At 47.5% G+C, this 71623-nt stretch overlaps 1 protein-coding gene across 2 annotated transcripts; it reads left to right on the top strand.

The window, feature by feature from the left end:
• The first annotated feature begins 23613 nt into the window (after positions 1 to 23613).
• Vrk3 (VRK serine/threonine kinase 3) lies at positions 23614 to 50645 on the top strand. Of its 2 annotated transcripts, XM_041650971.1 has the most exons (15): positions 23617 to 24113; positions 26629 to 26677; positions 29718 to 29857; positions 31906 to 32055; positions 33731 to 33925; positions 34910 to 34974; positions 37020 to 37086; positions 38184 to 38268; positions 38881 to 38986; positions 41261 to 41353; positions 42261 to 42393; positions 43484 to 43604; positions 46633 to 46691; positions 49661 to 49820; positions 50393 to 50645. In XM_041650971.1, the coding sequence occupies exons 3-14, from the start codon at positions 29719 to 29721 to the stop codon at positions 49807 to 49809; spliced, it is 1362 nt and encodes a 453-aa protein (XP_041506905.1). In that variant the 5' UTR covers positions 23617 to 24113; positions 26629 to 26677; position 29718; the 3' UTR covers positions 49810 to 49820; positions 50393 to 50645. The 2 variants fall into 2 exon arrangements, with proteins under 2 accessions (XP_041506913.1, XP_041506905.1); XM_041650979.1 differs by lacking the exon at positions 49661 to 49820 and having other exon boundaries at positions 23614 to 24113.
• The last annotated feature ends 20978 nt before the right edge of the window (positions 50646 to 71623 follow it).

The following is a 71623-nucleotide window of genomic DNA, read 5'->3' as shown; positions in this document are numbered from 1 at the left end:
CAGTGCAGCACCTGGGCTTAGAACTCTCTGTTGTGAGGCTTCCTTTTGTTTATGTGTTTGACTCTTATCTGAGTGCTTCCTGAAGGGTTCAGAGCCTTTGCAAAACTTGGTTATGAGATGACCAGGCAAACCATGAGTTCTTGTGACTGGGAATTGCTCAGGCATTTGGGTCCTTCAAATAACTCAAGATAAAAGGTTTTGGTATGTGGAAACTGACTTGCTAAGAGGTGTAAATTGTGCATGAAAGACCCCTGGAGAGGACCTTCCCTCCGGTGAGGATCCCGTGACCCAGGCAGACACTCCGAGACCACTGGATGCAATCAGCAAGAGGTTTATTAGGTAAACACAGGTACCTGCGGGCGGCAAAGTCTTTTGGAGGACTTGTGTGCCTGCAGACTGGGAGGAGGTCTTTTTATAGGAAGGAAAAGCAGATGCGTGGTTATTGGTCGATTGGAATGAGGCAAGGGGCATAAGTGGTTTTTCCTTTCCCAGCACAGATGTATGGCCACAGATATCCTGTTGTATAGATGTCCTATCTCACAGATATCCTGCTTTGCAGCCAGGGGCCCTGACCTCACTCTGCACTTACATTTGTTTGTCAAAGCCTTGCGAAATGACATTACAGCAGCTAAGCTGGGGTCTTTCATAGGGGGAATTGTTCCTTTTGTAAACTGCTGATATTCTAAGTTTGGCACATGTGCTGACTATAGGCATCCTGTTTCCCTAAGCAAACGGGATGTTCTCATGAGAGCCGGCTAGCTGCAGGTCCTGAGGGGGTCCTGAGGGTCTCAAGCAAACAGGATATTCTCATGAGAGCCGGCTAGCTGCTAGTCCTGAAAATCTTTTAAACAAACAGGACGTTTTCATGGGAGCATGCTAGCTGCGGGTTCTCGGGGGGGGGGGTGGTCTGTAGGGTCTTTCAGTGCAAAGCAAAGGCAGTCGGTTCACCAGAAGCTGGCTCCCTGGCTACTGCTAGCCAAAGGTCATCCCTGATTCTTCCAGGGACCTGGACAAAGCAGAACACTGACAAGGTACCACCTAGGAACTGGGGAACATCCCCTCAGACCCCGAGTCCTCCCAACCTTGACTCTGGTCTTCCAGCCACAGCACTGTGGGGAATTGGTCTGTGTGTAAACTACCAAGTCTATGACTGAGTAGCCAGAACAGCCCACCCCCTTTCCTTTCCTCTGTACCACGAGTCTACAGCACTTCTGACCTCACTTTGTCTCTCTCCAGCTGGAACTCTTCCCCCCAGGGTGAGTGGGGGAGCCAACACGCAGATCAAGACTTCAGTCAGAGAAGCAAGTCCATCCGTCCCCTCCCACCCACCAGCAACTTTCATAGACTTCCGATCTCTACCACAGGGCCCAAACTCTCACTGAGCGCTTCTTTAGATGGGCTTTTCTGTAGCGTGTGCTCATGTGTGCCCGTTATTCGGTGTGTATACGAGTCTGGCTGCCCGAGCACTTCTTTAGACTGTTTTCTGTAGCGTGTGCTCAGGCGTGCCCGTCATTGGGTGTGTACACATGAGTCTGACTGCCCTCAGCAACTGCACCTTCACCCCACCAGTGTGGATTGCTGCCTTCAGACTCTCTGCCTATACTCTTTGTTTTTTGTTGGTTTGGTTTCTCTGTGTAGCTCTGGCTGTCCTGGAATTGACTCTGTGACCAGGCTGGCCTCGAACTCAAGAGATCTGGCTCTCAAACCCTGGGACTAAAGGAGTGCACTGCCACCACCACCCGGCTACCTAGACTCTGCTTACACTCTGTTGATTTCTTAGATTAGCTTGTTCCAGAGGCAGAGATCAGGTGCAGGAGGTTAAACACTGTTTGAATAAAAAAATACTCAAGGGTAAGCCAGGTTCCCAAGTCAAATTGTCCTAAACAGAGGACCCCAAGGAGGGGAAAGCCTTTAAAAAAAATAAAAAAGGAAGGAAAAAAAGGGCTGGGCATATTTGTGTGCACCTTTAATCCCAGCACTTGGGTGGCAAGCCTGGACTACATGGTGAGTCTCAGGATAGCGAAGTGAGATCTTGTCTCACACTTTTAAAATTAAGAACAAGTGTGCATACACCAGCTATTTTAAGTGTCCCGAATGTGCTAATTGTCCATGCTCATAAGATGCTCAATACGTGGTGGGGCAGCTCGGTGGGTACAACACCTGATAAGGAGACACTAAGGAACTGCTACTGTGAGGTTCCTAGTGGGAAGGGCTTAGAAAAGCCAAGAGTCCCCAAAAGAACGATTCTCGCCCTCTGGGCTCACCATTAATCCTTGGTGGCCTCAGAATTTCCTGTGGCAGAAAAGAAGTATCTTTAAGATGGCACCTGTCAGATGAGAAAACTCTGTGACCAGGGGCCATGTTTCTAATTCAGAGACTCTGGGAGCGAGGGCAGCCCTATGGGTGTGCCTGGCTGTAGCCTGGCAGATGCCTACTGGGCAGAGTGGCCCATTCCTGCGAACACTGTCATACACAGTTTTTACCAGCAATGTCTTCCAGGTATGCTGCTCTGTTTCGGCATCTCAGGCAGTTTCCTAACTTGCCCTGATGTTAGGAAAATTCACTCATGAATCCAGATGTTTGCAGTCATTAATTTCATGACAGACTTGGCTCTTTTATACGTAATAATTCAAATGGAGGAAGATTATGGAAAGAGGTGGCATGAGAACATGTGATCCTCTATGTTCCGAGTTTGGAAGATCATGAGTAAAGTTTCAGCAATTTGCAATTAGAAAGTTACAAAATTACATGTTCAAAAAAACCTAGAACAAAACAGAGATGCAGGCAGAAGAAAAAGGCCAGGTATTTTTTTAAAAATTAAGGAGTTGAGCAAAGCCTGGACTATTAGAAAGCTTTAAAAGCCATGAATGATGCAGGGAACGTCAACCACAACCACCAGTTCTCTTCTTTAATGGAAAAGTGTATCTGTGCTGGTTGTGGCGGTGCACACTAGCAGGATTTGCTGAAGGAGGTGGAGGCAGGAGGATCACGAGTTCAAGGCCAGCCTGGGCTACATGTTTAAATTGAGGCTGGAGAGATGCTAAGAGGTTAACAGCACTGGCTTCTCTTCCAGAGGTCCTGAGTTCAATTCCCAGTAACCATAAGGTGTCTCACAACCATTTGTAATATGAATATAATGAGATCTGGTAACTTCTTCTGGTGTGTAAGCATACATGCAAGCAAAACATTGTATCCATAATAAATAAATAAATCTTAAAAAGTGCATTGAAATTTATTTAATCCTCACCACAGCCCCAAGGGATGTGAATATTATGCCCATTTTACAGATAAGGAAATTGAAGTATCAAGAAATTATTATGACTTTCACAAGGCTGACAGAACTGGAATTCAATTCAGGCAGGCTGTCTCCACGGTCTAGCACTGAATCCTGACATTACACAGCTTTTTGTTGTTGCTCTTTCGAGACAGGGCTTCTCGTGTAGCCCTGGCTGTCCTGTTTTGTATACCAGGCTGGTCTTGATCTCAGAGATCCCCTTGCCTCTACCTCCCATGTGCCACCACTACCCAGCAATTACACGCCTTAATTTTTCTGCTTTTGTCTAGATCAGAGGTTGTCAACCTGTGGGTTGTGACACCTCCGGGGGTCAAATGACCCTTCCACAGGGGTCACCTGAGACCACCAGAAAATAGATATTTACATGAGGAGATGAATGAAAGCTTGCAGCATTAGGAGGGTGGAGAACCACTCATCTAAATGAAATGAATTTGTACATTCTGTTTTATCAACTTTTATCAGGACTTATTGGGAGGTGCCGTTTGCGATGTGTTGGTTTCAATGGCTGCCTCCTGATGTAGGGGACTCTGCTGTCACCAAGTGGCTCTAGGCAGTACTACTTATTACTTTACAAGAGTGAAGTTGCTGGTGTTTGCTAAGAGCAGAAAGGCTATGAAAGGCTTTGTGACAATCTTAATAATGTGGCTCTCCTGGGTAGGAATTCTATGGTGTTGACGGATGAGCACTGAAGCCAAAGGCTTTACCGCACACACCACAGAGAAGGCTTTACCGCACACACCGTAGATAGAAGGCTTTACCACACACACCACAGGTAGAGAAGGCTTTACCGCACACACCGCAGATAGAAGGCTTTACCGCACACACCACGGATAGAAGGCTTTACCGCACACACCGCAGATAGAAGGCTTTTCTCCACTGTGAATCCTCCCATGCTCTTCTGATTTGTTCCCTGGGAAAAGCCTTTCCCACATGTGCCACGCGAGCATGGCTTCTCCCCAGGGTGAACTCTGCAATGAAGAGTCTTATTCCTAAAACGATCCCCGGGTGGGCTGGTGGAACCCGCCATGAGACAAGCTGCTACAGCTTCCCACCAGCGGGAGGCTCCGGTGGGTTACCAGCAGTGCCGGGCGCCTGCAAAGTTCCCATCAGCAGGAAGCCACGCGGCAGAATTCCCAATGCGCTGCGGTTGTGAGCAGACCCATGGACACAGAAAAGTAACCATAAAAGCAGCTGCTAGCCCCAAAGAGACAGTTGTCAGTCCCCGGGGCGGGCTGGAGGATGGCTGCAGTTTCCCACCAGCGGGAGGGCACATACCGCGCAGGCAGTGGCAGCGGGTAACAGACACAGAAACACAAAAGATAGGCATAAGGGTGAAATGTTTATTACAGAAAAAGGAAAGAGAAAAAGAGAGAAAGAGAGAGGAAAAGGAAAGGAGAGAGAGAGAAGGCAAAGCCGTGTACACCGGGAGAGAACAAAAGAAAGAGAGAGATGGCAGGCGGAGGTCAGGGGTAAAAAAGGAGTGGGCGTGGCTAGAGCAGGGACCAAAAGAATAACATTCCCACATCTTGCTTTTAATAAAAAAGCAAATTAGACACTCCAGTTTGAAGGAATTGGGGCGGCGAATTCTCAAGACTGCTTCCGGCTGATTGTGGGCGTAGTCTTTGGGGGGGGGGGACCTGAAGAAGGCTGTGTGCTGGGAACATCCTGGCATAGCTGGTCTCTTTGCTTCTGACTGGTGTCTGTGGCATGAAAATGTCTGGTGTTCCTAAGAACAAAAAACAAAGTTAAATTAAGGAAAAAAATTTTAGGAGCAGGGAATTGAGGGGGTATCTGACCTGTTTAATATGGATTTCTTTAATTCTGCTCTCTGGAACTCACAAGAACTCCTTGGGTTTGTGAAAACAGAAGTTTTAGACATATAATGACTGTGGCATAAGAGATAAATTTGATTTGAAATTTGTTTGGTGAGGTCACCTTGCAAAACCTCTCAGCTGTCAAACTGTCAGAGATCTTTGAGAAGGATAAGATTTTACTTGAGTTACCGATTAAAAAATGACAGAGAACTTACTTGGTTGGCACCAAGAGCTACTCTTTTTGGATCCCCCATGGTTGTTGAACGTTGCACTTGACCTTTGCTGTTTAGTGCAGGCTTTAGAAGACCCTGTGGGCTAAGAAATCTGTAGGAAGACAGGCCTACCTTGACCTGAGCAGCTAGGCTGTCGATTCCAGCGATTCCGTTCACGTCTGGAGGTTTGGATGACACACCCTCCCCTCTTTAAATTCCTAAATAACCATCCAGCTGTCTTTACAGAAATCATCATGGAACACGGAGTCAAAAATTCAGGTGGCAAGCAAATTCTAAACAAAGTTCCTTGACATAACAGGTCAGTCACTGACTGCAGCAGTGACCCCTAAAATGTTAAGGAATACACGGTTAAAATCTAATTCTTTTAAGACATTTTCTTTAAGCTCCAAGACGCCAGCCCAACCCACCTAAACAAAGCAAACACAAGCAGATCATTAACGGAATATGTATCATTTAATTTTTTTTATCATTCTTAACCCCAGACCTCCTAAACCCCCCCACCCCAAATCTCCCCTTTAATTTTCCAAACCTCCTCCCAAACCTCCTCTCCCCTTTAATTTTTTTTCTCTACTAATGCGACTTTTGTTTTCCAGCATCTTAACGATGACCCAGCTACTCAAGAGCCAGACAGATGCGAGTTCTTCAATCAGCCACCTCAAAACGCCAGCGGATAGGACATAATCAACAAGACATCGTCAGAATAATCGGACACTCCCTGGATCCCTCGACACCCAAAGCCAGCAGGAAGCAGTCATGAGAGACCGGGCTACGCCTCCATTCCCTACCCGCTAAGACCCTCAATCCCGCCAATTTTTTTTTAATAAAACCAAAAGGGTGAAATGTTGTTCCTTTTGGAGACAAGGCCGCACATGCGCAGAGAACACAGCATCCCCCTGGACTACAGATCCCAGCTCAATGGAAAGCCACGCATGCACAGGACATTCTCCCAGCCGCACTTGGATTCCCCCTTTAAAAACGGGGGGGGGGGAGCGCCATAACTCGCCCCTCTTTCCCTTTCGTCTCTTCACCCCCGTCCCTCACCTGTCAACACCCCCCCCCATTAAAGTTCACCCACGTGGGACCGCTGTGTGTCTCGTGTTCTCTCTCCAACCCCGCATCCAACTCCGCAGAAAGAATAACAAAGAGGAAGGCAGGGGCTCTGGCTGAAGGCTTTCCTACAGTCACCACATTTAAAGGGCTTCTTCCCAGAGAGAATCTTCTGAAGCTTAAAAAAGCAGCAACTCTTGACGAACCGCGTTCCCACACTCACTACACCCGAAGTGCTTCTCTACAATATGAATTCTCTGGTGCTCTGCTTTAAAGGCTCTACCTACCACACTCACTGCATGGAAAGGCTTTCTCTCCAGTGTGAATTAACTGCTGTTTCTAAAGCTGGGCACTGAGATTAAAGATCCCGCTGCATTTGTTACATTTAATGGGTGCTCACTTTGGGAGGCTGATACTCAGTGACAGAGGCGTTATGCACGGAGTTGCAGGCTCATTGCATTCATTGCGTTCATTTGGCTGCACACCAGCGTGGATGCCCTGATGGCAAGTGAGCTGTGTACTCTGGTCGTAGGTTTTCCCACATTGGTTACACTCACGGGATTGGTGGGGGCTGTGGACCCCCAGACCCTGAATTTCCTGTAAGCAACTTGTTATGCTTGCAGCTTCTCTGAACAAAACAACTTGTTTTCCTCTGCACTGAGCAACCTGCAGCTGCTCTGAGCATGAGACCCTCATGAGTTCCTGATGGCAGGGAGTGAATTCTGGAAATCCCAAGAGCTAGGGTGTGGCTACGAGTTAAGGAACCCTTTTATAAGCTTCCCTGGAGCACAATAAAGTTGGCATTCTTGTTTCAAGGATGGCCCTTGTCCTCGTGTCTCTGTCTGTGCGTGTGTGTTTTTAAATCTCCAGCCTAGTTCCTGACTCAGGTACCATCCCATACTGCAGGCCCTACACAGGATGTCGTGACCCTTCTGATGCTGCAGAAAGTGTCTGCTGTGATGGAAGGTAGAAGGTGTCTGTTGTGATGGAAGGTAGAAGGTGTCTGTTGTGATGGAAGGCAGAAGGTGTCTGTTGTGATGGAAGGCAGAAGGTGTCTGTTGTGATGGAAGGCAGAAGGTGTCTGTTGTGATGGAAGGCAGAAGGTGTCTGTTGTGATGGAAGGCAGAAGGTGTCTGTTGTGATGGAAGGCAGAAGGTGTCTGTTGTGATGGAAGGCTTTTCCACATTTGTTAAACTTAAAGCGTTTCTCGGTATGCCTTGAGTTCTGACCTAAAACCTTCTCACTTGGTGTGAAGGCTCAGGTGGCAGTTCAGAGCTGAGCTGCAAAGTGCTCTCCCCGCTGCTAGCACTCATCCAGCACTCGCTGGTGTCAGCTTTATGGTCTCCTTGCCCTTAGCACAGGCAAAGCGCCTGTTTGTGGCATGGCTCAGCTGATGCAGAACAGGTGTGAGGGACGGCTGACACGTTCTGGACACTGGTAGCCCCTGCAGCCTGAGGGAATTCGCTGAAGCTCATTAAGGTGTGTGCTCGGACAGAGGTTTTCCTGCACTCAGTGAGTTTGTAAGGCTTCTCTCCACTGTGAACCCTCTGATGGATCTTCAGGGTGGAGGAGTGGTTGAAAGCTTTGCCACATTCGCTACCCTTGTATGACTTCTCTCCTGTAGAAGTCCCCTACTCGATGGGCGATGACCTCTGATTAAAGGTCTTTTTGCATTCTTGACACTGGAAGACAGGTTTTGCAAAATGAGCTTTTCGATTTGGACAAAATGTTTCCTTCCGTGGAAGATTTCAAGGCATGTAGCACATTCATGGAGTTTCTTGTATGGGTTTTCTGGTGTCCAGCTAGAGGAAAGGCCTGGCTGAATGGGTCCCCACATTTCTCTCATCTGTAGGACTTAGTGTTTGTGGGAGTTTTCTGTGTTTAATAGGCTGTGAATGAAGAATGGATGGACTGTCACCACACGGCCCTTACGCAGTGTTTGGGGGTCACTATTACTAGCAGGTGGTTTTTCTTGGTCCCAACCTTGAAGCTTACAGTTTTGCCCAGTCAGCACCTCTGCTCTGTAGCAGCTTTTGTGGCTCCGCCACTTTGACTCCTGAATGGCTTTTTGAGGTTAGCACTGTGAGTTTTACACAGGTTTCTTCCAGTGTGGATATCCTGACTGAGCCTTTCCCTGCACATACATTTGTGCACATGTGTGCATGTGCATATTCGCTGTCTATGCTTGGAAAAACCTATATGACGAAGTGGCAAAAACGGAACTCAGAGCTGGGGCGCACGTACCCAAGTTGTTCACCATCAAGGAACACTAGCACAAGCAGGAGGCTTCAGAGAGCTCACATTAATGACCTCCCAGGTACTGTAGTACACAACATTATACAGTGAGAGCACAGCTGACCATGGGAAGCACACATTCCCCTGTATTTCCTCATTTGCAAAGCTTGGGGAATATTTGCCTTTTGAATGGTCGCTGTCATTTCTGTAGAACCCTTGTGAAACCATAGCACTCTTCTTTTCTCTACATCCAAGCAAGTTGTCAAATATTCAAAGTTTCTGTCTCATGTCAGAAAAAAAGAATTTAGAAAAAAATAATTTTTTCATACCTATTTTTGTCTCTATTGTGCCTTTGATTGAATATATATGTCTATATAAATAATGTGTAAGTTTTCCACAGTGAACAATGAACTTTCCTGCAATAACCTTTGAAGTTTCCAGGAAGAAGATGGGGCCCCACAACAACAACCCCGCCTGGTTGATATGACGTCACGATGCTGATAGCACTACTATAAGACCTGCTTTGGGTACCAGCTGCTCAAGATGGTTCCAACTTGGTTATCTGAAATGGTGCACTTTTTTACAAGGTTCTTGCCAGAACTCCAAATAGGAAGCTCAGAAAAATCCTACAGAAAACTCAGAAACTATTTGCAATTATACCAGACAGTGATCTTGGAACTTAACAACATTTTACTTTCACAGGATCCCATAGAAAGAAAATTGTCCCCATGACAGCTGGAAGTAATTCTAGAAGACCATGTCCTCTCTCCCAACAAAGTTTGTCCTCAAGGTTAGGGACATCATTTAGGGATTGATTATATTGGTATAGGGTTGGGGGTAGGAGTGAAATTTTGTAGGCTCAGAGTTCTCTTTGAAAAAAAAAAGGAAAATTGGATGGGATAATAGATTAGTGTGAGATTACTCACACTAATAATAAAAGTGAGTAATAGAGCGAATACTTGTTATTATTTATAGGCAATTTACATTAGTATAGATTCTTGTATATTGATACAAACTTAACTATATTGAATGTTCCTATTTTTGTCCACAATATTTGTATACCTAGAAAAATTTACTTTGTCATGTTGTATGCATGCATGCTTCTACCTTTGCTTAAAACGTTTTTGTATATTGATACAATTTTAGGACATTTCTACCTCTGATCAAGATACTTATACATTGTTTACATTTTGAGGTCATTGTCCTCATTTGTTGCACAGTTGTTTATTGTATAATATTATAATATGAAGTCTTAGTCTTTAAATTATATAGGTATTGAGAATTATAGGTCATTCATGTATGTCATACTTAAAGATAGATTACTCAGGTTCTTTAGATACATAGAGATTATATTCTGCATAGATAGGTAATCTCAACACTTAAAAGAGCTGTGAATATGGCATTTAAATAACTTAGGGTTCTGTTGACACGAGACATGATTGCTCCTGGCAGCACTGATCTATTCCTGAGAGAATGTTGAGCACCGAAGACACTCCACTTGGAGCTTGTTTTCTTCTTGGCAAAATTGGCCTTTGGGCAAGGAACTGCCCATGCCTCATCCACTGACAAGATACATGGTTAAGCAGGACACAAGGAAAAAGACTGTCAAATCTTGTCAAGACAGGGTAAGACGGTTTTGAAAAAAAAAAATTGCCTCTGAAAATAGTCTGTCAGTTAATCTAGGCCTTAGCCAAAGCTGGTTGCTTCAACATTGCAAATGAGACTTTGGGTGATTGCCCAGATAGCCAGTTGTCTCTATCATTTGTTGGACATTTTGGAAGTTGCTTGATTGCACTTCCTGCTTACTCAAGTAATATTATTTCCCTTCTCGGATCTTTGATGGGGTTGAAGACGAGATAGTTGTAGTTACTTTTCTCTCATGACTTGGCCAAGTTATTTATTATACAAGACTTAAAGTCATTAGGATAGGATAATTATTGAAACATTTATTACATTTCTTGCTTGATATATTTGTTCTTATTGTATATAATTTTGTATTAGGCTTAGAATTCTCTTATTTAAACAAAAGGGGGAAGTGCTGTAGGAAATCCTACAGTCAGTAGCCTTTAAGTTACCTGCCCACTGGGTCGTGGCCTCTTGTACTATTTATGCCAATGTAAAGCATGCGTCCAGCCTATTTTCCAGCTGCGGGATTCAGTTGCTGTTCCCTGTCCCAAGCAGAGAATTGTCCCTAAATAAGTAACCTTCTATTATTCTCAGTTCTGAGCTAGTGTGGGATTTCTTTTAAGCGTCCTTCTTCAGTGGGATTCATCCCAAAAAATACCTCAACATTGTATTAATCAACTATTGGGCATAACTCCCTTCTGTACTGGTAACTGGATGACCTTTTTCCAACTGTGGGGCCCTGGTGTGAAAGTATTCACTCAGTCAAACCTGTGTTCTCACAGTTAAATCTACTTAAAACCAGCTCCAGAGAGAGGAACTCCTTCTCTCCTGGTATCAGTGGGCATGAGCGTCCTCAGCTTAGCGCAGGGCTGGAAGAGGCAATCTGGATTTTTCATAGCCACCGTGTTTCGCCTTGATCTAGTGCTAAGAGAAGCTCTTTAATCAGCTAGCATTTGTCAAAAATGCTAAATGTGGATCAGGCACCATCCGCTTTCCTCCCGCGGTTTATGCTGGTTGCCATGGTAAACACAGGGCCATGTTCCCAGCCGCCGCTGAAGACAAGCTCAGAGTGCACAGCAAGGCTGTTTTCCTTCCTCTTTCTACATCTATTACAAACTTCTCGCTTAACCATACAGATGTAGTGAACACACAAACTCCCTCTCCCTCTTAGGAAACCATAACCCTTCCTCTATCTACCCGCTTCAGGTACATGCAGGCTTCACAGCCACACCCCCTCTGAGACCAGTAAACTAACAAGCACCCGTTCTGTCAGCCTTATCTGATTTCTTAGCCCTGTGAAATGCATGTCTGGCATGCTTGTTATTGCCAAAGAATTGTTAACTGTGTCTGTGTGTGTATATGAACTGGAGCCCTTCCGGGAAGAGAGAGAACACAGAGAGCGCTGGGGAGAACACTGGAAGAATCAAGGGGACAGGATGAGAAGACATATGATTCATTCTCCTTCTGGATCCCGAGAGGTTTGGGGACTGGCGCCCCAATAAACCTCAATACCCAGGTGGCAGTAAGCAAGGAACTGTGGATTATCCATGTGGGTGGAGCTAAATCTGCGGTCTTTATGGTCTTCCTTATGGTGACAGAAAATACTGTCTGAAGCCTGCCCTACCCTGGTACCGTCCCTTTCTCTCACTGCAAATGGCTCCGTCAGGCCGTCACACAGCGTGTGCACCGTCTGCACTGGAGATGAAAGAGCAGCCGTGCCCGACAGCGTTAGGCCACGGGCTTGACTGACTCCCAAATGTGGCTATGCCGAGCCAGGAAGAAGGCAGAAGCCAGAGGCCACACGGCATGGGGTTGTGCAAATTTTGAGTAGAAGGAATCCCTTGTGGACTTGAAGCAAAAAGGCCCTGGAGATGAACCAGGATGCTTGTTCTGAAGGCAGAGACATGACATTACAGAGTGAGGTCCCCTCTGTAACATGGACAATAGGTAAATTCTTGAGTCTGGGCATCAAAAATTTGTAGAAAACAGACTTGCTGGGGCTGGGCGGGGTCTCAGGCGGAGTCAGACATTGAGAGAGCACTCCTCTCACGTGCCAGTGCTGGTAGCTTTCTTTCAGGCATTCTTTGACCACAGCGGTAAGCTCTTCCCTGATGTCTGGTTGGTAAATCAGGCTGGGTTTGGGGTCTGCTGAGAAAGAACAATCCTGATACGGAGGGCACCCAGATGCGCAGCAGGAGTTTTCTGGCCTGGACGTCGTGCAGATCTGTGTAGGAGCCAAGGCCAATGCGCTTCTTACTGTGAGACACAGCGTAAGAACTGATAGACACTGATGGAAACCTCCTGAGGTGTTTCTGTAGCTGGGGGCGGCCGCCAGGACGGACAGGGACACACAGCTGCCCTGGCATAATAAAATCCTAAGGAAGGCGGGGCCCACCACATGATATATTTTACTTTTTTTGTCTTTTCTTTAGGGATAAAGTTCTCTGGTGTTTCTTGGAAAATACAGAATGCACTGATTAGAGGAGATGAAGTGAGGCTGAGGTGGCGGCCATAGGGAGCCGGTTGCTGGATGGGAAGCCGTGCGCATGTGCACTGGAGTAGACACTGTCTGCCCTCTTACCATGAGGCTGCAACACAGGAAGTGGATTTGGCGGTCCTGGCTGCTCTGTGAGTGTCGTGCTAGCCCTGCTGAATTGGGAATGCTCCTGTGTTTACACTGGAATCCTGCTTTCCTTCTGAGACTCAGGAGGAAGGTTCCGTGAGCAAGTGCCTTCTCACTTCTTGTTTTAGTAGGGCTTTTACTGCTGAGACCAAACACTAGGACCAAAGTAACTTGGGAAAAAAGGGTTTATTTCATCGTAAATCTCAGATCACACTCCATCACCGAGAAAAGTCAGGACAGGAACTCAAGGCAGATGCTGATGCAGAAGCCATGGAGAAATGCTCTTTACAGGTTTACTCTCATGGCCTCACCCAGGACCACCAGCCCAGGAGTGACATCACCAATAATTAACTAGGAAAATGCACCATCGTTTTGCCTGGAGGGCAACCTGGTAGGACCATTTTCTCAACTAAGGTTCCCTCTTCCCAAAGACTCCATCGTGGGTCAAGCTGTCAAGAAACTAGCCAGCACTCCTCACATTGCTGGAATCAGAGCATCCAGGTGACCTCACTGAGAGCTGTGCAAGCCTGCATTCTGGCAACCTGCGCTGTGTTCTTCTACTGCAGTGAGTTCCTACTGTCGAGTCTGAGCACAGCTGAGACCTCTGAGGGCTCCTAGGAATCACTAAGCTGGGGTGCTCTTGGGGAGCACAGCTGAGAGTACTTCTCCTTTCTAAAGTTCTGTTTCAGAGTACCCGGCAAGGAGGGGGATGACTATGGAACTAGGAGGAAGAGCCTTCAGGCTCGCCAAGCACAGGGTGGGGCTTATGACTGCTGTGGGACATTTGTTTACACTGTGAAGCTGTGTCACTGTGATTGCTTTAATAAAGAGCTAATGGCCAATAGCTAGGCAGAAGAGAATACATGGGAACTCTGAAGAAAAATGAACTCTGGGAAGAAGAGAGGCAGAGAGACACCAGAGAACAAGTCGGATGTACAGAATGGGAGAGAGGTCAAAGCCGCGTGGTAAAATGTAGTTTAAAAGAAACAGGTTAATACCCAGTGCCATTGTCCTTGGGTTCTCATCAGCCCTCATTGTTCGCCATGCTCAGAGAGTCCAGTTTTATCCCATGCTTTTTCAGTCACAGTTCAGCTGGCCTTGGTGAGCTCCCAATAGATCAGCTCCACTGTCTCAGTGGGTGGGTGCTCCCCTCGTGGTCCCAACTTCTTTGCTCATGTTCTCCCTCCTTCTGCTCCTCATCGGGACCTTGGGAGCTCAGTCCAGTGAACCTACGTAATGTGCTGGCTTTGTGGGAGCCTAGCCAGTTTGGATGTTCACCTTCCTAGAAATGCACGGAGGGGGGAGGACCTAGGACTTACCACAGGGCAGGGAAATCTGACTGCTCTTTGGGCTGGAGAGGGAGGGGGAGAGGAGTGGGGGGAGGGGGAGAAGGGTGGGAGGAGGGGGAGGGAAATGGGAGGCTGGGAGGAGGAGGAAATTTGTTTTTTTTTTCTTTTCTCAATTAAAAAAAAGTTAAAAAAAAAAAAAGAAACAGGTTAATTTGATTTGTAAGAGCTGGTTGGGAAGAAGGCAAAGCTAAAGGCCAAGCTTTCATAATTAATAACAAGTCTCCATGTCATTATTTGCCAGCTGGCTGCTGACGAGAAAATCTGACTACAGACGTCCACAGCTTACTGGCACTTGTTAGGCAGCACTCAGTGAAGAGAGCAGAGCACCAGTCCCCTTCCCAAAGGTCCATTCCAGACGACACAGCAAGTGCTTAGGAGAATTCAGACCTGGTGGGGACTGTGTGCAACTTTTTTCTTTCTTCCTCCTTCCTTCCTTCTTTCTTTTTGGTTTTTCAATACAGGATTTCTCTGTGTAGCCCTAGCTGTACTGGAACTAGGTCTATAGACCAGGCTGGCCTTGAACTCAGAGAGATCCACCTGCCTCTACTTCCCAAGTGCTGGGATTAAAGGCGAGCATCACCACCTCCTGGCAGGTTGTGTTCTAATGGGACTGAGCTGTGTGGGTGAAGAGGACAGCAACCACAGGATCCTGAATCACCTGCCCAAGAAAAGACTACAGCTACAAGCAGGAAAGGTGTGGGGGGGTGGGGAATGCAAGAAGCCAGGAAGAGACCAGAGCAGGTTATACAGGCTCAGCACTGTCAATGTTCAGAGTGCTGTCCTGTGCACTGTGCTTTAGATGCCAGCATCCTGTGGGCGACAGGGCACAACAAGGAACCCTGGATCAGAGTGACACTTACTGAGCAAGAAAAGATCCTGGTGGTTGTCCAGTGCCAGATCCAGAGCAGGTCTCTCTGACCCAGCTCTAGCTTTGGCTCTTCCCAGTCTTCCAGAGTGAAATCCATGGCTACATCTTTGAGGGTCACACACTTCTGAAATGAAGCACACTGTCAGTCATCCAGGGGTTGCCATGAGCCCTGAGCAGGCCTGATCAGGGCAGAAATCACCCTGTAGGTAAAGACATAGCTCCTTGGACAAGTGACAGAATGTCAAGTCACATGGAAAATGAAACTCAGGTCTGCCAACCCTAAACTTCATGTACTTCTTCATTTAAGATTGTAAGGAGCCAGGTATGATGGCACCGTCTTCAATCCCAGTGCTCAGGAGGCAGAGTCAGGCAGAGTTCTGAGCTTGAGGGCATCTGGTCTATAGAGCAAATTCCAATATAGTGGTATCTTATTTGTGTTTTAATAAAGCTTACCTGGAGAGCAGAGGGCAAAGCAGCTGTACGAGTCAGCTATACAAGCCAGAGAGTGGTGGCACATACCTTCAATCTCAGGACCTATACAGTACCTAAAAACCTCATTTAACAATGTAATGCAAATTTCTAGTCCTTGAAAGTTATTATTATCAACTAATTAGGATATAAAGAAATACAAGTTAGTAGTTAGTCATCACAATCAAACTTGTAGTCACATTAGGTATGTTTTCAAGGTCAAACAGATATACTTTAGATAGACAGGTGATCTTCAAACACCACCTCAGAGATCTATAGAATATATCATTTAAGATGTTTTAATAATATAGGTTCCTTTTTTTTAATGACAGTGAAATATATCTGTTCCTGGCAGGAACAATCTACTTCAAAGAAGATGATGGGCATCAAAGAAACTCCACATGGAGTTTACTTTCTTTGTGGCAAAAGTAAGTCACTGGCTAGAAAGTGTCCATGCCTTGACTACTGACACTATGCTGTCCTAATTGGACAATGAGGACACAAAAGAAAGGACTGCCAAACATTGTCAAGACAAGGAGAGACAGTCCTTCATAATACCCTGCTTCACAGAAAAGTCTATCGGATATACTAGGCCTGTAGGCCAAAGATGGATGCCCCAATGATGCAGAGGAACTGTGGGTGACTGTCCAGGCAGTCAGCTGCTTCTGTCATTTCTCACTTTTTTTGGAAGTCACTTGTTCACACTCTCTGCTTACTCAGTTAATACTATTTCCTTCTTGGGTCTCTGAGGGAGTTGAAGACTAGAGAGTTATGTAGTTTTCCTTGTTTACCAGATGCAGAAAGCAAGTTATGATAGATAGTAAATTAGGTACAAGATTTTGGACTCAGCTGGGCGGTGGTGGCGCACGCCTTTAATCCCAGCACTTGGGAGGCAGAGGCAGGTGGATCTCTGGGAGTTCGAGGCCAGCCTGGTCTACAAGAGCTAGTTCCAGGACAGGAACCAAAAAGCTACAGAGAAACCCTGTCTCGAAAAATCAAAAAAAAAAATATTTTGGACTCACCAATATAGGATAGAGAAGGAGTATTTTCTCTTGAATTTGTCAAATGCAAATGGACTAGACATTGTTGACGTATATATTGTGTATAGTCATTGTACTTATTGTATATAGTTTTTCTTATATTAGTTATAGCCTTTATTTTTAGACTAAAAGGGGGAAATGCAGTGGTATATTACTTGTGTTTTAATAAATAAAGCTTGTCTAAGATCAGTGCAAAGCAGCCACACTAGTCAGCCATACAGGCCAGGAAATGGTGGCACACACCTTTAATCCCAGCACTTGGGAGATGATAGAGGCAGATGCATCTCTGTTAGTTCAACACCACCCTGAGCTACACAAAACTGAATCTGTCTAAAAGAGAAACAGCTCACATAAAGGCAATCCCAGCAGTTGGGCTCACATGCCTTTAATCCCAGCACTAGGGAGGTGGAGACAGGAGTGATATGGCTGGGCAGAGAAAGGAATATAAAGGGGAAGAGACAGGAACTCAGTGGAGTGTTGAGTGTGGGGTGTGGAATCTTCAGGATTCATGGAGACAAGATCTTGCCCATTTTTGGTCTGAGGTAGAAGAGGCAGTAGCTGGCTGTTTTGCTTTTCTGATCTTTAGTTTGAATCCCAGTATCTGTCTCAGTGTTCTTATTATTCATGCTACAGTCTAGGCTATGTAGAGAGATCCTGTCTCAAAAAAAAAAAAAAGGTAAAAAGATAAAGTTTTCTTTCTTTAAGACAGGGAATCTCAAGCTGGAGAGATGGCTCAGAGGTTAAGAGCTGCTCTGCTAGAGATCTTGAGTTCAATTCCTAGCAACTACATGGTGGCTCACAACCATCTTCAATGAGATCTGGTGTCCTCTTCTGACATGTAAGCATGCATGATGGCAGAATACTGTATACACAGCTTGTAGGCCTACAGATTGGCAGAATACTACATACATAAGAAAGAGATAAGGAAGGAAGGAAGGAAGGAAGGAAGGAAGGAAGGAAGGCAGGAAGGCAGGAAGGCAGGAAGGCAGGAAGGAAGGAAGGAAGGAAGGAAGGAAGGCAGGAAGGCAGGAAGGAAGGAAGGAAGGAAGGAGAGAAAGAAAGAAAGAAAGAAAGAAAGAAAGAAAGAAAAAGAAAGAAAATAAAGAAAAAAGAAAAACAGGGCTTCTCAGTATAGCCCTGGCAGTCCTGGAACTTACTCTATAGACCAGTAGACCAGGCTGGCCCTGAACTTGGAGATCTGCCTACCTCTGCCTCCTAAGTGCTGGGATTAAAGCTGTGTACCACCACTGTTTGGCCAAAAAAATAAAGATTATTAAACTTTTTGTTGTTGCTGCTCAGGGACAGGGTCTCACTCTGTGTCTCAGGCTGGACTCACGGCACTCTTTCTGTCTTAACCTCCTGAGTGCTGGGATTGGAAGGAGGAGCCACCACTCTTGACTATGTGTTCCTTATGGAAATTTCTAAATACAGAAACAAGTAGAAATGTGAACATTATAGACCCTGCAGTCAGAGGTTTCCATCTCACCTGTGAATACTTACACATTAACATAACTCTTCCTCCTCCTCAGAGAGCAGAATACTAGTGGACAGAGGTGAGGGGACGGGACACCCAAGGGTGTGGGCTGAAGACGGGACACCCAAAGGTGTGGGCCTGGAATCACCTGCCGATCTGTCAACACCCTGTGCTGTGTCTGATTTCCTGTGACTGCATCTATTCTTGCCCTCAGATATCTATATCCCTTGCTGAGAGTCCCGCAGAGTTCCACGGCTGCTCTGATTCCAGAGTGTTAGCACCTGGCTTTGGTCTGCCTTTTGTGACTGTGACCTCTTGTGTCTGGTACCTTCTATTTGAAGTATGTAAATCTTTTTTAAAATTGTTTTTATTGAGCTCTACATTTTTCTCTGCTCTCCTCCCTTCCTCTCCCCTCTTCTTTAACCCTCTCCCATGGTCCCCATGCTCCCAATTTACTCAGGAGATCTTGTTTTTTTCTATTTCCCATGTAGATTATATCCATGTATGTCTCTCTTAGGGTCCTCATTGTTGTCTAGGTTCTTTGGAATTGTGAATTGTAGGCTTGTTTTTCTTTGCTTTATGCCTAAAAGTCCTTATGAGTGAGTACATATTATATTTGTCTTTCTGGGTCTGGGTTACCTCACTCAATATGATGTTTTCTAGCTCCATCCATTTACCCACAAATTTCAAGATGTCATTACCTTTTTTTCTGCTGTGTAGTACTCCATTGTGTAAAAGTACCACTTTTCCTTATCCAGTCTTCAGTCATCTAGGTTGCTTCCAGGTTCTGGTTATGACAAATGCTGCTGCTATGAACATGGTTGAGCACATGTCCTTGTGGTATTATTGAGCATCCTTTGGGTATATACCCAAAAGTAGTATTACTGTGTCTTAAGGAAGGTTGTTTCCTAATTTTCTGAGAAATCGCCAGAAGTATGTAAATCTTTTTTCCCAAATGTTATTTTTTTATTTTATTGATTTTTATTGAGCTCTACATTTTTCTCTGCTCCCCTCCCTGCTTCTCCCCTCCCCTTCAACCCCCTCTCAAGGTCCCCATGCTTCCAATTTACTCAGGAGATCTTGTCTTTTTCTACTTCCATGTAGATTAGATCTGTTATCTCTCTTAGGGTCCTCATTGTTGTCTAGGTTCTCTGGGACTATGATTTGTAGGCTGGTTTTCTTTGCTTTATATTTAAAAAACACTTATGAGTGAGTACATGTGTTAATTGTCTTTCTGGGTCTGGGTTACTTCACTCAAAATAATGTTTTCTAGATCTATCCATTTGCCTGCAAAATTCAAGATTTTTTTTTCTGCTGTGTAGTACTCCATTGTGTAAATGTGCCACATTTTCCTTATCCATTCTTTGGTAGAGGGGCATTTAGGTTGTTTCCAGGTTCTAGTTATGACAAACAATGCTGCTATGAACATAGTTAAGCACATGTACTTGTGGCATGATTGAGCATCCTTTAGATATATACCCAAAAGTGGTATTACTGGGTTTTGAGGAAGGTTGTTTCCTAATTTTCTGAGAAATCACCACACTGACACCCAAAGGGGCTGTAGCAGCTTGTACTCCCACCAGCAATGCAAGAGTGTTCCCTTTATCCCACAACCTCTCCAGCATAAGTTGTCAACAGTGTTTTTGATCTTGGCCATTCTTACAGGTGTAAGATGGAATCTCAGAGTTGTTTTGATTTGCATTTCTCTGATGACTAAGGATGCTGAGCATTTCCTTGATTGTCTTTCAGCCATTTTAGATTCCTCCGTTGAGAGTTCTCTGTTTGGGTCTGTACTCCATTTTTTTTATTGGATTATTTGTTCTTTTGGTGATAAATTTCTTGAGCTCTTTGTATATTTTGGAGATCAGACCTCTGTCTGATGTGGGGTTAGTAAAGATCTTTTCCCATTCTGTAGGCTACTGTTCTGTCTTTGTTGACTGTGGTCTTTTGCTTTACAGAAGCTTTTCAGTTTCAGGAGGTCCCATTTATTATTTCTCTCAGTGTCTATGTTATTGGGGTTATATTTAGGAAGTGATTTCCTGTGTCAATGCATTCAAGTGTACTTCCCACTTTCTCATCTATGAGGTTCAGTGTGACTGGCTTTATGTTAAGGTCTTTGATCCATTTGGACTTGAGCTTTGTGCATGGTGATAGATTTGGATCTATTTTCATTCTTCTACATGTTGATATCCAGTTATGCCTGCACCATTTGTTAAATATGCTTTCTTTTTTCCATTTTATATTTTTTTTGCTTCTTTGTCAAAGATCAGATGTTCGAGGATGTATGGATTGATATCCGGGTCTTCTATTTGGTTCCATTGGTCCTCCTGTATGTTCTTATGCCAATACCAGTATGTCTTCAGTACTGTAGCTCTGTAGTAGAGTCTGAAGTCAGGGATTGTGATGCTTTCAGAAGTTCTTTTATTGTGCAGGATGGTTTGGCTATCTGGGGTTTTTGGTTTTCCATATGAAGTTGAGTACTGTTCTTTCAAGGTATGGGAAAAATTTTGCTGGGATTTTGATGGGCAGAAGTATGTAAATCTTATCTGAGAGTTTTTATAAAGTTTCAAAGCCTATGCAAAATTTGGTTAGGGAGGACTCAGCAAACTGAGACTGTGCCTACAAATTGCTTTGCGTTAGTCTCTTTGGGAGCTTCAGATAAGAGGTTTTGCTATGTGGAAACTGACTTGCTAAAAGGTGTTTAACAATAACAGAGGCCTTGGCTAAGCTACAGGCAGTCAGTTTGCCAGAGGCTGATTCCCCTTCAGCTGCAAAGGCTAAAATGCATCCTAGAGTGCCCCCATTCTTCTATAGACCTTCATGAACCCAACACCCAACACAACATTTAATTCTAGCACTTCAGGCTAAGGTAGTATATCTGTCTGACCTCGAGGCCAGCCTGGTCTACATAGTAAGTTCCAAGTTAATCAGGGCTACATAGTGAGACCTGTCTCATACAACAACCAAAAATAAAAACTACAGATGTGGAGCTGAAGGAATAGCTCAGTGACTGAGAACATTTAGTGCTCTTGCAGAGAAGCCATGTTTGGTTCCCAGCACCCACATAGTAGCTCACAACTGTCAGGGACAGAGCCCTTCTGATCTGTGAAGGCACCAGACACACGTGTGGTACACTTTATAAGTGTAATTTTGATACTGTTATGAATCATAATGTAATATCTGTGTTACGTAATAACATACATGCAGGCAAAATACAGAGAAAATGAAAATAAATCTTTAAAATTTACATAGAGTAGTGTTTTTTTCAACATGTGCATTGTGGCCTCATTTGGAGTCAACAATCCTTAAAAAGTTTCTGTACCCCAATAAACCTCTCTGCTGATGCAATAATCCAAATCAGGTCAAATTAAACCGAATTAGAAAAATCCCAGGTTTAATGGATTCTGGATTGCTTTCCAATCCCCAGAGAAAGGAGGCAGGGAAGGAAGACCAGAAACCCACATGTTCGTTCTCTGGTCACAGTTTAAATACCCTATGGGAGTGGTCTTGAACATCTACGGGGAGCGGTCATTGTCTGGTGGGCTTTCTTTGGAGCTGACTCTGGACTGAGGCAAGGGGGGCAGTTGGGATGGAGGTTCCACCCTAACATTCCAGACTCTTTGAATATATGGATGCCAGGGGCTGGGGTGAAGCTCCCTTCCAAACAATCTTTCCACGGGTTGCTTAAGACCATCAGAAAACACAGATATTACGTTATGATTCATAACAGTATCAAAATTACAGTTATAAAGTAACAAAAATAATTTTATGGTTGGGGGATCACCACAACATGAACTGTACTGAAGGCTAACAGCATTAGGAAGGTTGAGAACCACTGACATGGAGGTGCTAGATGGGGTCTTTATAGCTCAAATCTAAGGAAGTCTATGCCCTGCATGTGGTACATATGGCCAAACAGGCATCTGACCTGACTGTATCCCACTCTTCCATACTGTTACTTTTCTATTGCTGTGAGAAAACATCTTTACCCAGATAACTTACCAAAAAAAACCTTTTAATTGGGTTTGCAGTTCCAAAGGGTTGGAGTACAGATGGTGGATTGAACGTTTGTGGGCGGCAGCGGCTGAGAGCTCGCATCTCAAACCTCAAGCAGGAGGCAGAGAGCACACAGGGATGGTGGGAAGTTTTTGAAATCTCAAAGCCTGCCCTGATACACCTTCTTCAACAGGGCCACACCTCCTAATCCTTTTCAAATAGTTCCAGTAACCTGAGAACATGTATTCAAACAGGAGTCTGCAGGGCCGTTCTCATTCAAACTATCACACTGACTAAAGGCTCTATATTCTGGATGTGACAATTGTTTCCTTTGGTGTCTATGGTGTCCCTCTGTCCCAGGCCCTTCCTGTAAAGTAAGAGACTGAAGTAGAAAATCTGAATTGAAGACCATCATGAGCTACACAGTGTGATCCTGAGATCCTATCTTTTTTTTTTTTTTTTTTTTAAGTCATCCCTCCCCTCAAAAGATTGCTTGGGAGTCTCCGAACCAAGGACTGCTGCTTTTCCTTTGGGAGTAATTCGGTTCATTCACAGGGACTCCAGCTTACCTCAGCCATAGCTGCCTGATTCCAGCAACCTCTAAAGCTCCTCCGCCCTCCCCTTCATGTTCCCAGCTAGCAGAGCTGCAGAAGAGCTGAGAGAAAGTCTCCCGTCCGTCCATGGCTGATTTCCTGCTCATGCTGGTAAGTCACCAAAATATCACCAGATTTTTATCAGCAGAAGTTCCCGAATGAGACTGCTTCAGGGATCACAATGACAAGTGCATTTACTGAAACCACCCCCCTACTCCTAAATTCCCATCATGTTTCACAACCTGTTCCCAAGATGTACAGATCATTATTTTCCAGCATAGGATAACAATCACTCACACAGCATTTACACTGTAGTAGGTATCACAAACTAGATGCTGAGTTAAAGCACACGGGAGGACCTGCATGGGTTCCATACATACATACTATACTGGCTGTGAGGAGAGAGGCAGAACACCCAGTCTGGGGCCAACCAGGGCATTCCTTTTGTACTGGGAGGTGAGAGGGGGCTACGATCGTGTACACGTTTGAGACACTCAAAGAATACATACAAAGGACTTCCATGAATACATGGAAGTACTGTGTGCACACCTGGGGCCTTCAGTGGCCAGAGGGCAATTGATCCCCTAAAACTGGAGCTACAGACGTCTGTGAGCCACCACGTTGGTGTTGGGAATTAGACACGGGTTAGGAGCCATTGCTGATCTTGAGGAGGGCAGAGGTCCGGCTCCCGGCACCCACATGGCGGCTCACACCTATGTGTACCCCCAGTTTCAGGGGATCCGACGAGGTCTCTGACGCCCACGCAGGTGGTACAGACACTCGGACACCGGGTTCAGGTTTCCCCTCGGTCCTCCCGCGAGCGCCAGGGTCTCCGCGGCCGAGCGAACACAGGCTTTCTGGGCTCCCAAAAACCCAACTCCTCAAGCGCGGGTCCCCCTCAGAACAACTTCCGGTGCCGGTAGAAACTCCTCCTCTCCGCCTTCCGGACTCCACCGGCTGAGAATAGGGACTAGAGACGGCAGGGCTGGGCAGTCCACTGCCCTTTCACTGGCGGCCTCCCTGAAACGTCCGTGGAGAGAGGCCAGCGAGTTGCCATAGAAACAGTTTGGGGCGAGGCTGACGCAAGGGCAACGGGAAGAGGATAGAAGTGATTGGTAGCTACTCGTATCTCGTCGTCATTGGCTTCTCATTAGCAAGTGCGCAGTAGGAGGAAAAAGTTCTAGAGAAGGCCGAAGAAGGGTGGCCGATGAGGAAATGGAATAATTCCTCTTTCGCTCTAGAGAAGGCCGAAGAAGGGTGGCCGATGAGGAAATGGAATAATTCCTCTTTCGGTTCCGTGCTGCTCAGGCTTCTGGGAAATGGAGCCCCAGCGGGGCTTGGGGCCGAGTTAGAGGAAGTTGGCAGCGCCAGCACGCCCTTGTCAAGCCCAGCGGAGGGTGCGCGCGCAGCACCTTCGCCTCTCCCGGAAGTTTACGCTGGGCAACTGAAAAGGTGAGTGCAGGTTCTCGCTCCGGATCGGAGCGGGAATCCGGGCCGGGAAACCCGGCGCCCACGGCTCTTTCTAAGTACCGTGGTGAGAGGCCGGTCGGGCGGGGAGCCTGTGACGTCACCGCCTGTGGGCTGTGGAAGTCGACCGTGGCGGGGTTCGGGGGGGTGGGGGAGAACCCCCACTCATACTGTGCTGCCCGTGGGGTGGAGCCTCCGCGGTCCTGTCATTGCTGGTTTCTTTTGGATTGTGGGGCCCAAGTGCAGTTTTTGTTACCTAGGCAACTGTTAGTCCAGCACTTGTGGAAGATTGTCTAGCCTTTGGTCCCCCGGTATGCTGCATTCTAGGGACAGGAGCATAGTCGACGATGCCAAGCTGATGTTAATAAATAAGATAAATTAAATAAGCGGACGGATGCAGAATAAAGGCAAACTTGAGTATAATAGCCGAAATCACTGGCTGTGCAACCTTCGACAGGGGACCTCAGCACTTTGGGTCCCCTTCGTTCCTTCCGGCCGCACTGATTTAGCACTACTGTATGTAAGGATCTGCGCCGCATAAGTCTGTAGCTCTATACTCCAGTGGTAGTGATGGCTAAACGTGGCTAATAGCTAGAGTCCTAGCATTTGGGAGGCCATGTCGCGAGGATTTTGGAGACTAGTGAGTTCCAGGACAGCTCTGCATGGATTACAAAGTGACACCCTGTCCTGGTAATAAAGCTGGGTGTGGTGGTATGTGCTGGTAAATTTAGCACTTGGGAGGTGAAGACAGGAGGCTCAAAAGTTCAAAGTCAGCCTGGGCTACTTAAGGCCCTATCTACAATAATGTGTGTGTGTGTGTGTTTTAAACCTTGCCTAAGGGTTGGAGAGTTGGCTCAATTTTTGAGTGCTTACTGCTCTTCCAGAAGACCCAAGTTGCTTCCCAGTTCCAGGGAATCAATGCATGTGACCTTAATGGGCACTTACATCCACATCCCCATGTGCAGACATACACATACATAAATTGAAATCATAAAGATAAATATTCCTGGGGCTGGAGAGATGGCTCAACCTTTAAGAGCTGCTCTTGCAGAGGACATGGGTTTAACTCCCAGCAGCCTCGTGGCAGCTAACAACTGTCCATAACTCCAAGATCTGTCACCCTCACATAAGCATACATGCAGGGAAAACACTGGTGCGCATGAAATCAAAATAAGTTATTTTTTTAAAAAATAAATATTTCTAAGCCCTGCACAACTAGTTTACATTCTAACATTGGTTGGTTGCCAAACAGAAAATGTAGTCGGTTGTGTAATATGCCTCCATAGAGCCTTACCTGCACGTCTGTGCAGAATCTGGAAAACAGAAGGCTTTCTCTGCCTGCAGTCCACATGGTGCCCGTGGTGGCCTGCCTGGTTCTGCTGTGGTGATCAGCAGAGATAGTGCTGTGCTAGTTCCAGATTCTCTGCCTGTATATGGCATGGATTTGCAGTTCCTGGGGAAGCCAGCAGAGGGTGTCAGTTCCCCTGGAACTGGAGCTGAAGTTAAAGGTGATTGTGAGCCATCCGTCAAACTTGGGTGATAGAGACTTGTTGCAGAATATTTGTTTAACTACGTAAAGATGTGTTGCTGTTTTATCTTGTCTGCCTAAGGCACCTGATTAGTCTAATAAAAAAAACTCAACAGCCAATAGCAAGGGAGGAGGTATAGGCAGGACTTCTGGGCAGGGAGAGTAAGTAGGAGGAGGAATTTAGGTCAGAGGGAAGAAAGAAAGAGACACCAGGAAAATGCCAGGAGCCAGACAGACAGACAGAGGAAGCAGGAAAATAGGACATACACAATGAAAGAAAGGTAAAAAGCCCGGAGGCAAATGAATAGAAACATTAAATTAAAAGAACTAGTGGGACAAGCCTAAGATAAGGCAGAGCATTCGTAATTAATAAGTCTCATGTCTTTATTTGGGAGCCGGTTTGCAGCCCGAAGAAAATTCCAGCTACAGAGACTAGATTCGGGTCCTATAGAAGAATAGTATGAATTCCGAATTATTAAGACATCAAACCTATCCTCAAAACTGACTTCAGTGGATCCCCATAGCCCCTGTTTTGATTGTAATTCACAGTAACAAGATGTGGAACCTGATGTTACCTGTAGTGAGAGGGGGTGACAGCCTAGGCTGGTGACAGCATGGGAGAGCTAGAGGTCAGTGGTTACAAGCCTGGTGTTCCCTGGCTCAGTTTTGTGCCAGCATCACCTTCCACATGGGACCCTCCAGGAACATTCTGCTCTGAAGCTAGGAACCCAGTCCATTTTCTTGATGTTTACTTTGTAAGTCAGAACTGGGTTGGGCTGGCCATGGTGCACATGTGAGACCCCGGCCCTCGGGAAGTGACAGCAGGAATACAAGGCTAGTGCTGCATGAGACCCTATCTCATGGGCACTCAAGTAGCACTTGCTGACTGACCAATGCCCAGAAATATTAGCCAGTACCTTTCCCTTATAAAATGAGCCTCTGTTCATGTCTTCCCTCTTTGCTCTTTTCCAGGCTGTTGTCTCGATGGAGTTTCCAAGGACTAGACCCTGAGTCCACAAAGGTACTGTTGCCCCTGATTACTGTTTCCCACCAAGAGCCCAGCTGTACTGCCTCCTCTCTATGGCTGCTGGTGGACCTCCCTGCCCTGTCAGTTTGGGTATGGCAAGGCTCACCTAGTCAGGCATTGGCTCCTTCAAAGAGGCCACCTTTTCCCAGTGACCACTGAGGAAAATAGACTTAACATGGAATTAGCAAAGAACACCAACAGAAGTAGGTGTGGTGGTGATACCTGTTACCGTGAGGTAAGCCTGGACTATATAGCAAGACCCTGGGCAATGGTTAATATTATGGGCTTGACTGGAAGGATCATCTTGGAGACAAACGTGTGGGAAGGATTATCTAGGTTGTGTTCGTTGTATCCAGAATGTAGGTGGCAACATTTTCTGGGTCCTGGACTGTATAAAAAGGAGAAAGTGATCTGGGCACCAGCATGCATGGCTCTGTGCTTCCTGACTGCGTGCAGTGTGACCAGGTGTGAGCAGCTGCCTGCTTCTGCTGCCATGACTTCTGCCATGACGGACTGTGCTCTTGAACTCTGAGCTTTCAGTTGCTTTTGGTAGGATATATTTTATAACAGAAACAGAGAAAGTAATTGAGACACCGTGTCTCAAACACAGGCACACACACAGTTTATAGACAGAAAACAAACAGGGAGTTTGCAGCGGTGGCACACGCCTTTAATCCCAGCATTTGGGAGGCAGAGGCAGGCAGATCTCTGAGTTTGAGGCCAGCCTGGTGTACAGAGTAAGTTCCAGGACACCCAAGGCTACACAGAGAAACCCTGTCTCGAAAAAATAAACAAACAAAACAATAAAAAACACCAGAGATTTCTAAACCGCTCCACATTTTACATAAGGCAAGTGGACTCTCTGTTCTTACTCAGTCTAGGCTGTGAAATGCCACGGTAACAGATACCCCTAAGTCTGTGGCTTGACACAGTTACACATTCTCTTTCACTGATACCAACTTCACACGACTGTCCATATCCAGTTTTGGTCTGGTGGTTCCAGAGTCACCACCTAAGCTTCAAATTTGTCACCACCAGAAGGGAGAAGGAGAAAGAGACACTAACAAGAAATAAAAATTAAAAAAGCCTCCCCAGTATTTGTGCTTTTGACAAAACAATTGTGTAGTTGGCTTTTTTACTCTGTACTCATTGGGGGGCCCACCACCCAGCTCCCAAGTAATAGCATGGAGAGACTCATTCTTGCCACGCCTGCAGGGCCTGGATGGGGGGGGGCGGGGGGGGCTGGGATTGAGACACGGAGGCTTCTTTTCAGGTGGAAGAATAGCAACCTTTTTTTTTTTTTTGCCCCAAGCTAAAGCCTTTTATACCTCTACTGCTTCTGTGGAAAACCACTGGCCAGAAAGAACACAAACATCCTTGTCAATTAGAGACCACAAGGAAGTTCTTCTGTCAGTCAGGGGGAGTGAGGGCAGCTAGATCACAACAACTCCCCCCCCTCCCCGTTTTATTTTATAAAATAAATGGTGTCTGTCTTGTTACTTTGGGTGGAACACCTTGCGTGTCATGGGGAATAGCTCTCTAATATTCCCTGTCTTAGGTGGTATTCTGCCCCCAAAGTATTGCCCGTCCGTGGCTACCCAAATACATAGCCCTAAACCAAGTATCCCCAGGACTGACAGCGCCAACTAGCCAGACCAGCGCTGCAACCATCTAGCACGCACTAACGGGGTGGTAAAATTAACAAAAGCAGTATTCCAAACCCCTCTCATATGATGGTTGAGTTCCATACAGTAGCAGAAGCATGCAATACACTGCCAGGAGTAACACACATAGCATGATAAAAGCTAGAACATGTTAGCCGTTGAAAAGTCCAAATATAGTCTATTTGCTCCTGAGCCAGAGCCACTTGTTGGTTCAAGGTCAATATTAAGATTGCTGACTCTTTTTAGCAAGCCGGTTGACAGTCTCAGCTGTCTGCACAGTCTGTGAATGAGCAAGTCCGGCAGCAGTAGCTGTGGTGGCAAACCTCTGCTCCAGCTGCCTTCTGGCCCCAGCCACACTCTCTTTGGGTCCAAACTGGTGCATGGAGAGGAGCAGAACTCAGGGAAGCAAGCTCACTGCTCCTGCTCCTGAACCACTGAAGGGGCTCCACTTTAACAATCTTTTAGGGAATTTGGGCGTTGTCAACAAGACTAAGCTGTTGGCCAGGCATAATAAGTCTCTGTGTGGTTATTGGGGGCGGCTGGTGGCACAGAGCTGAGCAAGGGTCCTGAGGAGAACTCTGTCTGCATTTCTCCTCTGTGCTGAGGATATAACCACTTGTCAGGTTGGCTTGTGACTTTCAAACGCAAGTTCTGGAATTCTCTCAATCATCAGTCAGAAGAAACAGGCCCGAAGGCTCTGAGATTTCCCCATGGAAAGATGAAAGTGCAGAAATAGCAGTAAAGGGTTGGTGGAAGCAGCCCAGCTGGGAGAGCTGGTTTCTTCTGCTGAAACACTCTGACCAGATGGAACTTAGGGGAAGAAAGAAAGGACTTGTTTGGCTTACACGTCCAAGGTGCTGTCCGTCGCTGAGGGTGTCAGTATGTACCTGGTTCTGGTTCAGAAACTGGAGGGCCACCGCTTGCCGCTCATGGTCATCTCTCTGGTTCTTTTACAGTCCACGACAGTCTGCACAGTAGACTGGTCCCTTCTGCGTCCACCCACATGAGGCAGTCCCTCAAATGAAGTTTTCCTCTCAAACACTTTCAGGCTATGTCAAGTTGATAATTAAAGCAAAGACATCAAGCAAATATAAAAGACCTGAGTTCAACTCTCAGGACTCACAAAAAAATCTGGGTGTGATAAGCATACACCTATAATCCTACCACTGGGGATTCAGAGACGGGGCTTCGTAAATTGAATTGGCCAGACACACTGTCTTCTTGACAGGCTACAGACAGGGAGAGGCATTGTCTGACACACAAGGTGGTTGGTGCCTAGGGACCCACACCTGAGGCTGACCTTGGCTTTCCCCACGGCTCACATTCTGGATGGTTCATTCTGATCCCTGTCCCCACCTTCTGTGTTGCAGCATGATCTCCTTCTGTCCAGTCTGTGGCAAAGGTGTCAAAGGATCATTCAAGTTCTGCCCATTCTGTGGCAATTCCCTGCCTGTAGAGGAGCATGCAGAAGCTCAGACTGGCCTTTCGCCTCCTGGGTCATCCTTCCAAGGTAGGAGCCAGCAGAGTCCAGCCCCATCCTGCAGCTTCTTACAGCTTCTAGTTGGTGCCGTCCTGTTGGAATTCCTGTCTGCGCACCTGTCAGAGGTGGTATCTGAGCATCAGGACCGCAAGAGGACGTTCCTGTCGCGGTTAAGCATGTTTGCAGGAGCAGAGGAGGCCCTGGGAGATCTGTTTATTTAGCAAACAGTTCACTGGACAGCTGTTCTTAGAGGAAAGATGTGGAGCTGAAGCCAGCAGGAGCACAAGTCAGACTTAGCAAACACAGCACTCCCCTGTCTCCATAGTCCTAGTACCTCGGCTGACAGTTGCACGGCCATAGTGCAGGGCAGTAGTTGGGCTGCGTTGTATGCATATTAGCACACTGAGTGTTTAGTTTCTATTTCTTCTTCAAGGGCACACGTGTGGAGTTTAGAGGGCAGCGTACAGGAGTCCACAGTCTCTCCCCCGTGTGCGGGGTTGAACTCTTGTCGTTAGGTTCAGTAGCAAGTACCCACTGAGCCATCGTGCTGGGCTTCTGCGGTCTTTGTAGGCATCGTGGTGGTGGTGGTTGTCAGCTGTCATGCTATTGGGGTCCACACAAATATCAACGAAGCATGTTTAATGTTTGCAGAAAGGAATAAAAGTGCTTTAAATACTCATAAAAGCATATAAATAGATACGCACATACATAATCATTGCCACATGAAACTTAGTGTATGGGGCTGGAGAGATGGCTCAGAGGTAAAGAGCACTGGCTGCTCTTCCAGAGGTCCTGAGTTCAATTCCCAGCAACCACATGGTGGCTCACAACCATCTGTAATGAGATCTGGCGCCCTTCTGGCCTGCAGGATACCTGTAGGAAGAACCCTGTATACATAATACATAAAAATCTTTAGAAAGAAAGAAACTTAGTGGATGCTTTAAATGGCAGACTAGATAGGGCTGGAGAATTTGCTCCAAAGTCGGACACAGTGGCAACATACCTGTAATCTCAGCATCAGGGAGGCTGAGGGAGGAGAACTGGGATCTTCCTGATTTTAAGACCAATCTAGGCCATATAGAAAGACCTTGTCTTTTCTTTTCGCTTTTTATTGCTTTGTTTTGTTTTGTTTTGTTTTTCTCTTGTGTAGCCCTGACTGTCTGGAACTCTAGACCAGGGTGGCTGTTGTGTCAGGTGTGGTTCACACGGGTCTATGGAAAGAAGACACAGAGGCACTCTTAGGATGGCTTTTTAGCTGTGCCGGGAGGGGGGCAGCCCCTGGCGGATTGACTCACTGTAGCTTTGCAAAGCTCCCAAAGAGACGAAGCCAGTGCAGATTCTCACTTAAGAGACTTCTTGGTTTGCCAAGTCCTCCGCAACCAAGTTTTGTCAAGGCTTTGAACCCTTGGATACTCTCAGATAAGAGTTACATACTTCAGAAAAAAAAAAAAAGAAAATATTACCCAGAAAAGGCAGGTCAAGGCCAGGTGCTTTGAGCCAAATGAGCTGCACAAGTGCAGACACTCAGAGATCCTCCTGCTCTGGCTCGGAGAATAACAGTGCTTGCTGCACAAGCTGACCAACTGGTTCAACCCCTTAGAAGCACAGTGCAAGGAGAGAACTGAGTCCCAAAAGTTGTCATCTGACTTCCGGGTGTGCACATGCATGCTCACACACACACGTGTGTGTCCATGTGTATGCACACATACATATTGATAATACAGTAAATTAAAATTTTCAGAAAAGGTCCTGGTAGTGGTGACATGCACCTTTAATCCCGGCACTCAGGAGTCAAAGGCAGGCAGATCTCTGTGAGAAAGTTCCAGGACAGCTAGAACTGTTACACAGAGTAACCTTGTCTCAAAAAAAAAAAAAAAAATCAAAAAAGAAGTTGCTTAGAAGACAGCAAAATGACAAGTCATGGAAGATATAAAAGAGGCTGGGGCTGGTGGAAAAGAGATAAGCGGGAAGAAGGAACACTGGGTCAGGGCAGTAGAGACAGCAGGGCTGCTGCGTTCAGGACTGGCTGTGCCTGGAAGGCCCTTCAGAACTCTAATCTGCATTTGGTTCACCTTTAGGCGCAAGGAGAGGGCTGAACTCCAGTTCTGAAACCTCTCCCAAGAAAGTGAAATGGTCGCCCACTGTCACTTCTCTTCCACCCTCTGTCCGTTCTGGCTGTGGCAGTTCTGACTCTGAAGAATCCTTTAATTCTCCTGAGAGAGCCACAGGTGAGAGAGAGCTGGGACTGGTCCATGTCTGGAACGGGCAAAGATGGGGCATTTGAGTGTGCCTGGTCCAAGGGGCTGGAGAGGAGGCTCAACGGCTGAGAGTCCTGGCAGCTCTGGCTCCAGGGGCTCCAGTACACTCCTCTACCTCCTAGGCACTGCACAAACACACAGACATGGTCAAAACTAACATAAAACCAAGAAATTAAAGCAATGTTTGAGGAAAAACTGCTGCTGTTTCAATTCATTGCCTGGAACTTCTTCCCAGTGTCCCCTTCCTGTCTGTCCCCACAGGTACCTTTCACACCCGCAAGTCGATCCATTGCCCACAGTCCATGCCCCTGCCTTGACTCTGACCACTCCACAAACCCAGCACCTCGCTTATCTGTGCTCCTTTATCATTCTGTATGTTTTCTAGACAATTTCTTTTGTTTGTGTTTGAGACAGGTTCTCACTATGTAGCCTAGACTGGCCTGAAACTCACAGCTATCCTCCTGGCTCAGCCTCCTAAGAACTGGGATTATGGGAATATGCCATCACAGTCAGTTTCTGAGTAATTTCTTCGTCTCTAGCTCCCAATTTATGATTTCTTTCTCTAGCCATATCTAGCCTGCCACTTAAAACACATACTGTGTTTCTGACTCCATATCCCAGTATCAGCTGAGCCACTTGAGCTTGAGCATCTCTAAGTTCTGCTCCTGTGTTCCCTCAGACCAGCTTGCCTTCACCACCTCTGGCCTGATGTGCTCCCCAGTTCTCCCCATTTAGAGACTCCTTCTGAGCTTGTGAGTGTACATTGAGGCCTCTGCTCCCTCTGGCTGGACCTGCCCTCGTTTGTCCACTTGTCAACCTCTCTACCTGCCCTGCATGTTCTTTGTGGAAAGGACCATACAGGACTCGTGTGTCTTCCCAGCTCTGGCTTCCTGGGCCTTCTGCATAGCTCAACACATAGCCAGGACCCATTTCAGGGTATTTTGGAATGACTGTCTGTGATGCCCTTTCTATCGGGCAGACTTCTATTAACCCGTAAGACCCTGTTCCAATGTCCCCTCCCCGAGAAAGCCTCCCTTGACTTCTTCCGGTCACCTATCTCTTCTCTGGCCCCAATATCCACCTTGACTGCTTCATCTCTGATTCAATTCTGACTGGTTATATCTAGGTCATAATCCCTACCATACTGGGAAGGGTCCAGACCTGACCCATGAGGGTCTCCGATACTGTAGAACAAAGATTTTGCTCTGTGGGAGCCAAGGGATGGTGTGGGAAGTCCTTCTGTCTATGTGTTGCTTTTATTGGTTAGTAGAGAATCTGTCTTGGGCGTGGCAAGGCAGAATAGAGGTAGGCAGGGAAAACTAAACTGAATGCTGGGAAGGCAGAGTTAGAGACCATGTAGCTGCCAGCTGGCACCTTGCCGGTAGACCACAAACCTCATGGTAAAATATAAAATAGTAGGAGTGGGTTAATTTAATATGTAAGAGCTTGCTAGGAATATGCTATAGTGATTGGCCAAGCAGTGGTTTAATTAATACGGTTTCTGTGTGGTTATTTCGGGTCTAAGTGGCCGGGAACAAACAAGCAGCTTTCCCACAACACAGCAAGAATCCCCAAATGAGTAGGAGGAGGATCTCAGCCCTGCTTCTCTCTCCTGCTTTCTCTTTATCTGGTTGTCTCCCTGCAGGTACCTGGAGCAGACCCCTGACCCCCAGAGGCAGTCCCCAATTGTCCAGGCGAAGTCCTCAGACACTGAAGCGGAGCCGGATGACCACCAACCTCCAGGCTTTGCCCACAGGGACAAAACTGACAGACAAGAAAGGACAGCTCTGGACACTGGGGGCCCTCCAGACCCGGGATGACCAAGGCATTCTCTATGAAGGTACATGCTGTCCCAGTGCACAGGGGAAGCACCACAAGGACACGGGAGGTATAATACCCAAGGACAGCAACTTGAAGGAGGAAAGATCAGCCAGGGCGCAGGGTTCCACCAGTGTTAATCCGTCAGGACAGGGAGAGCAGAGCAGCTCAGACCAGGCACACAGGAACCAGAGGAAAGGGTTCCAGGAGATGACCAAGGCAAGGGGTGGCCATCAGGGACATACCCCAGTTGCCTCTTTCCTCTAGCTGGACCCCACCTCCCAGTGATGCTGTTATATTTGAGTCCTTCAAAGGACTAACCCATCCTTGAGGTCAGAGCCCCAGGACCTCCTCATCTCTGGAAGCCATGGGAGTCTCCCGGAAGACTTCCCTAGCCTTGCTACTCCTCAGTCCCATCAAGTTGATGGTCAAGATAGCATCAGGGCGGGGTGTGGTGAAGGGCTGGCTGCTCTGCTCCCATCCTGCTGGGAGAAAGTGGTGGATTGGGTTCACAGTTCCAGTTCATGATAACAGGGAAATAAGGTAGGAACTTGACGGGGGCTGGTTACAACCATAAAGAACAAAGGACAAAATTGAATGCATGTTTGTTTGCTTGCTTGCTTGTGCTCAGCCTGGCATCTCCACTCTTACAGCTCAGGGCCCCTTCCTAAAGAAGTGCCACCCACAGTGGGTTGAGTTTTCCCACATCAGTGCAGACAATCCCCACAGGCCAACCCAGTGCAGACAATCCCTCATTGAGACTTTCTCCCCAGCTAATTCTAGATTGTATCATGTTGACAAATCTAACTATCACACTCACTTAATCTCTGGAACTTTGGAGAGGAGACGGAGGGAGGCAAATACACATAAAGGAATAGGTGTTGAGCACCAAGTGTGCACTTTGCCATGGGAACCAGAGAACTGGCTCCTGGTTCTGACAGCTTGGGGATCGGTGGCCCTGGCTCTCCCCTTAAGTTCTGAAGTTTCTCTCTCTGCCATTCCACAGCTGAGCCCACTTCTGCCCTCCCCTGTGAATCAAGGACTGAGAAGTATAGATTCTCACTCAAGCTGGTGAGTGGTCCAGGGGAAGCTTAGAAGGGAGGGTGCAGGGCTTTCAAATTAACCCTTGACTTCTGAGTCCCCTCGCAGCCTGGGGAGCCAACCCTGGAAACAGGGTGCTCCTAGTCTGTGAAGAGCCATGGGACTCTGACCGAGCACACTCCTTCACTTTGGGGAGCAGAGGTGAGACATGGTGCTTCCTGGTCATGTGACACTCTCCCCTCTCAGCTCCAAGTTTCTGCATCAGTACTGCTGACTTCCTGAGCCTGCCTGCCCACTGCGGCCTGCCTCCTACATAGAATGTGTCAGCTTTGTGTGACAGTATTTCGGTGTAAAACACATCAAGGGAGGAGGGATTTATTTGGTTCATGGTTTGAAAAATATGAGTATATCATATGAGGGTATTGCCAAGCAGAGCATGTCACTTGTCAATCATATGGGGAAGATGTGGCCCAGAGCAGTTCTCGTTGTGGCAGCCAGGAAGCAGAGAGTCTGAGAGAGCATGAGCAAGAGGATGTGGCAGTGGACAGTATCTGTGCAGACCCCTGCGGCCTAATGCCATCTGTTTCAAGTTCTGTGTGACGTACCCCAGCTGTCTGTGTGTGACGTGCCCCAGCTGTCTGTGTGTGACGTGCCCCAGATGTCTGTGTGTGACGTGCCCCAGCTGTCTGTGTGTGACGTACCCCAGCTGTCTGTGTGTGACATACCCCAGCTGTCTGTGTGTGACGTGCCCCAGCTGTCTGTGTGTGACGTACCCTAGCTGTCTGTGTGTGACGTGCCCCAGCTGTCTCTGTGACATACCCCAGCTGTCTGTGTGTGACGTACCCAACCCCGTGCACTGCCTCTGGATCCCATCAGCAGTCTTTGAGGTTGCCACTGCATTCCAAATTAACAGACAGAAGAAAGGAATGGAGAGAGATGGGGAGGGAAAGGGGCAGGAAAAAAGGAAGAGAGGAGTCGGATTGGGGGTGCACCTCAGTTAGTATAGTACCTGCCAGTGCACAGACCCGGAGTTGGATTGGGGTGCACCTCAGTCAGTTAGTATAGTACCTGCCAGTGCACAGACCCGGAGTTGGATTGGGGGTGCACCTCAGTTAATATAGTGCCTGCCAGTGCACAGACCCAGAGTCGGATTGGGGGTGCACCTCAGTTAGTATAGTGCCTGCCAGTGCACAGACCCTGCGTCTGTCAGCACACTGCACAAGCCAGCTGTGGTTCATGCCGTCACTCCAGCATTCAGAATGCGGAGGCAAGAGGATTCAGTCTTCAGCTACATCAAGAGTTTGAGGCCAGCATTGGATACATGAGGCCATGTCCTAGAAGAATTTGGGGCTGTAGAGGATGGGGAGGAAGGGAAGGGAGACCAGGGGAACAGAAAGAGAGAAGACTGTTGGGCAGAAACCTGGCTGTGTTCAATCTTTAAAATACATATTTTATGTGAATGAGTATGTGAATGAGTATTTTGCCTGCTTGTATATCTTTGTACCATTTGCTTGTTTGGTGCCCACAAAGGCCAGAAGAGGTGCCAGGTCCCCTAGAGCTGGAGTTACAAGTGGTTGTGAGCTGCCTGATGTAGGTTCTGGCAACCAAACCTGGATTCTCTGAAAGAGCAGCCAGTCCTCTTAACCACTGAACCGTCTCTTCAGCCCCTGACACACCTTTTTTTTTCTTTTCTTTCCTTTTTTTTTTTTTTTCTTTAAGACTGGTTCTCAATACATAGGCCAGAGACCAGGTTGGTCTGGATTCCCTGGTAGTGGTGGTCATGTCCTCATTGGCCAAAACTTGGTCATGAAGCTCTGCCTCATTGCAAAGGAGGCTGGGAAATTTTAGCTAAGGGCCACATGTCTAGGGCAAACTTGTGGGTCTTACCATGAAATAATCAAGGGGGTGGGTACTGAGAAGCACAGCCTGCTCAGTCAGGATCCTTCAGTACTGTCCTGATATAGGGACAGGAAGACACTCAGTCTGTTGGTGTCACCCTGGGGTCTGGCTGAGAATTTGGGGCCCTTGTCTAAGGGAGTTTGGTATAACAGCCTCTGCCCTCCTCTCACCCCCAGGACTCCAAGGATGGGCGCCTTTTCAATGAGCAGAACTTCTTTCAGAGGGCAGCCAAGCCTATGCAAGGTATTCCTTGGGGGCTGTGCAGGAGAGTTAAGTCGAGTGCTAGGGTCCACAAGGTGCTCCACGGTGACTGGGCAAGTGACAGGGTCCTCAAGATATTTAATGAAAATGGGTATGCATCTACCTGCACCCACAATCTGACTCCCATCACCCTCAGCCCTCTGGCCTCAGAAGACAGCTGTGCAGAGACAAATGGTGATTGTCAGCGCACTGTATGACAGTCACATCACAAATCTTAGGGAAATTTTTAACTAAAAATTGGTTACTTTCAAAACAAACATACACATGGTGCCTGGTGTCCTAGACTTTTCTGTTCTGTAGCCATGCTCCATCATGTGCTCAGAGGGCACTGCCTGCTCTGCCCCCCATCCAGCTGCGCTCACGCCTGTGCTGCTGCTGCCGACACTGGCCTGCTGGGAAGTACTTACCCTGTAGGTCAGAGCTGACCTACCAGCTGCCATGGAGCCCGCCAGCCTGCACCTGGCCAGATCTCAATAGACCCAGCCCCTCTGCACTAGCCAGGGGCCAGTGATGCTGTGGCTGGTTAGATTTCTGCTAATTTTATCAGCTTTGCATGTAAACTCAGAGATCACCCTGTCCGCCCTCCCTTCTTCCTTTTCTTTCTTTCATTATTTTGAAACTGGGTCTCATGTAGCCCTGGGTTTCTGGAACTTGGAATGCAGTCAAGGCTAACATTGAACTCCTGACCGTCCTGCGTCCACCTCCTGATTTGTGGGATTCCGTGTGCTCCAGCATGTTCCATTTTATGCAGTACTGAGGATGGAACCCAGGACATTATATATGCTAGGGAGGCACTCTGCCAACTGAGCCTATCAATGCTCATACCTGTTGCTCTTAACCTCTTCCCCTCGTGCCAGCTTTGTGCATGTTTGCCCAGCAGTTGCTGGCAGAGGTGGTTCACAGATGTGCCCACTCTGTCCCACCTCTTGTCACTGTCACCTGCAAGGACATCATACCATTGAGGACAAATGAAGAGCCCAAAAGTCTGGTCTGGGCTCTCTGCGTCTGGCTAAGCAGGGCTTGTTCCTGTGAACCTGGCCCCTGGCCGTGAGTCTGACCCGAGTCTCTACCTCATGCAGTGAACAAGTGGAAGAAGCGATGCTTGGTTCCGCTCCTGGCCATCCCCACCTGTGTTGGCTTTGGCATTCACCAGGACAAGTACAGGTGAGTCGCCTCACTTGCTGCTGCACTCCTTACCCCAGCCAGTGGCCCCTCTGCTGTATAAGTAGGCTTTCTCAGGGGGACATCTGTGCCCTTCTTCAGAATGGGGCTGTGGCTCATATGACCAGGGTAGGTCCAGCTTTCCAAGTGATGAATTTTATTCAGCTTAACTTACAGAGCAGCAGGTGACCTCAGCATCTCTTCCAGCAAAGTCTCACCTCCCGTAATTGTTCCTTTCTTTTATTGGGCTGCAGAGCGGAAGGGAAAAAAGCAAAGTGGAACGGGCAGCAAAGAGAGTGAAGGCTCAGAGACCCAAGAGTAAGGAAGGGCGGCATACCTACGAGGCCCCTGCTTGCTGAGAGCTGGGATGTGGAAGCTGGTAGAAGCAAATGGGATTCTTTACAGTCTGGTCAAGGACTAAGGGGTGAAGAACCTCAGTCCCCATAGCTGCTCCAGGGCATTGTGAGAACTTACAGGGAAGAGGGACAGGGAGCTCAAAGGCAGAAACACAGAGCTATGGACTAGCACTGGCGGAGATGGGTGTCCTAACTCACCCTGTCCAATTCCTGTGAGATACCTTGTAGGGCTTGTAGCTCCCATGGTTCTGTCTTCTAGGTTCCTGGTGTTCCCCAGCCTGGGGAGGAGCCTTCAGTCAGCCCTGGATGACAACCCAAAGAATGTGCTATCAGAGAAGTGTGTGCTGCAGGTGGCCTACAGGCTGGTACGTACCTCAGAACCACTCCTCCTCTTCAAATCCCAACTTCCCCATCAGACAGAGTAACTCATCTTCATGGGTACACAGGGGCCAGAACACCAGTGGTCTAGTTGGGCGGGTAATGATATCCTGCAGGATCAGCCTGGAGGCCCAGCCTGGAACAAAAGGTGCAGGCCATGGAGCCTGGACTCTCAGGACGAATGGGAACGATTAGGATGCTGGGTGGAAGAATGGCGTTGGTATGTAGGAGAGAACTTTCCAGACTAAGGAGGCAGCTTGGGCCAAGGCTTGTGTCTTACTTACCTTTTTATTGCTGTGATAAGACTGTGACCAAGGACCACTTCAGGAAGAAAGGTTTCTTTTGGACTCATGGTGGCAGAGAGTTAGAGCCATGTGGCAGAGTGGCAGGCGGAGGAGAAGCTGAGCGCTCAGCCCGACAGCCCTGAAGCAGCCTGCAATGCGAATGCAAGGAGGCCCCAGAAGCACCTCCTCCAACACGGCTGCATCTGATTCTTCTCAGACAGTTCCGCCAACTAGGGACCACGTACTCAGACAGCCAGGACTGCTGGGGACACCTCACTAGGGACCACATACTCAGACACCCAGGACTGCTGGGGACACCTCACTAGGGACCACATACTCAGACAACCAGGACTGCTGGGGACACCTCACTAGGGACCACATACTCAGACAACCAGGACTGCTGGGGACGCCTCACTAGGGACCACATACTCAGACACCCAGGACTGCTGGGGACGCCTCACTAGGGACCACATACTCAGACACCCAAGACTGCTGGGGACACCTCACTAGGGACCACATACTCAGACACCCAGGACTGCTGGGGACGCCTCACTAGGGACCACATACTCAGACACCCAGGACTGCTGGGGACACCTCACTAGGGACCACATACTCAGACACCCAGGACTGCTGGGGACACCTCACTCGGACCAGCACAGCTTGTGCAGAGATGTTGCTCGCTCCCACACTCATTCATTCACTCCTCATGCGCTCACTAAAGAGTCACCTGGTTCCCAGCTTTCTCTGGCTGCGATCCTGTCTTCCTGTCTTCATTCTCACAGTTAGGTAGACAGGGCTCTGGCAGACAGTTGGCTTTCAGAAACGACCCCTGCTTGCCAGGCAGTGGTGGTGCACACCTTTAATCCCAGCACCAGGGAGACAGAGGCAGGTGGATCTCTGAGTTCAAGGTAGTCTGGTCTACAGAGCAAGTTCCAGGACAGCTAGGGCTACACAGAGAAACTGTGTCTCGAAAAACAACAAAAAAGAAATGACCCCTGCTTAATGAAGAACGCGGAACCAGATCACATAGCTGGAGAGATGTAAGCACCACGGGAGTGATGTGCTCATTGGGTGAGGGGAATATCCTGGCATCGTCTGTAGTGTGAGGGAGGTCAGTGCTTGCAGAGAACAGCCATCAAGTCCACCACACAGAGTTCGAATGCCAGGTGAGGAGAAAGGGTGCTGGGGGCAATGGGAAAGAAAGCTGGACAGATGAGGCAGAAAGACCCGCAGGCCATGTGGGGTTGAGGCAGGATGAAGGCCCAAGTGAGGATGGGAATTGCAGAACATCCTGGCCAGGGGAAGGAGAGATTATAGAAGAACAAGTGGCCCCAGGGTCAAGTGGGGCTCTGGAGACAGAAGCAGAATGTGACTGACACCCAGGTGGCTCCTCATGACTGTTCAGAGTTCAGTGTAAAAGTCTGAGCTGGAGATACAGGTAGAGATTGCTGGAAAGGGACGCCGGTCAGCAGCAGAGCTACTACTAGAACCCCCAGTAAGGGGCTTAGCAGTTTGCCTCTTCACTCTTAGAAACACAAGCAGAGCTCTGGTGTTGAAAGTGCCAGTTATTTCTGCAGAGGGACTCTAAATCACAGGAGGTAGATGGAAAGCTAACTGCTGATTTTTTTTTTCTGGATTTTTTTGAGACACAGTTTCTCTGTGTAACAGTCCTGATGTCCTGGAACTAGCTCTGTAGACTAGGCTGGCCTTAAACTCACAGAGATCCGCCTGCCTCTGCCTCCCGAGTGCTGGGATTAAAGGTGTGCCCCACCATGCCTGGCTCACTGCTAAATTCTTCAGAAAGTCTAACTTGAGCCATGACCAGGCATGCTAACCCAGTGAACTGCCTCCTGCTGCGCTAGAACTTGGTAGGATCCCCCTTCAGTCCAGTCTGGTGTCCCTAGATTGAGAGAGTTGCTCCTTTCCTGTTTGTCATGGCTCTGTCAGTCATGCCCCCTCGACATCTTCTCCCTCCAGCTGGATGCTCTGGAGTTCATCCATGAAAATGAGTATGTTCATGGGAACCTGACGGCTGGAAATGTCTTTGTGAATCCCAGGGATCTAAGCCAGGTAAGAGCCACACCGCTCCAACACACATGCATGCACACGCGCACACATGCATCAACACCCCTTTCGTGCGGCTGGGGATGTGGCTCCATTGGTAGAGTACTTGCGCAGCGTGCATAGAACCTTGGCTTCCATCTCTGAGACCAGATAAATCGAGCATGTTGTCACTCAACTGTCTTCCCAGCAGTCAGGGAGTAAATACAGGAGGATGGGGAGTTCAATCACTCAAAACCAGGTGCATGCCTTTAATCCCAGCAGTTGGGAGGTAGAGGCAAGTTATCTCTGTAAATTCAAGGACAGCCTAGTCTATGTAATGAGTTTCAGTACAGCCAGGGCTATGTCGTGACTATCTCCAGTCAGTGTTACAATTTGGGAATGAAGCATCTTTCCAGAGGCTGGTATGCTGGTGGTACTTTAGAGGCTGAGGTGGGTGGAGTGCTGGAAGTCCCGGCAAAGTCTCTTGCACAAAGCAGCTTGAGTGTTAAGCTTTGTTCCCAGAGTTGGGTTTGTGAGTACCTGCATCAAAGGGCTCTAACTCCACACTAGACTAGACTTATTTACTGATGGAGCCATACTTTGGAAATCAGGAGTGGGGCTCCAGGAGCATGCCTTTCAAGGATAAATTTTGTCTTGTCCTTGCTTCCCCTCCATTGCTCTCCCTGATCCCCAGTCACCGTGAGGTGAGAAGTCCCCACTATTTGGTCCACCAAGATGTTCATTCTCACCTGAGGTCCAAAGTAGGGATGCAGCTGAGTTTATGCCTAACCTTCTGCACCAATAGGCAGCCGCAACCTTCCCCTTCAGTGCTGTCAGGGCTATAGACAGCTGCTGACACAGGCATCTGTGCCCACAGAGTCTACCACCAAGGCTGCAGTCCTAACCTCAGGTCTGTGTGCCTCTTTGTCCACAGGTGACCCTGATGGGCTATGGCTTCACCTTCCGCTACTGCCCGGGTGGCAGACATGTGACCTACAAAGAAGGCAGCAGGAGCCCCCATGAGGGAGACCTGGAGTTCATTAGTGTGGACATTCACAAGGGATGCGGTGAGGGGGGGGACCTGGAGGTCATTAGTGTGGACATTCACAAGGGATGTGGTGAGGGGGACCTGGGGTTCACTAGTGTGGACATTCACAAGGGATGCTGTGAGGGGGACCTGGGGTTCACTAGTGTGGACATTCACAAGGGATGCGGTGAGGGGCTCAACACCATGACATGCTCCTCATCCTGGGCAGCTCCGTGCATTTTCAGTCTTAGGCAGGAGACACCAGAAATAAAGGGTCAGAAAAGGTCCCATGATGGAGACTGGGAATATAAGCAGTATCCTGGCCATGTAAAGGATTTGTCCCCATCAGCACCAAGGAGAACTGGATGGTGGCCTTGGAGCAGTGGGGATATGGGATTTAGGACAAAGGTAGGCAGCTTTGTCGTACTTGCAGAGGTGATGCGTGCTGCCATCGGGTCAGCTAGGAATGCAGGTGGAGAAGTGGGGCCATCCATTACTGGGCATGAGATCTGTATGGTGTCATGAGAGTTAAGCATTGAACAAGAAGGGTCCGGTTATCCATGGGAAGTGTGCAGGAGGGGTGACCACTCTAGGTGGATTCTCCATCCCCTTTCTTGAATCTCGGTGTCATGACCGTCCACATCTGCTTCCATCAGACGAGTCTCTGAGCAGGGCTGGCGCCTGTGCTGCACCAGGGCAGGAGGGGAAGCTGCTGCTGCTGCTGCTGCACTTGGCACACAGCTGTCTCAGCAGTGACTTAGGAGGCCAAAGGAGCGTCCGCCTCATGCTGCTGGGTCTGCCCTGTTCTGTCTCTGTGATGAGGTAGCTCCATGCTGCAATCTTTTCCCACTTATCTGGATGGGAAATGAACTCCAGTCTGTTTGGGAGGCCGGGCCTGGTAGACAAGCCCTCAGAGCTCATTGGATTAAGTGTTTTAACAAAAGATGACTCGGTAAGAGTAATTGGGACAGGTAATGCAGTATGTGAGCGTCATGGGGAGAATAAGAGAGGCTGGGCACTGAGCATGACGGCTAAGACAGTCTTCATGACTCTTGATGGAAGGTTAGGGATAGACACGGGAGGAGGTGGAGTGTTGAGACTGAGCCACCACCTCTCCCTTTTCTCCCCAGGGCCCTCTCGCCGTAGTGACCTCCAGACCTTGGGCTACTGTATGCTCAAGTGGCTTTGTGGGTCTCTGCCATGGACAAACTGCCTTCCCAACACCGAGGAGACCACTAGGCAGAAGCAGAAGTGAGTATAAGGGTCTCCAGCACCCAGTCCTAGCCCAGGCACCTGTTCAGGGAGGGGAGGAATTCAGATCCCAGCGGGAAGCTGAGGGGTGGGAAGGCAGCCACCCACAGAACCACAGCTCTCTGCAGCCTCAAGTAAAGTCTCTGAGGTATATTCTAACAGAAGGGAGTACTGGATTAGTACCTGTGGGCCCCCGTGTTCCCCCACCATGGACTGCTGTATAGCACCCAAGTCACGAGCTGTGGTGGGTTAGGAGGTGAGCGTACTCTGCACAGGCTTCATGCTCATTGCATACAAGACACGGCAACTCATTCATATGGCATGCACCCCTAGACACCCTGCTTCCATGCCCCAGGACTAGTGCCTTTGGTCTCAGCACGGAAGTCTCCGGCCCTAACAGCTGCTCTTTAAGCAGCTGGTAAGAAGGACAGAGGGAAGCAGTGTACTGGGACTCAGCACCAAGGATAGCAGCAGGAAACCCACTTTGGGACTGGGCACTGTGGGCCACCAAGGAAACAAAAATGGCTTTGAAAGGAGGCACTCTACTGTGCACTTTGGCACTGAGGACAGTTAGATGTTGGCACCGGGTCTGCCATATGGTGAGGAAATGGGGCAGGGTCCATAGGGTGTGGTGCTCAGCACAGGGACTTTAGACACCGGCCCTGGGGATTCCCCGGAGGTTCTGGCTCTGTCCAGACTGGACGGCAGCAGGTCCTGCGACCATCCAGGATGGACTTCACAGGCGGACAGAGATCAAGCCTCTAGGCTGTCTCTAGGATTCTCAGTAGGGCCTTTGGAGGATGAGATCTCTGAGAAAAGAGGGAGCACCCAGGGAACACCCCCAAGCTGCTTTGCTTCCTGTTCTTGGGGTACTATGACTCCTTGGTTGTTGTTCCCCCACGGCCTGTGCCACTAACTCTCCTGTTCAGCCACAGCATATAGTGCTGTTCCCACGGCAGGAGAATAGTTTCCTTTCGAAATGGAGCCCAGTGGAGTGAGCAGGTGGCCCAAAGGCCAAGGGTGGCAGGTTTGTGAGATGCTCCTGTGACTTAGACTAGGGACACTCCAGGAAGCCTGCAAACACTGCAGCTCTAGCAGGTGTGCTGGCTTGTGTCTCAGGCGGAGAGCCTTGACTCTGCAGCATGAATCTAGTTTCCTTATGTCCATATCTGCTCCACATCTCCTGGCCACAGAGAACACACTGGGCATCCGAGATGTAGTGGTGCCATAAGCAGTGAGGAACACTGTGTGAGCCAGCCTGGGCTTGAGTGTGGACACAAAGGTGATGGAAAGAAGCAGTCAGCAGGTGAGGGTGGTGGCCTAGAGTGATGAGGGAAAAGAGACACCCTCTTCCCAGGTTGCAGAAAGCAGTGAGTGGCAATGAGGCCTGTGGTTCTAGGAGTATGGGACAGGGGCTGCTGGTGGGCACTGTGTTCCTGTACTCTGCACTGGGGAGTCACTTGGAGGGGTAGGGCTGGGGCTGCTCAGAGAGAGACCATAGGGCCCTTGCAGAGTCTCAGAGTAGGAGGCCTGAATTAGCCATAGCCAGGAAGGAGCACAGTAGGAACTAAGGCTCAGGAGGGTGGCCTTGAGAAAGCTTGACTGGAGGCTGGAGAGGAGGTGAATGGTGGAAGCCAGCTTGGAGTCTAGATAGAGAACCGGTGGGGTAGGGACTTGCGGATGCTTTCCTAAGTGGGGAGTGTTTGCGTGTGTGGTCCATCCTCACATATTAAAATATTTCATATTGTGATCCTACTGAAGGTATCTTTAACAACTAATGCAGTCTTGTGGAATTGGGTGTTCACCTGTAATCTCACACAGTCACCAGACATGCAGATTCCTAGGCCTGGGGGTAGCTCAGTACAGGGTCTGCCTAACACCTGTAATCCCAACGTGAGGAGGTAGAGGCAGGAGGATCAAAAGCTCAACTACAGGGGGCTGGAGAGATGGCTCAGTGGTTAAGAGCATTGCCTGCTCTTCCAAAGGTCCTGAGTTCAATTCCCAGCAACCACATGGTGGCTCACAACCATCTGTAAAGAGGTCTGGCGCCCTCTTCTGGCCTTCAGGCATACACACAGAATATTGCATGCATACATACATACATACATACATACATACATACATACATAAAAAAACTCAACTACAGAGTGAATTAAAGGCCAGCCTGGGCCACACGACATTATGCCTCAAAGCACTAAACCCTCAATAGCGCTGTGAAGGTTGCACGTTAGCTAGTTGAGGGAGCTGCTGTGAGCAGAGGTTTTGGGAACTGGGCCCCTGGTTCCCCACACTCAGCATCCAGAGCTGTGATGTGGCTGGAGGTTTCTCTCCTGCCCACCAGTTCACACACATGAGCCCGGAGGCGTGCTGCTAACTGCAGACTGCGCGGACTGTCAGCTCAGGCTCATTAACTCCTTACAACGCCACCCTCTCTGTTCATCTGTGTCGCCACCTGCCCCGTGGCATCTTCCTCCTGCGGCTGCTGGCGCCTCCCAGACTCTGCCTTCTTTTTCTCTGTATCTTTGCTTGGATTTCCCACCTGACTCTATTCAGCCTGGCTACTGGCCAAATCACCTTCTATATTAACCAATGGTAATAAAACATATTCATAGATACAGAAGGCCATCCCACATCACTGTGGTTCTGGGTCCATTAATTGAATTCTCACGGCAAATCTGTTAAGACATAAATACATAAATACCACACTTGAGAAGTGTGGGCGTTGGGTGTGTTTGTTTGTGCACATACACATGTGTGCATGCTGTGTATGTGTGTATATATGTATAGAGGACACCTCATCTTTTTTTTTCTTTCTTTTTTTTTGGTTTTCCGAGACAGGGTTTCTCTGTAGCTTTGGAACTAGCTGGAACTAGCTCTTGTAGACCAGGCTGGCCTTGAACTTACAAAGATCCGCCTGCCTCTGCCTCCTGAGTGCTGGAATTAAAAGCATGCGCCACCACCACCCGGCTAAGGACTCTTCACCCTAAGGACACATCACTTTCCTTTCCCATGTGCTTCTCCCCTGAAGGTATCTGGGCAGCCCTGAGCTTTTCGTGGGACTGTGTGGCCGCTGGAACAGGGTCTCAGGTATGTCCTATGTCCTGGAAAGGATGGGCAGGCAGGCAGGCCACATGGCTTGGAGACCTTTCTTTACCTACTGTGTTTTTCTTCTTTGAGTTTTCCCAATTACATGTGCACTATGTGTACCTCTTGTAAGAAACAAACAAACAGAAAACATGTGAAAATGTGTAATGTCTCCCAACAGCAACTGAACACACACACACACACACACACACACACACACACACACACAATTCTTGGGTTGTTTTGAAGCTGGGAGTGGAATCCAGGGCTGGTGCAGGCCAGGCAGATGCTCACCACTGAGCCATATCCCAACCTTTATACATAAGTTTTTCTTTTACTTTTAATGGATCTTTATACATTTTGTTTATTTAATTTGATATAGGGTCTTCTATATCATCCTAAACTGGCCTCAAACTCACTGTGTACCCCAGACTTGCCTTGAAATCATGCTCCTCCTTCCTCCACCTCCAGAGGTCTGGGATTACAGGCAAGCACCATGCCTGGATACACATACAGTTTCTTGTTTGTTTGTTCTTAATTCTATTTCTTTATTTTTACTTTTACTTAGAGAGAGAGAGAGAGAGAGAGAGAGAGAGAGAGAGAGAGAGAGTGTGTGTGTGTGTGTGTGTGTGTGTGTGTGTGTGTCACAGCCTGGGTGTGGAGGTAAGAAGACAACTTCAGTGCTCTCTTTCCTGAGGCTCAAAACTTGGCCTTGGTGGCAAGTGTCTTCACCCACTAAGCCATATTGATAGCCCTGTCATTTTTGTTTTGTTTTTGTTTTTTGGATTTTTTGTTTTTTGGTGTTTTGTTTTGGTTTTGGTTTGTGAGACAAGGCTTTTCTGTATAGCCCTGACTGTCCTGGAATGCACTCTGTAGACCAGGCTGGACTCAGACTTACAGAGATCCACCTGCCTCTGCCTCCTGAGTGCTGGGAGTAAAGGTGTGCACCTCCACTACCTGGCAGGCCTTATCATTTTTAATATAATTGTATTACCGAGATTGGGTTTCTTGTCTTTCTTGCTTGAGACAGGTAGATTGTGGAGGTTTCTTACATTAAAATTTGTAGGATTTTGTTGTTTGAGACAGGCTCTAACCTGTATTTACCTGCCTCAAATACTGAGACCAAAGGTGTATGCCTCCAGCCATTTTATAGGATTTGGTAAGTTTTGTTTTTTGTAATTAAAAAGTCCATAGTATCTTTGACTTTAAAACTGAATAATAGTCTGGGAAGATGGCTCAGTGTGGGCTACATGTTTAACATGTAAGTGCGAGGCCTGAGTTCAAATCCTCTGAGCCTACATGAAGCCAGGTGCAGTACATATGTCTATAAGCCGGTATTCCCATCTCGAGACAGAAGGCAGAAGTGGAAGTCCTGAAGTTCATGATCAGCTGCCCTGTGTGCACAGCAGCACACCACGAGGCACTGCTTCAGATAAGGTGGGAGATGAGACCCAACACTCGGCTCTCTGACCTCTCCAGGCATGGTGCACACACACCTACATGGACATACTTCCGTGCATGCACAGGGAAGATTGAAAACTGAGGTGTGGCTTTGTAGTCATGAAATCAGTTTGGTGGCTGAACACTAGAAGTTAGAAGAAGAGGAGGAGAGATGGCTTGGCGGTTAAGAGTATTTACTGCATGCCTTTAATTCCAGCACTCAGGAGGCAGAGGCAGGCGGGTCCCAGTGAATTCAAGGCTAGTCTGGTCTACAGAGTGAGTTCCAAGACAGCTAGGGCGACACGCGCAGCGAAACCCTCTCTTACCAAAACAAAAACAAAAAATAAACAAAACAGAACTCCGTGAGTTCTGAGTCAACCTGGTCTACACAATGAGTTCCAGGCCAGCCTGGGCTACAGAGTAAGACTCTTTATAGACTTTTTTTTTTCAAACTAAAAAAGAGCCCTTTTCTTCTAACCTGTGTGATATAAGGCCCACACCTACTTACAGGACCAAGGTTACTTGATATGGCTGGCGAGAAATTACACCAAGCTTGGGTTGGAAGGGCCATAGCAAGACTGAATTTTATTGAGAGCAATCAGACTTTGTATACTCTTATCAGAAACAATATAGTGGCAATTTCCAGGATGGATACATTGTAGTTACCAGGATACAATGTTACTGGCAAGCCATACAGAGCTTAATGTCTAAGACCAATTGTCCTGTCAATTGTCCATGCTTCCTTGACTGCTAAGGAACATACAGAGAAACACAAAGCAGCCCGAATGCTTCACTGTCTGAGGGAGTGCCTTGATTCTCAGGAACACAGTCCCCCAGGAACCATGGACTCTCTCCTGAACAATCTATCACCCATGCCTCTCAAGGCAGCGAGGCCAAGCCAGCTCCATGGTTCCCTGCAGCGTGGCACACCTCATTTTGTGTTGCCATGAACTAAATGTTGTTTCTCTTTTCCAATGGTTGAAACCTTTTTAAAAGAATACTTTTTGGGGCTGGAGAGATGGCTCAGTGGTTAAGAGCATTGCCTGCTCTTCCAAAGGTCCTGAGTTCAATTCCCGGCAACCACATGGTGGCTCACAACCATCTGTAAAGAGGTCTGGTGCTCTCTTCTGGCCTGCAGACATGCACACAGACAGAATATTGTATAATAATAAATAAATAAATATTCAAAAATAAATAAAAAATTAAGAATACTTCTTTGTACATAGGGCTTGCCCACAGTTTCTGCTGGCCACAGAGATGCCCGTCTGCTTCTCTCTGCTCTGTGGCTCCTGTGTGCACTGTGCTCATATTTCCATCTGGCCTCAACTGGAGCTTGCAAGCCCATGTTAGGTTTTCCTCTCCAGGACGTGCTGGAAAGTAGTGTGGTGGGAAGGGGTGGGGCAGGAGACTGGCCCTGCGTGACAGCGGCTGGCTCTGACAGCAGACATAGGACTTTAAGTGGTACTGAGCTCAGGGATCTGGGGATGCCACCTCTCAGCCCTCTCCTGTGCTTTTGGGTATCTTGATGACAGAGGCCCTGCAGGAGTACCTGAAGGTGGTGATGGCCCTCAGTTACGAGGAGAAGCCGCCTTATGCCACGCTGAGGAATAATCTAGAAGCCCTGCTGAAGGATCTGCGGGTGTCACCCTATGACCCCCTGGACCTCCAGATGGTGCCTTAGGTGGAATCCAGGTGAGGAGGCTGTTGTCTTAACCCCTCACCCCCAACCAGGCCTGTGAAGGACTGTTTGTCCCAGACCCAGCTCCTGGTAGGCCCTTGGCTTCCCCATTGGCTCCTAAAATTAGTTCAGGAGGAAGATAGCTGGAACTCAGCTAGATGATCTGTGGTAACCAAACAATTCTGAGGGCACCCAAGTGACGCTGTCCCCCTGCCCACTCTTGGTCTCAGGAAGCTCAGGCCATGCCCAAACTTTATGTAGCTGAGGGTGACCTTACTCTAGAGTAGTACTGGGGTGCCCAGTGCCACCATGCCCAATTTAGGCATTTGGGAATGGACCCCAGAGCCTCCCTCATCATCCTAGGATTCCTTGATGCCAGTCACATTTACCTCATCTCACCTTCCTGCCCAGTCCTGCCTCCCATCAACAGGGCGACTGACTTTGAGTTGTGTTGGTCTTGGGCCACTTGCCTCCACATTGCAGGCCCTCGTGTTGTTGGTGCACCTCCAGTACCTCCCAGAAGTCTGGCAGGAAGGAGGGGCTCAAAACCCTAACGCTCCTTGCAACCATGTTTATTGTTTTACAGGCTTCTGACTTGCAGTTGAACTCGAACATGAAGTAGTGTGTCCCAGCTGTTTGATCCCATTCGCTCCTGAAAACCCTTTGAATGTGCTTCTCCCCGCCCCTCAGTGTCGGGGGACCTGAGTCATCTCCCATAATGTGAAACATCCTCATCCCTCCGCAGTTGTGGGTGGAGGTGACTGGGTGCTGGTGGCAGCAGTGGCCACTCCCTAGGGCCCTCCTTCCACGGGCATTCCATAATAAACTTTTAATCAACACCTGAAGCATCCAGTGTTCACAGTTGAGGGAGATCTTTCTCATGTTCACCCAGCCACTCCATCGTTTCCTTAGTAATTCTAGCTGGTCAGTGTGATAGTACATACATGAAGTCCCAGGGGCTGAGAGCTGCCTTAGCATAGCAAGGAAATGTCAATCAAACAAAACCTTCCAACTTGCTCATTCCTACTTTCATGAAGTCAGTCGCCCATCCAGCCAGTGTTACCCGCTTCATCTCGCCACCTTCACACCCTCCAACTGTCTTTTCATCCGTCCACACTTGCTTTCATCCTTCATCTTTGTGTCTTCCATCCATCTGCCTAGTGCTCCATCCTGCCAGACGGTTTCTCTGTAGAACGGCTCCAACTTTTCTGGAACTCACTTTATAGACCAGGCCGGCCTCAAACTCACAGAGGTCCGCCTGCCTCTGCCTCCTGAGGGCTGGGTTTAAAGACGTGCGCCACCACCTCCTGGCCCTACCAGTCTGTGTGTGCTCCTTCCACACCTCTCTTTATCCTCAGCAACCTTCTGCCTGTGCAGGAGGCCATGGGATACAGCAGGTGACAGCTAGTGTTCAGCAGGTTGACCCACCAGACCATGATGGGGAGCCCCAATTGGCAAAGCCATGGAGTTACAGGCTGTAAATGACCGGTTGCTTCTGGCTCTGGTCTCTCAGGTGCTGCTGCATTCCTTCACCTACAACAGCTGTGGGTGCTTTCCTACTGCCTGTGTTTATCTCATATATAAACTCCACCCACTGTGGACACATTTAGCTGTGGATGGTCAGGAAGGTGATTTCTGCTGAGTAGAAATAACGCTAGGATGTTTGACATTACTCAGACTGGCATAGGAAAGTAATAGTATTCTCTGTTACAAAGACAGCTAATTTTAGACTTCAGAGCAAACTGGTTTCCCCTAGAGACAAATACATGAGGTCATTTTCTCAGGTATTTATTGCTAATTCAAGGTCAGAGCTTGAAGCAACTTAAGTAGACATAACTTTCTCAGCAATGGACTTGGTGCACACTCCCAACCTCAAGGTTCAGCCTTTTATTGACTTAAGTCCTAAGTTTCAATGTCACTTTCTGTCTAGGAAAGAGCTTTGTACACAGCCAAGTGTTACTCACTGGCCAGTCATTGTAACCTCCCTGGCCTGAGAAAAAATGTGATTTATCTTGTGAGAATGAGTCAGGCCCCTAAAACGTAATGTAATTGTCCAGAGTTTGGCTGAGAGAGGAGGTATGTGGAGCTGTGCAGAGAACTGCTGTGTAAAGCGCTGGGCAGAGGTGTGTGTGTGTGTGTGTGTGTGTGTGTGTACACGCGCGCATGCTCTTAGGGGTGTAGCTAAATGAGCAGAGACAAGTGTGAGGGAGGAGGCAAGATGAGAGACATGGCCGAGTTGGAATGCAACTGAGACAGATGTAACTGGAGACGTGTGGCTGTGGAGATGCGGAAGGTGGATGGGGAAAGGGAGGGTGTGCAGGGCAGAGAGGCAGTAAAGAGAGCGGTAACTATGTACAGAGATGTGACTGCAGAGAAATGGTCAAGAAAGTGAGTATTTAAATTGAAGTAAAAGAGAAGGTTACCATCAGGAAAGTGTGTGCTTGTTTCTTTTTTCTTAAGTCATCATCAGAAATTGTATGTTTCTTTATTTACTCTCAGATAGAAAAAGTCTAGCCCAAAGATAGAGAAGAAATATTTCCTCAGTCCCTCACTGATCTGAGAAGGCTTTCTTTTTGCTCCCCTGGGTGCAATTCGTGGAGCTGGCCTCCCAGGCTGAAACACACCTGTACATCTGCCACACCCATTTTTTAAGGTTTATTTTATCATGTACATGTGTGTCAATATGGATACTGTGTGTGAATGCATATACCAGCAAAGATCAGATCTCCTGGAGCTGGCATCCCAGGGGGTTTTGAGGAGCCCATTGTGGATGCTAGGAACGAAAGTTGGGTTCTCCACAACAGGAGAAGCACTTTCAACTCCTGAGTTATTTCTTCAGCCCCCAACCTGTTCTCTTCACTGGGGGATTCGAGACAGGGTTCGAACCCCGAGCCTCAGCCCTAGCCCCTCATCACAATGGCAGGAGCATGTTGGAGAGAAAACCGTATGGTGTACTAGTTAACTTTCCATCATTATGACTAAAGACCATGTACACGGTGTAGACAACTGAGGAAGAAGGGTTTCTTCTGGCTCCTTCACAGCGACTGCAGTCTGTCCTATGGAATGAACAGGGAAGGGTCTGATACCCTGCTAGCTTTCTCGTTTGTATTCATCCTGGGTCTCTGCCTTGGTGTGCTGCACAGGCCTGCAGGCCGAGTGCTTGCTGTGTAGTCTGCTTGCTTGTTCTTGTTAAGACTCAAGAACTAAGGCTCCTTAAGACTCAGGAGAGTAGAAAACATTTTAAAAAGAAAGAAAAGGGAGGGAACAAGCTGGGGATGTAGCTCACAGTAGACCACCTGCCTAGCGTGTATGAAGCCCTGGATACATTCCACATCACTAAAGAGAGGAATGGAGGAAGGGAGGGAACCACAATGTGACTGCTGAAAGAACAGCCAGTGTTCTTAACCTCTGAGCCAGCTCTCCAGCCCTGCTTTTGACCTTTTTTTAGGGATAAACTAATTGGGACATTTTCATACACCTGCTATGCATTGATCATGCTCCTTCTACTGCCCCCACTCACTCTCTTTTCACTTCCCCTGCCTTGAGTCTGCGTTCCAACACATAACAGTCCCTCACATGAGAGAATGTATTTGTCTCTCTGTGTCTGGCTTTTTTTTCTTAACATGGTATCTTTCTGTTCCAAGTATTCTCCAGCAATGAGGTGTGATTTCATTCATATTCATGGATGAATTATATTCCAGTGGGGTGTGTGTGTGTGAGAGAGAGAAAGACAGAGACAGACAGACAGACAGACAGCAGTCCTGGCTGTTTTGGAACTCACTCTGTAGATCAGGCTAGCCTTGAACTCACAGAGATCTTCCCTCTTCCTACTAAGTGCTGGGACTAAAGGTTCGCGCCTCCACCACCTGGCCCACATTTTCTTTATTTCTGCATCTGACTAAATTGCAGATTGTGACTGGTGTTGCAATAAACATGAGTTGTGGGACTCTCCTGGCGTGATGACTTCGTTTCCTTCACTGTGTCAGGATTTGTTAGTCATTTTGTTTCCTGGTTTGTGTAGTTGCTTCCCAACTGTACAATTCCACCAACAGTAGTGAAAAGTATCATTTTTTACATCTCTGCTGGTGTGGAGTGTTCTGCTCAGCTTTGCTTTTGGTTTCTGGATTGCTGCTCTGAGGAGAGCTGGAATCCCACTGCACTCTGATCTTTCTAACAGTGCCTGGGGGTTCTGTGTTCTATTCAGAATCCATTTTTGAGCTGGGAGGTGATGGCTTAACGTCTTTAATCCCAGCACTCGGGAGGCAGAGGCAGGCAGATCTCTGAGTTCGAGGCCAGCCTGGTCTACAGAGTGAGTTCCGGGACAATCAGAGCTACACAGAGAAATCCTGTCTTGGAAAAAAATTAAAAAAAAACAGAATCCAGTTTGGGTTTTTTGTATGTTGGCTTGGGAGGGGTAAGACAGGATCTCACTATATATTACTAACTGTCCTGGAACTCGCTATGTAGACCAGGCTGAGCTCATAGCTTTCTGTGGATGGGAGGTGTGAATCGGCATACCTGGAAAATTCTTGTTTTTCTTTGTCTGCATGTGATATTTAATCAGACATGTCTTCATACTCTGATATTCCTTCTGCTTGACTTAGTCCATTCTGAGGCACTAAACTGGAGGGTTTGTTTATATTTTGTCTTTTGAGGCATGGTCTGTGTGTGCAGCATAGAATGGCCTGGAACTCAGAGCAGCCCTTCTGCCTCAGCCTCCCAAGATTTTATGTCTTGAATTTTTGTTTCCAAGGTTTTTATTTGCCTCTTTTTCAAAATTCTTACCTCAAGGCTGGAGAGAGGGCCCAGCAGTTAAGAGTGTATACTGCCTTTGCAGGCTCATTGCTCACAAGTATCTGTACCCAGCTCCCGGAGACCTGGTCCCCTCCCTGGCCTTTATAAGCACCTGCACTCGCTTGCACACACACACACACACACACACACACACACACACACGCACACATATGTAACACAAATGGGACCTGCTTGTTGGGATTTCTGTCCTGCCCAGTATCCCACAGCCAGCAAGCCCCAAAGAAAAACACACAGAGATCTCTAAAGGTTATAAAGCTGATTGGGCCATTAGCTCAGGCTTCTTAATAACCCTTATCACTTATATTAACCCATTATTCTGATCTATTTTTTGCCATAAGGCCCAGTACCTTATCCAGCAGGGCAGGTCACATCCTGCTTCTTCAGAGTCTGGGCAGAAGTGGGAGGAATCAGCTTCCTCCTTCCCAGAATTCTTCTGTTCTCCTTGCATCATTTCTACTTCCTGTTTGGTTTTCTCGCCTATACTTCCTGCCTGGCCAGTCAGCATTTATTTAAACCATGATTGACAGAATACAGACAATTCTCCTGCACCACTTCCCCCTCTTAAAAAAACAAAAAAAAAAAAAAGGAAAATATCCATAGTCTATTATTTGGATGTGGGCATAGTATTCCAGGCTACTTCCAGCTGGTTGGGGGTGCTGATAATCTTAAGGAGACCTAAAGAAAATTTAGAGTTATTATCAAGTCCTGACTGAAGTATCCTGTGAGTCCTGATCATCTCAGGCAGCAGTCTTGAACCTGTTCTGGATGAAGAACTCAGACATCTGGGCCATCTATTCCTGCCGAAGATTTCTCAGGTGGTCTTCCTTGATCAAAGCTGATTTTTCTTAACTCTGAATAAATCCAGAGCCTCTCGTTTTCTGTGGAAACAAAAGCAAACTCTCTTCTCCAAAGTAACATACCTTTTGACTTCAATTTTGAAGTCAAGGTATTTTCAATCAAAATACCTATCTTGGATTAATTCTGCAGCATTTATAAGCAAATATCTTTTAGCAGCTGTTGCTCCTTCCTCAGCATTCAAACAATTTAAAGAGAGCATAATAGCATACAGTATCAAGATTCTTTGTGTGTTTTCCATCTTTATGTGGCTTTATTTTAACCTCTATTTCTTTTATTTTTACTTTTAACTTTTGGCTTTTTGAGACAGGTTCTCTGTGTATGTTTGTCCTGGAACTCCCTCTGTAGACCAGGCTATCCTTGAACTCACAGAGATCTGTCTCTGCCTCCCAAGTAAATCCTACTATCCTGCACCACCACAACCGGCTATTCTCTTTCATTCTTTCTTTCTTTCTCTCTCTCTCTCTTTCTTTCTTTCTTTCTTTTTACTCTGAGAACTTTAACCTTTAGCCTGTATATATTTTTAACACACTATAAACCATTTAGAGGTTTTCTTCCTCTTTGAATCTCTCTTTACTGTATATCTCTCTTTTTCTGACCACATGGGTCTTTAATTTGCTAAGGAATATGGAGAAGTTTTTTGCCACAACTCTATGGCGTTTCAAGGTCCTTGCCAGGAAGCAAGCTGCAATAGTGTGTTCATAGCTCCATACTCGGGACCACCTGCTTGAAAGAGTCAGAGTTTTCCCTGGCAGGACGACCCAGAAAGCCGGCATTTTAAAACAGTGTAGCTTTTTTCCTGCTACAGCTAACAACCAAAATGCTTTACTCTAGTCTTTCCCAAGCTTTCTCAGGCTTTCTGTGGATACAGTTATCCACGTGGGCACCATTTGTAACATGAAGGGGGCCTTCTTGTTGGAAGTTTCTGTCCTGCCTGGTTACCACAGCTGTTTAGCCCCAAAGAAAATCACACAGAGATCTCCATAAGTTAGATAAAGCTGATTGGCCCATTAGCTCAGGCTACTTATTAGCTCTTTTAGCTTATATTAACCCATTATTCTGATCTATGTTAGCCATGTGGCTCAGTACCTTTTTCAGCTGGCAGGTCACATCCTGCTTCCTCGGTGGTCTGCACAGGACTGGGAGGAATCAACTTCCTCCTCTTTAAAAAAAAAACAAAAAAACAAAATTAGAGATCTCTGTGTGATTTTCTTTGGGGCTTGCTGGTTGTGGGGTACCAGGTAGGACAGAAAACCCAACAAGCAGGCCCCTTTCGTGTCACACACACACATTGTTCTAGGCACTGTTCCGTTGCTGGGATGAAACACTCAGACTGTGTGAGTCTGCATGACTGTGGCCAGCAAAGGAATGACCCTCAGGAGGCAAGGCAGTAGCTTGGTGCAGTACGACTCAGTAGCCACTGCTAGTTCAGACTTTGCACGTCTGACCCTGAGCAGTTTATTTTAGGAATATTTAAGCACAGCACAATTTGGTGAAAATTTCCTGGTGATAATTAACTCGTTATGCACCATGAAATTTCAGACATGACCAGAACGAAACTCTTTTGTGCTACAGATTGACACCTTTCATAAAAATAAGCTCTGGAGATTGGCGTGCTTATGATAAAGGTCTGGGGGAGGATCCATGAGATCACAGCCACAGAGAGAGCGCAGAGGTCACCAGGCTGTTAACTACATCTGCTTCCAGCCTTCTAGGCAGGTAATAGGTTACACATCCCTCCCTCTGAAGGGGCAATCCTCTATGTTCTCTTAGTGTTTATCTGTGAGCACAAGGACCTCACCCATGATGAGGACAATTTAGAAGCAAGTTCATTTGTGTTTACGGCTCTAGAGAGTTTGAGTCCACAATCAATGGTGGGGACAGCTTGGCAACAAGCAGCAGACATGACAGCGGGACCAGGAAGCTGAGAGCTCACATCTTGAACCCTAGCATGAAGTAGGAGCAAACTGAAAGTAGGCCCAGCTTTTCAGTCTCAAAGCCCACCTGTCACATGCATCCTCCTGCAAGGCTGCACCACCTACCAGAGAATTCTCTTTCCTCCTTTCCTCCTTCCTTCCTTTCCTCCTTCCTTCCTTTGTTGCTTTTTGAGACAGGGTCCCTCTGTAGCTCTGGCTGTCCTGGAATTCACTCTGTAGACCAGGTTGGCCTTGAACTCACAGAGATCCTCCTGCCTCTGCCTCCCAAGTGCTGGGATTTTTTTTTAATTTTTTTTTTTTTGGTTTTTCGAGACAGGGTTTCTCTGTGGTTTTGGAGCCTGTCCTGGAACTAGCTCTTGTAGACCAGGCTGGTCTCAAACTCACAGAGATCCGCCTGCCTCTGCCTCCCGAGTGCTGGGATTAAAGGCGTGCGCCACCACCGCCCGGCTTCTTTTTTTTTTTAATTTTTTTTTTCCAAGTGCTGGGATTAAAGGCATGCGCCACCACCCAGCCCTCAGTGCTTTGGTGATATATTATTATATGGAACTGTTAGTGAAATAAAAAAATAAATCCTCTCCTCCTTCAACTAATTATCTGTATTCTTTTAGAATCTATTGAGTACTTTTTTTTGTGTGTGTGCTTTTTGGTTTTTTGGTGGTGGGTTTTGGTTTTTTGGGGTTTTGGGTTTTTGTTTGCTCATTTGTTTTTTCGAGACAGGGTTTCTCTGTAGTTTTGGAGCCTGTCCTGGAACTAGCTCTATAGACCAGGCTGACCTCAAACTCACAGAGATTCTCCTGCCTCTGCCTCCTGTGAGCTGGGATTAAAGGTGTGCACTTCTACCACCCAGTTTTGTTTTGTTTTGTTTATTTTTAAATGTGTAGCCCAGGTTCACCTTAAACTCATGATCCTCCTGCCTCTGCCTCCTTCAGAAAATTTCTATCAGCAGGGGCCACCACCACTGGTGAGTTTTTTTTTTCCTGCTAAGCTTCTGAAAACATCACTGTACAAAATTTCTCGTCTGGGTTGTCATCTCCTTCAATATCTTTGGAATCTGTTACTGTAGAATTATGGACTTTCAGGGCTTTTTTCTGCATGTTTCATGTTGAGACTTTTAAGTCACTTCAGGTACTTTTTCCTCATGTACGTGAAGGACTTCTTAGTTGGTGGCCTTCTCTGGAGAGTGTCTTGGGTGTTGCCTTTCAGGGGGTAACACCCTGCACACTCTGCTGTGATTAGCTTTTATACCTTTAGGCCAGAGACCTGCTGAGCAGCCAGAAGTCAAGATCAGGGCATCGTGTACTGGGGAACGCTTCCGCAGAAAACCACAGACCAGAAGGAACACAAACATCCTTGTTGATTACAAGGAAGTTTAGCTGTTGGTCAGGGGGAGTGAGGGCAGCCAGATCACAACACTTGAACAGACGCAAAAAGGAAACAAAAAGAAAAAATTGAGCTGGGTGTGGTGATGCACACCTTTAATCCCAGTACTTAGGAAGCAAAGGCAGGTAGATCTCTGAGTTTCAGGGCAGCCTGGTTTACAAACTGAGTTCCAGGATAGCTAAGGCAGAGAAACCCTGTCTCAAAAAAGGGGGGGGAAGCATTAATTAAAAATAAAAACATACTCCCCACAAGGTACTTAAATGAGAGGTTTTTTTATGGAGTATTAGTTTAAGATGGGTCACATTCATTTATTCTGTGGAACATTTGTTTAATGATGCAAAGACATTACCTTTTATGTTGCATTTGGCTAACTCTGTAAAGCTGTGTTACTTTGCCTGTCTAAAACACTTGATTGGTCTAATAAAGAGATGAACGGCCAATAGGTAGGCAGGAGAGAGAGAGAGATAGGTGGGACTGCCAATCAGAGAGAAGAAATAGGAGGAGAAATTTAGACTCAAGAGCAAGGAATGAGAAGAGTGAGGAGCAAGAAAAGGAAGAGAGGAGGACACCAAGGGCCAGCCACATGAAGAAGGACGCTTAAAAAAAAAACCCCACAGTACCTCAGAATTGCGTATAACTGAGGGTTATTTATTTAGGGGTAGATTCACAGATCACAATCCTATGCTGGAATGAGGAACAGCAACCGAATCTTGGAACTGGAAAAGAGGCCGGAAGCTCGCTTTACATCAGAAAAATAGTATAAGAGGCCATGCCCAAGTGGGCAGGTAACTTAAAGGCTACTGATGGTAGGAATTCCTACAGCACCTCCCCTTTTTGTTTAAATAAGAGAGTTCTAAGCCAAATACAAAATTATATACAATAAGAACAAATATATCAAGCAAGAAACATGATAAATGTTTCAATAATTACCCTGTCCTAATGAGTTTGAGTCTTGTATAATAAATAACTTGGCCAAGTCATGAGAGGAAAGTAACTACAACTATCTAGTCTTCAACCCCATCAAAGATCCGAGAAGGGAAATAATATTACTTGAGTAAGCAGGAAGTGCAATCAAGCAACTTCCAAAATGTCCAAAAAATGAGAGAGACAACTGGCTATCTGGGCAAAGTCTCATTTTCAATGTTGGAGCAACCAGCTTTGGTTAAGGCCTAGAGTAACAGACAGACCATTTTCAGAGGCAAGAAAAATTTCAAAACCGTCTTATCCTGTCTTGGCAAGATTTGACAGTCCTGCTTATCCATTTCCGGATATCATGTATCTTGTCAGTGGATGAGGCATGGACAGTTTCTTGCCCAAAGGCCAGTTTTGCCAAGAAGAAAATAAACTCCAAGTGGAGTGTCTTCAGTGCTCAACATTCCCTGGGGAATAGATTGGTGCTGCCAGGAGCAATCATGTCTCGTGTCAACAGAACCCTAAGTTATTTAAATACCAACTTCTACAGTTCTTTGAAGTGGTTAAAGATTGCCTATCTATGCAGAATACATTCTCTATGTATTTAAAGAACCCGATTAGTCTAACTATAAATATGACAAACATAAATGATACTATTGATCTATAATTCTTAATACCTATATAACTTAAAGACTAAGACTTCATATTAGAATATTAAACAATCCTAACAACTGTGCAACAAGTGAGGACAATGACCTCAAAACTTAAACAATGTATACGTCTCTTGATCAGAGGTAGAAATGTACATTGCAATATTATAAATATATCCTAAAATTGTATCAATATACAAAATGTCTTAAGCAAAGTTAGAAGCATGCATGCATACAATATGACAAAATAACATTACCTAAATATACAAATATTGTAGATGAAAATTGGAACATATTCAATATAATTTAAGTTTGTATCAATATACAAGAATCTATACCAATGCAAATTGCCTATAAATAATAGCTCACAAGTATTCACTCTATTACTCACGATTATTATGAGTGTGGGTAAACTCACACTAATCTGTTATCCCATCCAATTTTCCCATTTATTTTCAAAGAGATCCCTGAGCCTACAAAATTTCGCCACAACCCCCAACCCTATCCCAATTATAAGCAATCCCTAAATGATGTCCCTAAGCCTGAGGACAAACTTTTTTGAGAGAGGGGACATGGTCTTCTAGAATTAATTCCAACTGTCAAGGGGGTGATGTTCTCTCTATGAGATCCTGTGAAAGTAAAATGATGGTTAAGTTACAGCCGAAGAGTCACATAGCCAAACAGCCACAAAGTCACACAGCCACAAAGTCACGAAGCCACACAGCCACACAGCCACACAGTCACACAGCCACACAGTCACACAGTCCCACAGTCACACAGCCACACAGTCACACAGTCACACAGTCACACAGCCACACAGTCACACAGCCAAGCAGTCACACAGTCACACAGCCACACAGTCACACAGCCACACAGTCACACAGCCACAAAGTCACGAAGCCACACAGCCACACAGCCACACAGTCACACAGTCACACAGTCACACAGCCACACAGTCACACAGTCACAGTCACACAGTCACACAGCCACACAGCCACACAGTCACACAGTCAGACAGTCACAGCCACACAGCCAGCCACACAGCCACACAGCCACAGTCACACAGTCACAGTCACACAGCCACACAGTCACACAGTCACACAGCCAGCCACACAGCCACACAGTCACACAGTCACACAGCCACAGTCACACAGTCACAGTCACACAGTAACACAGTCACACAGTCACACAGCCACACAGTCACACAGTCACAGTCACACAGTCACACAATCACACAGTCACAGTCACACAGTCACACAGTCACACAGTCACAGAGTCACACAGTCACAGTCACACAGTCACACAGTCACACAGTCACACAGCCACACAGTCACACAGCCACACAGTCACACAGTCACAGTCACACAGCCACACAGTCACACAGTCACAATCACAAAGCTACACAGTCACACAGCCACACAGTCACACAGCCACACAGTCACACAGTCACACAGCCACAAAGCCACACAGCCACACAGCCACACAGTCACAGTCACACAGTCACAGTCACACAGTCACACAGTCACACAGTCCCACAGTCACACAGTCACACAGCCACACAGTCACACAGCCACACAGTCACACAGTCACAGAGTCACACAGTCACACAGTCACAGCCACACAGCCAGCCACACAGCCACACAGCCACACAGCCACACAGTCACACAATCACACAGCCACAGTCACACAGTCACAGTCACACAGCCACACAGTCACACAGTCACACAGTCACAGTCACACAGTCACACAGTCACACAGTCAGTCACACAGTCACACAGTCACAGTCACAGAGTCACACAGTCACACAGTCACACAGTCACACAGTCACACAGCCACACAGTCACACAGTCACACAGTCACACAGTCACGGTCACACAGTCACAGTCACACAGTCACACAGTCACACAGTCACAGTCACACAGTCACAGTCACACAGTCACACAGTCACACAATCACAGTCACACAGTCACACAGTCACAGTCACACACTCACACACTCACACAGTCACAGTCACAAAGTCACACAGTCACACAGTCACAGCCTCACAGTCACAGTCACACAGTCACACAGTCACAGTCACACAGTCACACAGTCACAGTCACACAGCCACACAATCACACAGTCACACAGTCATACAGTCACAGTCACACAGTCACACAGTCACACAGTCACAGCCTCACAGTCACAGCCTCACAGTCACAGTCACACAGCCACACAGACACACAGTCACACAGTCACACAGTCACAGTCACACAGTCACACAGCCACACAGCCACACAGTCACACAGTCACAGTCACACAGTCACACAGTCACAGTCACACAGTCACAGTCACACAGTCACACAGTCACAGCCTCACAGTCACAGTCACACAGCCACACAGTCACACAGTCACAGCCACACAGTCACACAGTCACAGTCACACAGTCACACAGTCACACAGTCACACAGCCACAGAGTCACACAGTCACACAGTCACAGCCACACAGTCACACAGTCACAGCCACACAGTGACACAGTCACAGTCACACAGTCACACAGTCACACAGTCACACAGTCACACAGTCACACAGCCACACAGTCACAGTCACACAGTCACACAGTCACACAGACACACAGTCACAGCCACACAGTCACACAGCCGCACAGAAACACAGACACACAGTCACACAGTCACACAGTCACACAGTCACAAAGTCACACAGTCACACAACAACACAGTCACACAGTCACACAGTCACTCAACCACACAGTCACAGAGTCACACAACCACACAGTCACACAGTCACGCAGTCATACAGTCACAGTCACACAGCTACACAGCCACACAGTCACAGTCACAGTCACACAGTCACAGTCACACAGTCACACAACCACACAGTCACAGTCACAGTCACAGTCACACAGTCACAGTCACATAGTCACAGTCACACAGTCACAGTCACACAGCCACACAGTCACAGTCACACAGTCACACAGCCACACAGTCACACAGCCACACAGTCACACAGTCACAGAGTCACACAGTCACACAGTCACAGCCACACAGCCAGCCACACAGCCACACAGCCACACAGCCACACAGTCACACAATCACACAGCCACAGTCACACAGTCACAGTCACACAGCCACACAGTCAGACAGTCACACAGTCACAGTCACACAGTCACACAGTCACACAGTCACAGTCACACAGTCACACTGTCACACAGTCACACAGTCACAGTCACAAAGTCACACAGTCACAGTCACACAGTCACACAGTCACAGTCACACAGCCACACAGTCACACAGTCACACAGTCACAGTCACACAGTCACACAGTCACACAGTCACACAGTCACAGCCTCACAGTCACAGCCTCACAGTCACAGTCACACAGCCACACAGTCACACAGTCACACAGTCACAGTCACACAGTCACACAGCCACACAGCCACACAGCCACACAGTCACACAGTCACACAGCCACACAGTCACACAGCCACACAGTCACACAGTGACACAGCCACACAGTCACAGTCACAGTCACAGTCACACAGTCACAGTCACAGTCATATAGTCACAGTCACACAGTCACAGTCACAGTCACACAGTCACACAGTCACACAGTCACACAGCCACACAGTCACAGTCACACAGTCACACAGTCACACAGTCACAGTCACAGTCACAGTCACACAGTCACAGTCACAGTCACACAGTCACACAGCCACACAGTCACAGTCACAGTCACACAGTCACACAGTCACACAGTCACAGTCACAGTCACACAGTCACACAGTCACACAGCCACACAGTCACACTCACAGTCACACAGTCACACAGTCACACAGTCACACTCACAGTCTCACAGTCACACAGTCACACAGTCACACTCACAGTCACACAGTCACACAGTCACACAGCCACACAGTCACACAGTCACACAGTCACACTCACAGTCACACATTCACACAGCCACACAGTCACACAGCCACACAGCCACACAGTCACACAGTCACACAGCCTCACAGTCACACTCACAGTCACACAGTCACACTCACAGTCACACAGTCACACAGTCACACTCACAGTCACACAGTCACACAGCCACACAGTCACAGTCACAGTCACACAGTCACACAGTCACACAGCCACACAGCCACACAGTCACACAGCCTCACAGTCACACTCACAGTCACACAGTCACACTCACAGTCACACAGTCACACAGTCACACTCACAGTCACACATTCACACAGCCACACAGTCACACAGCCACACAGCCACACAGTCACACAGTCACACAGTCACACAGCCACACAGTCACACAGTCACACTCACACAGTCACACTCACAGTCACACAGCCACACAGTCACACAGTCACAGTCACAGTCACACAGTCACACAGTCTCAGTCACACAGTCACACAGCCACACAGCCACATAGCCAGGCACTGACTAAGAAGGAAAGAGGAATATACATAATAAAGGTACAAAACCTAGAGGCAAAAGCTGGCTAGAAACAAGCCAAACTAAGGCCAGGCATTCTTAAGTAAGAATAAGTCTTCATGTATTTATTTGGTAGCTAGGTTGTCCCCCAAAGAGAAAAGAAACAAAACTACAAGAGATGGCAATCACAGCTGTCACCATCAAAGTTGCTCCCTTGCCTGTCTGTCTGTGTCAGCAGTGACAGAGCAAAGGTGAGGGGGTCAGAGGTTATTCATGCGCCACCGTCTTTCCATTGCTTCCCTTGTGGCAAGCGTTGACTGCCATTCTTCCCACAACCTTGACCAGATCTCAGGTGAGCACAGGTCTACCAGGAGCAGATTCTCTCCAGAGCCCTTTGGGCCTCACGCTCCTAGACCAGAAATGCTGGCAACACACACCCCACAGCCACGGCCTGCTCTCCAGCCATTAGTTCTTGCGTCAGCCCACCCTTGGCCCTTCTGGCCCAAGGATTGCCTGTGACTCACTCCCTCATGCTCTCTGAACAAGGTTTTGGAAGCATGGGTTGGTGGGGAGGGGTGTTTTTCAAGACAGGGCTTCTCTGTGTAGCCCTGCTGCTGTCTTAAAACTGTGTAGACCAGGCTGGCCTTGAACTCAGAAATATGCCTGCCTCTGCTGTCTGAGTGCTAGGATTGAAGGCGTGCGCCACTGCCACCACTGCAGCCACCACCCAGCACAGAAGCATGTATTTTTTAATGTAGTGTCTACTCCTCTGAGAAGGTGTCTGTCAGATTCCTTCCCGCCCAATGGCTAAGGAAACTGAAAACATTTGAAGTAGGAAGAAACAGGAGCATGTTGTGGCAGAGTGGGAAGCTCAGACTTCTGGAGCCTTCTCTCAGTATGGCAGTCTGCCCCTGTGGTGGTCAACACTGCATCTCAAGTTCACACTCACTGTGACTGGGAGACTATGAAGCCAGTAGACTCCTCTAGCAGGGAAGCCCCTGGCTGTGCAGGCTGCACCGCCAGCCCACTTCCCTTCTTCCTAGGTATTGAAGACATGTTACCTGGGACCCCGTACTGGGGTGCTGTTTGTCCGTTCCTCTGTCTGAAATCTCTGGGTTACCCCAGCCTGTCTCTACCGCTTCTTTTCTGTGCCATCGGTGACCCACCTCAACATGCAGCCCCGGACCTCTGGTCCTGCCTCTCACTTGGGGTCACTCCGATCCACTGGCTCAAATCTTGCTCATTTGAAGAAAAAAGCTGAGGGCTGGAGAGGTGGCTCAGAGGTTAAGAGTATTGGCTGCTCTTCCAGAGGTCCTGAGTTCAATTCCCAGCAACCACATAGTGGCTCACAACCATCTGTAATGAGATCTGGTGCCCTCTCCTGGTGTTCAGGCAGAACAATGTATACACAGTAAGTAAATAAATCTTAAAAAAAAAAGAAAAAGAAAAAAAGCTGAGTCTGGACTGCTAATTCATTCCTGTGGACCAGCACTAATGTCTTCTGAGGGTGTCATTAGCAGTCACCCACTTTCCAAGCACTGGGCTTCACCCTTTAAAAGTCCACACCCAGTGCCACCACCCAGGAAACCAAGCTACCAACATATAAGCGCTCGGCACACACATCCCATTCAGATGGTAACAAAAAAGGCACCAAAAATTACTGGGTTTCTAAATAAGCCCTGGAGGAAAGCCTGTCTTACTTATTTATACTTTCCAAGATGAGAAGAAATGAAAGCAGTGTTAAGAGGCTCCTTACGTGGGAGGCAGAGGCCGGCAGATCTGAGTTCTAGGCCAGCCTGACATAAAGAGCAAGTTCCAGGACAGCCAAGAATACACCTGGAAGGAGACATTGCTGCTGTTTCCCTCCAGCAGCCCCTCCCCCAGTCGCCAGCGCAGCAAGCGGGGGGGGGGGGGTGTAGGCTCTGGAGGAGCAGCTGCAGTGGAGACCCTCAGCTTCCCAGGAGCAGGATGGTCTGTGCATCTGGGGGTGGGGGGCTGTAGAGAAGGAAGAGAGGGGTCAGCAGGGGGCCCCTGATCACAGGTCCCGGGTGTCCCTTTCCCCACTCACAGTGCACAGAGAGGCTCAGAGAGATGTGCTGAGCACCCAGTGGGTTCTGTGCAGCACAGATGAATTCTCCTTCATGTTCCTTCTGGACCAGAGGCAGCTCCAGCTTCCCAGGCTCTGAAGACTGGGCCAGGATCAGAGTCTGTGCCACCCCGGTCCAGCTCAGATTGGCTGGGGGGTTGCTATGGGTGACACAGACTAGACACAGGCTTTGGCCCTCCAGGACTGGAGGGTTCCTGAGGATTTCCAATACTGGGGAGGACAGGAGGCAGAGTCACCTTGAGGCCCATCAACTGGGACGCCTCCCATCACCACCCAGATGTCCAGCCTCCTCTGTCCATCCTTTCTACCTGTCCTGTTTGCTTGGGAAGCAGTCACTCTCAGGTTCTCTGGGAGATCTGCAATGAAGACAGGGAACTGGCTCCAGGCAGGCCAGGGTCTTCTCTCTGGGTATAGCATCCCTCCCAGAAATGGAAGCTGGGGGTGGGTGAGTCACTCACTGGGTCCCCAACCCAAGCTGCCTGGTGGTCTAAGCATGGCTTTGGGAGCTTGGTGCTCTAGGCCTCCTTGCAGCTGTGCGATTCAGTGTGTTGTATCTCCCTATCCCCCCACCCCACACACAATGTTCTCCCCAAACCAGGTCCTCTTTCAGGTCACTCGCCCAGTACAGACAGCTCTAGGGGGATATTCAGGACGCCCAATCAGTTCCCTGCCTCCTAGATGAACCATCCTAAGTTCCTAGCTTTCACCTGGGGCAGCTCTAGGCCCCGGGTTCGAGAACCCAGGACCAGGAGAAGACTTGGTCCTTAGGGCCCAGCTCAGTGGGGGGGGGACGGCGGGTAGGGGGCTGGCTGTCGGCAGCATAGTTGGTGCAGAGTCTGCTCTTGCTGGATTTCCAGCTGTGGGGTATTCCCACGCAGTTCCATGATCCAGCTGGGGTGAAGAATGAATCAGAGATAGAGGCAGAGACAAATACAGAGCAAGAGTGAGCATGAGATAGAGAGAAAGGGTATGTTGCTTTATTATTTGTGTTTCAGTAAAGTTTGCCTGAAGATCAGAGGACAAAGCAGCCATACTAGTCAGCCATACAGGCCAGGCAGTGGTGGTGCACACCTTTAGTCCCAGCACTTGGGAGACAGGTATATGGATCTCTGTGAGTTGAAGGCCATCCTGTACTACACAAGATTAAATATGTCTAAAAGAGAAACAGAGCTCACATAAAGGCAATCCCAGCAGTTGGGCTCACATGCCTTTAATCCCAGCACTAGGGAGGTGGGGACAGGAGCGATATGGCTGGGCAGAGAGTGGAATATAAAGGGGAAGAGACAGGAGCTCACCGGAGTGTGGAGTCTGAGGATTCATGGAAACAGGCTCTCACCCCTTCAGTCTGAAGATTGGGTAGAAGTAAAAGGTCTCTCTAGTGGTTGGCTGCTTTGCTTTTCTGATCTTCAGGTTGAACCCCAATATCTGTCTTTGGGTTTTTTATGCTTCATGCAAAAAAGGGGGGTGGGAGAAAGATGAGAGCGAGGGTAGAGCCAGGCCTGGGTCTGAACCTACCCCTCTATTGCTGTTATTTCAGCTGGGGAAGGGATTCCACACTAACGGCTGTGCTGAGGTTCAGCATATACATCAACAGCCCATTTACCCTGCTTACACTATAGTTCAATGTCCCTGTGTGATGGAGGAAGGTCATTGGTTAAATAAAAAGAAACTGTTTGGCCCTCATTGGTTAGAAGATAGGTGGGAGGAGTAAACAGAACAGAACGCTGGGAGGAAGAGGAAGTGAGCTCAGACTCCACAGCTCTCCTCTTGGGAGCGGACGCCTCAGAGAGACGCCATGCTCCCAGCTCCTGGGCAGACGCACGCGATGAAGCTCCCACCCAGGATGGACATAGGCTAGAATCTTCCCGGTAAGCGCACCTAGGGGCGTTACACAGATGATTAGAAATGGGCTAAATTAATATGTGAGAATTAACCTAGAAGAGGCTAGATAGAAATGGGCCAAGCAGTGATTAAATGAATACAGTTTGTGTGTAATTATTTCGGGCATAAGCTAGCCAGGCAGCCGGGGTGCTGGGGACGCAGCCCTGCCGCCCCTATTACTACAAATGGCGCTCGACGTGATGGACTAAACCCACTTAAAAAACCTGAGAAGGCTTAAAAATAAGGGAGAGAGAGTTTAACACAGATTTTTGCTGTTTGTTGGTGGTGTGCTGTAGAGAGATTTCCTGATTCGGCAACAGTAGCAGAAAAAACGCTGTGCCATTTTAAAGCGCGATTTCCTGGGGCTGCGCCGCCATTGCGATCTCTGTCTGGCTCCTGCGGGAGACAGAGCTTTTGAATAGAGCATTTGGAGTAAAGTGCTACGATTTGTTTGATGGCAAACTAGACTCGCTGTGTTCTCGGGTCTGCTCTGCTTGTTAGAGGCAAGCAAGCGCTCCCATCTAAGAGAGGCTTCCTGACTCAGCTTTAGCTGCAAAGCCTGCAGCTCATTAAGAGGTCCTGCCACGAAACACTTAAACAGTGTTGACGAAAAGCTGAACGCATGCTTTTCGGTTTTCAGCCGTAGCAGGAAAAAAGCTGCGCCGTTTAAAAATGCCAGCTTTCTGGGCTGTCCTGCCAGGGCAAACTCTGACTCTTTTACGCAGGCGGTTCGTGCGGTTTGCAAGCACAGGCTGCTGAAGCTCGCTTGTTGGCAGGGACCTTGAAATGCCATAGAGTTGTGGCAGTAAACATGGCTACAGCCAGTACCTCAGCCATGAGGCTGGAAAGCTAAGGAATGGGCTGGATCCAGCCGGCAAAGCCACGCCTTTAATCCTACTGATATTGCTTGGTAAATTAAAGACTCATGTGGTCAGAAAAAGAGAGATATACAGTAAAGAGAGATTCAAAGACAAAGAAAATTTTTAAATGGTTTACAGTGTGTTAAAAATATATGCAGACTAAAAGTTGAAGTTCTTAAAGTAAAAAACAAAAAAAAAGGAAGAGAGTTGTTGTGTGTGGTAGTACACACCTTTAATCCCAACACTTGGAAGGCAGAGGGAGATTGACCTCTGTGACTTCAAGGTGTGGTAGCGCACGCCTTTAATCCCAGTGCCTAGAAGGCAGAGACAAACAGATCTCTGTGAGTTCAAGGTGTAGTAGTGTACACCTTTAATCCCGAATGCCTGGGAGGCAGAGACAGGTGGATCTCTGAGAGTTCAAAGACAGCCTGGTCTACAGTTACTTCAGGTCAAAGATACAGAGAACCTGTCTCAAAAAGCAAAGAGTTAAAAGTAAAAATAAACAAAATAGAGGTTAAAACAAAGCTGCACAAAGATGGAAAACACACAGAGAATTTTGATACTGTATGCTATTCTGCTCTCTTTAAATTATTTAAATGCTGAGGAAGGAGCAACAGATGCTAAAAGATATTTATTTATAAATGCTGCTGAACTGATCCAACATAGATATTTTGATGCCTTGACTTTGAAATTTGGATCTAAGGACATGATGCTTTGGAAAGGAGTTTCTTATTTTGTTTTCACAGAGGATGAGACCCTGTTCATTTCTTCTATTCCGATTTGGTATGATGGACCACACCCTCCTGAAGGGTTGGTGTGAACACCTTCAGAAAATTGCTTCGCTCAACTGCCAACTGAGATGAAACTAGCACACAGGTTATACCATGAAAGACCTAATTAACGACGCCCCCATTCAGCAGGAAGCAGTTTGGAGAGAAATAACTGCGCCCATATTCCCAAAAAATGTTTATAAATGTTCTTTTACATTTAAAGGGGGATATGATATAGATATGAATAATTTGCATTAGTATAGATTTTGCTTTATTGATAGAGATTAAAGGTCAATTTTGTTATATGTATAAGTGTTTCTGATTTTGATTAAGGTATTGTGATTGTGTAGTTCATTTAAATATGTACTGTATAATTAAGAAATATAGGTTGTTAATGGATAATCATCGATAATAGTAAAGCTTGTAGTCGTGTTAGTTAGATTTTCTAGATATATAGAGATATATTTTAGATAGACATTCTTCATGTCTTTCAAAGATTACAGAATAGGACATTTAATGTTTTAATAACTGAGGACTTTTCATGACAATGAGACACTCTGCTCCTGGCAGCACCAATGTACTTCAAGAGGATGATGGGCATCGAAGAGGCACCTTATGGAGTTTGATAGCCATTTGGGCAAGAAACTGCTCTTGCCTGGACTATTGCATAAACTGGACACAGAGAACCCGCAGAGAGAGGACTACTGAACTTGCCTAAGGTGAGATGATCTTTTGGGGTTCCTGATTCATGAAAGAGTCTGCGAGACATTCTACAGGACACAACAGATAGTGACTAAACTGACTTTGAATTTTCCTGCTTTATGGAAATGTCTGCTGGATACCATGGGCCTGAAGGCTGAAGATGGATGCCCCAACGGTACAGAGGAACTTTGGGTGACTGTCCAGGCAGCGAGATGTCTCTGTCATTTCTAGAGTTTGCAGAGCCCATGTAAAGCCCGACACGGTAGCACACATCTGTAATCCCAGCTCTCCTGTGGCGGGGTGCAGGTGCAGGCAGCAGAAGCTCAGAAGCTCAGTGGCCAGCTAGCCTGTGTAGACAGCAGTGAGCAAGAGACACTGTCAGGAAGTGAAAGGTTGTCCTCTGATCTCCACCCTTCTCTCTCTCTCTCTCTCTCTCTCTCTCTCTCTCTCTCACACACACACACACACACACACACACACACACACAGTATCAGGTGGAGCTGAAGAGATGGCT

This window comes from Microtus oregoni, unplaced genomic scaffold (genome assembly GCF_018167655.1).
Source record: "Microtus oregoni isolate MIOR12 unplaced genomic scaffold, Mior012 000000F_ref0000247, whole genome shotgun sequence".
Lineage (NCBI taxonomy): Eukaryota > Metazoa > Chordata > Mammalia > Rodentia > Cricetidae > Microtus > Microtus oregoni.
Note: the sequence above shows the minus strand (reverse complement) of the source record. Positions and strands in the feature narration are given on the sequence as shown.

Excerpts from the sequence above, each read along its gene's own strand:
- Vrk3 (XM_041650971.1), top strand. The coding sequence starts at position 29,719 with ATGATCTCCTTCTGTCCAGTCTGTGGCAAAGGTGTCAAAGGATCATTC. Across the intron at positions 29,858-31,905 it reads TCCTGGGTCATCCTTCCAAG|GCGCAAGGAGAGGGCTGAAC; the intron begins GTAGGAGCCAGC and ends GTTCACCTTTAG. Across the intron at positions 37,087-38,183 it reads GGCAGCCAAGCCTATGCAAG|TGAACAAGTGGAAGAAGCGA; the intron begins GTATTCCTTGGG and ends TACCTCATGCAG.